A 69,698-nucleotide genomic window follows, 5' to 3' on the forward strand; every position below is an offset into this window, starting at 1 on the left:
GTGATGTACTTGCAATCTGGTTAGGGTGTACCCAGCCTTTTAGTGCATGGCAACTGGGGTAGGCATCAAACAGGGTACGGAATCGTAAGAACTTAGCAATTACTTTACTCATAGGCAGTAGTGAATGTAGAAGATGTTGGTGCAAAATGATACTCTCAAGCAGGAAGACTTTGTTCTTTGTTTAAAATAGGGAAAGTCATTAACAATAAATCCTCTCACTCTCACTTCAATACATTCAGGGGTTTTACCACTGCAGTCTTAGGCTGTTTTCCGATCACTCATTTACTGTACAGTCCTTTTAATGTGCACCATTTATTTGAATGTCTGACATCTGAGTGGATGGAATGAAAAAAATCAAAATGTTGCTATCAATCCGACAATACAACACACTGCCTTTTACACATGCAAAAATTAGGACTATTCTACATTTGTCCATGACAACACAAAGATTATGACCACAGCAGTGAGTAGTTACAGCTTCTATCAACAACAATGACAAAAAAACAAAAAAAAGGACAAACCCCATAAGCTAAATAAATGATTTATTGTACAAAAGAAAAATGACAGTAAATAAACAACAAAAGGCAAAAATAATCATACAGTTATTTATATGCACAACAATTAAACTACAAAGTTGGGGTGATTTTTTTCTTTTTTTTCTACACAAAGAGCAGAGGAATGAAAAGGGAAAGAGAGATAAACGTTAGAAGCGGTGAACCTGTCCAAAACATCATAAGGTTAATATTTGGGTATGTATTGACAAAGATATTTTTACTCTCATATATTTATATGAAAAAACTCTCACACACACCAGTATACAAACATTTTTCACGAACAAATTCAAAATACAACTTCTCAACAGCTTAAACCATAGTAAAGACACAGATGTGGGCACAGCTAATAATTTCTTTTGACCACACATGACCAGAGCCGCTACCATCAGTCATACTGTCAATAACTCAATCCGAACCTGAGAGCAAGGGGACCCTGTGGTTTTCATGTACATTTTTGGAGGGGGTGGCTCTTACGAGTAAAATGTTTGCACTGATCAACTGCTAACATCTTTTTAAAAGCAAATATTTTAGAAGGCTTAAGTGAGGTAGACAGACTTTCAAATGCATTGTAATTGAAATTAATAAATAACAACAGACCTGTGGAATTATTTTTTTTTCCAACCACTTCCCCCATAATCAGCTTTTCCTCCCTTTGAAATGTTCCAGCATATTCCTGCAATCAGAAAGGTTACAGCACGCAACTTGTCATCCTCTACTTTGGCTAACAATCCCTGGATATTCCTCCCATTCTTACATGGGTGCTCTCACTTAAAATACACATAAAGGCAAAAACACATCTACACAAGACAGTCGACACATTATTTAAGTCATGGATGCCATCTCTTGAATATGGTAACAGATTAAAGTTGATGGGTGGGCCATTTCCAGTTAAAGCATTCTATGTTTATTGATCCAGACATGTATTACACCATGAGTTATTATCCAAAGTGGGCATGGAGGCCTTTCAGGCCGCTGTTATAGTATGTCCAGGTTCCAGATTGGATTGTAGTGTGTGGGTGTATGGACAGGCCCCCGCTTCAGACAAAGTCAGAAAGGTGTGATGGTATCGAAAAAAAGTGATAAATGTCCTAGTTTATGGTTTTTCACCACAAGCTTGAATTTTTTTTCATTTTTTTTTTTCTTTTGCTTTTTTTAATCCTATACTGTACAAGCTCTCTTGTGCTTGGTAAAACACAAACGACACTTTACCTCCTCACGCCGTGAACATCCCATAGTGCAAAATTTATTGTTGGTAAGGTAGAGTGCCCCAAAAAAGGTTTTTGTACTCCTTTTTAATATATACATATATCATTTATATATAATGTCAGAAGGCTCTCACTTTATCCAACAGCATAGTGCTTTCGTTTATAACAAAAGGATATCTTTGCATCCAGGAGACAAAGACAAGCTTCGAGCGTACTAATCTACTCTGTGTTCAAGCACTAACAATATTTTCTCCATTATGACAAAGATGATACAGTTGAGGTTGAGGTGGATGGGGGCATTTCAAAATGCAATCAATAATGCTCTCTAAACTAATGTCAGTTACATCATCTTGATTTTTTTTTGTTTGTTTTTATTTTTTGCACATGGTGGTGTGTTGTGAGATATAAAAGTTATTATGTAGCACAGTACTGCCATTAAAGGATTTTGTTCTCTTGTTTGTTTTCTTTTGTCTAATTTCTGAAACTACCATTGAGAAAAAGTGACTGAACTGGTTTGACAGGAGTAACGCAGCTAATGCTCTATGTTAATTTATGCTTTTTTTTGTTTTGTTTTGTTTTGTTTTGTTTTGTTTTTTTACACAGATGCAAACAATAGAAATATGTAAACTTCTAAAAAATAACCATGATTTGTACTACTTTCATCTCGTCAGTGTGTGAGCATAATGACACCCTCGTGTGTTTATTTCAGGGTAGAGATATTGTTTTTGTCTTTGTTCTTACTAGTTCAGTCTTGAGCCCCTTTGAGTTCTGAAACAGTGCATTTACATCTCATTTTAAATATTTAAAATTGAAAAACCGTCAAGCTCTTGTTATCCCGTTGGACTTGCCCCAGTCTTCCTCTCCCGAACAGTACCGTGAGTTGAATCTGCATCTTTATTTCGGTTTGACTTTAGACTTTTGTGTGTGCTGAACTAAAATTGTATCATCTATTTAGCAGAGGGCCAAAACAGTTACACTTACTTTATTAATCCCCTTTGAAAGATAAAGTTAAACCAGTATTAGCTCTTCTCTTTCCTTATTTAAGTTTTACAAGACTACAGATAAAAGATCAAAGAGGTTTTAAAGATACTCAAGAATGTCACACTGGGGTGTTATACATTAAAAGACGGTATTGGTTTGGTTTTGGATCTCCTCAACACTTTACATCTCTAAACATCTGTAAACAAGATTTTGGATTTATCCTACCAATATCTCACAGTATCTCAACAAGTAAAACCTCTGTGCGCTCGTGTGTCTCATGGTTTTGGAGTTTTTGTTAAAGTGATGGATTGCAAAATATTTCTGATCATGCCCCCTTGCAAACATTTAAGTGAATCAAATCTCACCTGTAAGTAAATGCATCTGTGAATGTAAGTATTCCCAAACTCATTTTTAAAAACTGACATTGCTTAACGAAATATGGTCATGTCTCCTGTCATCTCATTCCACCAAACTTGACATTTCACAAAGATTCCAATAAAAAATTTAAAACAAAAACAACTCACAAAACCAATACTCATTTACCATTTTCTGAAGCTGCTCCACAAGAACACCCTCTTCAAATCATTCATAATGTACTGTATTTCCATCATTCAGTTCTTTTTTGATTCATATTTAATTCATAACTTTTTTGTACAGTTTGAATCAATTTAATTACTGGCAAAATGGAAACCCAGTGAGATGCTTTTGTTGCTGAGCAAAAGTGAAATCTGGTGCCAGGGAGTGAGTTCTGGTGCCTGGGGAGAGCTCTGTAAGGATTTTGGGTGGTTTGACGAGGGCTTATCTATGTCTTCTCCAACTGCTTAAGAGCAGCCACATCGATCCACCACCATCCCAGGGATCTTACCATGAATGATCTGCTGCTTGTCATTGAAATAAAGCATGTTAATGGGGGACATCTTGGTTGGGGTACAGCAGGGCCCTGCAGAGCCCCGGGGGTTGGCGTGCTGCACCAGGTGGGTGTGTGGATATTTCTGCATGAACATGTACTCGCACTGTCCAGAGCAGTAGTTGGCTTTGTAGCGTTTGGGAGCAATGATCCAGTCCCAACCAAAAGCCTCAAAGTCCACAGTCAGAGGGTAGCGGCAGCAGCGAGACTCAGTGGAGTGCTCATCACAGTCTAAGCCGAGGTTTCTCCGAGAACGTTTGGTTGTCTCAAGAACCTTCACTTCCAGGAACGGCTGCTGGAATCAAGGGGAAGAGAGGCATGACAGAAAGGAAGAGGTGGTTATAAGAGAACTACAGCACAGACGTAATAGCAAAAACATTTATGTGACAGATAGTTGATGTCATTATGCCAAACCTAGAAAATGACAATGATTAAATGTAACACATAGGATTTAGTGACATCTGACTGTGAAATCTCAGTAAAAACTAAATATCCCCACCCTCCGCTTCCCTTCCCAGCATCCCAGCATGTAAGGGAAATAAGAGTAGCCGAGTAAATGCAAGAATGCTGAAAGGCTCTCTGTAGAACCAGGTTTTTTTCCCCCTTGTTCCTTCTGAGCCACTGTAGAAACATGGTACGCCAATATGACAAGCTATGAAGTGGATCTGCCCTTTCCATAGATAAGAGCCTGTTCAAAGGCAATAATATAATTTCAGTGGCACAATCACACAATCCTGCACTCATAAAAACAGGTATTTATGATAATGAGTTATTAATTATTTATGGACACCCCCCCCCTCCAAAAAAAAGTTCCCCTAGGGCCAGGTTCAAACTACATGATTTTAAGCTTTTTTTTGCAGACAAACAGCTCAGATTAAATTTTGATTAATGTAAATGTCAATTAAATTAAATTCAATTGTCGTTTATAAATCCCTTAATAGGGAAAATTATATTGCTCCTATGTAAATTACTGTTATTCATAATTATTGTTGAAGTGTAGCGGTGAGATGTATGGTTCAAATCTTCAGAAATCACTACAAATGGATTGTTTTTGTAGTTTTTTAACAACGTAGCTGACACAATGTTTTCTTTACTGTTATCCCTCCGTCTGCCCGTGAAATCTGAAAGCCATTTTGAGAGGTGTTAGAGTTGTTCCTGCAGCCATGTCTCAGTGAAAAAAAAAAAATACTGCCTTCCCAATACTCTCCCTGCTTCCTCGTCAAGGCTTCAAGGTAATTCATTTCATCTTCCAGGGATCTCATATTTCCCATTACGATCAAGGAACAATATAGCTTTATTTCTCCTTTCTCTCCGTTTTCTTCCCACTCTGCATCCTAGACATCTTCCTCTCAACTTATCTGGATTTGGGGTGCTAGTTCAGGCATTATGTGGACTTTGGAAAGCTCAATCAGTTGCTCCCAAATGCAAACAACTTCCTGTTGGCATGGTTATGCCTTATAACAGATGTAAAAAAAAGAAAATACCAGCAGAAATCACTCCAGCAGCACAGCATCCAAACAAGGTGAACGCTTCAAAGAAGAGCAGAATGGGACTTTAACATAAAATCCAGCAATACAGCACCTTCTTGCACGGCTTTGTGGAGATGTGGATGGGATGTATGTATTTGCAAAATTTCCGAAACAGGTTTTGTTGTTCATATTTTCTGTTTTATTTTTTGTGACTGGCTACAGCTGAACAACTCGAGTTTATAAAAATCTGGTCACATTTGCATTTGAACAAAACTACCATTCTTGCTTAGCTGTCAAAGTTGAAATGCTTTCTCTCTAAACACTGATTATAAATAGCTGGTTAAGCCCCTTTCACACATGCATTGATTTCCATTAATCTGATGGGAACTGAATGCGCCCTTACAATTTTAAGATGGTAGTCTCTGTCAGATCTGTAATATACATGAATCGCTTTCAGCATGGCAAGTGTGAAGTGCTGCAGTCACATTAACAAAAAGGCCCGCAGGGGTCTACTTTCACCTATTACCAGCTGTTCAGAGAAATTCAACAGCACTGTTTAAACAGTCCTCTGTGGTTTTACCAATGGTAATTAGCTGAAGCTCAGTCATTATTTTCTTGCCAGATGAATAGGAAAACTCTGAGCTGTAGTTAAATTTTCTGCTCTGTTCGACCATATTTAAGGATTTTTAACACCTCCCATCTGTTGCTATTTTGATTAACGCAACACTCTGCGTTCATTAATTTGATATGAATCTTTATGGCCAAATGACTTGTTATGAGAAAACTGTAACTCTAGAAGGACTTACAAGGTTTTCTGTGGTGGCTCATTTTTCTAAAATGTATAATAGTTATTCTGTTTTAGTTCTTCGTGCAAATATCTTCTCTTTTTTGTTTTGTAAAGCACTTTGTGGTTTACTTCAAATGCTTTAAAAGCGCTATATTGGCAAAGCTGAGCTGAGTTACTGTAGTGCAATTAAACCCCTAATGAGTAAAGCAATGAGTGTCGAAGTGATATTTTAAGCAGCTGGCATCCACTGCTGCTATTTTACACAACCAATGTACACTTGGCATCATGATAAAATTGTTATGGCAATATGTGCTGTGAAAAATCTGCCACTCTATAAGGACTATTACGCCTTCATGCTTTGTCAAATCTTGAGCAACTCACAAATATCGTGTACATTGGCTCTTTCACAGGCAAGTCTGAATGAGCAACTTGAATATGACTTATAATTCAGCGCTATAAAATACCGCCTCCTGCGAGCAGCATGAGGGACATACAACAATCCTCGTCATGGATGGCCCTACACTGGTTTCCATGGTTACAGGGAAACACAAAATGCCACAGCTACACTTGGTCAGTTCCTTGTTGCCTTTAGGCTGTAACATCACTTGGTTAGTTTTTAGAAATCCAAACTACTTGGTTAAGGTTAGAAAAGGACAAATGTCTGAATAACATCAGTTGAACAGGTTTATGAAGCCATTAAAGTTATGCATCTCATGTGTTGATAGGGCTGAGAGTGGCTGCTGAAAAGTTAAGCGTATTCAATCAGCCAACCAGCGAATTAAGAAAGATAAAGAATATTTACATCCTTTCTGGCAACATGCAAAGAAACTAGTAGTTGAAATGTAACTGAGTTTCTGTTAGATGATACACAGACACAAACAGTCAGCGTGGCTTTGTTCAATCAAACATATGATAGGAAACAAAAAGTGTAATTACTGCAATATAATGTCTGATGATGACAGCTTATTGGTTACGCTATCTATAGTGACATTGTCATGGCTTAACAGGAAACTTGAATTAAACAGAGCCACCTTTCATGTTATTTCTAACAACTGTTCTTGTCTTGCTGTTACGAATCATTGATATTTGATATCAACAAGCCCATTAAAAAGCAACTAATTATAGAAGCTGCATCATTTTTGCCACAGTATGACAGCATCAGACCTTGTTAGCTTTTCACCTGTGTGGTGTTTCATTCATCTGATACATTTAACTGGTAATAATTCGTCATTACATAAAACCACTGTGGAATTCTTGACGGCTGAGTGAAGGAAATTTCCTAATGTCATTGTGCTCCTGTTTTCTCGTGACATGAAGCTCAGTTTAAATACTCACTCATCCATAGTCAGGCGGTCAGTTGCGGGTTATTTGATCTCATCTTATCTTATCTGATGATGACAGAATCATTTTGATGCCTAAATGATATCTTAACCTCAACAAAATATTTTAAAATAAACCATTCAATTAAAGTAATAGCAAATGTTATCGATATACTTATCTTTCGGGGGGGGATTTAGGTCTTTAGTCTTATAGCAATTTAGTCTTATAGCAATTTATACAACTAAAATGAATTAATTTTACAGCATTATCAGGGCAGAATTTAATGACACATGGTCAGTGTGATATCTTTCAAACTCATTTTTTTAATACTGTCCTCCACTATCTACATTTAAAGAGCTAAACTCTAGATTAGCATTAAAAGCTGCTCACAGCTTTCAGTTTTCCCATCAAACTAAAAAGTTGGCAATTTAGTGACCTGAAACAGTGTCCCTCTTATGTGATAAAGAACAAGCTTTAATCTGCTTAAAATCCAGCACCCACTCATTTCACAATTTACCAAAATGCAACTTAATCAATTTGCCATTTTTAGGAACACAATGTGCCATTCGAGCAGTGATTCAATGGGCATTGACAGAAACTAGCCTTTTCTTGCACTAATGGCTGACTGTGTATGCTTGGTTTGATCCCTGACCCGGGAGGTCATCTGCAGGCTACCATAACCTTGACCTTTGGGCGCAGCAACCAGATCAAATATTTTACTTCAACGTGTTTGTTTTACAAAGCCTTGTTCTCCCCACGGTGTTTCCAGCTGGGCTGCAGCACAGTTTTCTGTGACGCTTTCAAAAGAGGAAATAAGCTGAAGGGCTGTTGGGGTGGGACCATGTTAGGTTGGCCTTTAGGGTCTTTGTTGCAGAGAAAAGATCCAGAGGATCAAGCTGAGTTAGTCTCTTTCTTGCTTGTTGTGTTTTTGTTTTATTTTTGTACACTTGAATGTGTTTGGGATCTTTTACTTCTTTTTTCGCTCAAGAACAATATTGCTCACTGCTGTGTGGTCAGAGGGCAACAATTTATTGGCCAAGACACCAGAGCTGACCTCTGGTGTGTTGTGAAGATCTGACCCAAATAACCACTTGGTAAATATTTGGTGTTGCTTAACTCGGGTAAGTGGCCTACATAATTCAACATAGATGTTGTATTTAGCTGTCAGTCACAGTAACTCTAACTAGATTAATGGCTCACCAAGGCTTTTGCTTTGAAACTGAAGTTTGAACTCATCCTGGCAGCCTCCTACTTGACATTAAAGCCAGAAGTTTACCACTAATAGAATAATCTAAGCAAATATAAAGACCAGTACAAGTCTCATGACTGTATGTTATGTAAACTTGGGGGTTTTCACCCTTTCATCTATCTTTAATGAAAGTGTGAGATCATTTTTTTTGCAGTATAGGAAAAAGTAAAAAAGCACCCAGCATGCAAGTCACAAAAAAAAGCTAAACACATCTGAGTCCAAAGCATCAGTGGTTTTCAGTATATTTCACGAAATATAAAGGGAGATAAAACAGCATCTGAGCTCTTTTTTAAGGCATTAGACACTTTCAAATTTCCAATTTCAGTCTACAATGAGAAACAACTTGCAGACATTTAAGACTAAAGTAAAATCTGCCAAGGACTGTCACTGTCACATTCTATTGGACAGAAAGGAGCCAGATTTCAATATTTTGTTGAATTGTGAATGATTATGTGAGTTTATGCTGGACACAGAGAAAGGATATGCTGGATGACATCAATACCAGCCTTTTTTCTCATGACCATTTAGTTATTATTAAAAAAAACAGTTGTCTTCATTTCTTTTAGTAACATGACTTTGGCACTCTGTCTTTGAAATATAGATTTTATGAAAGTGAGCTGTGATGGAAGTGGTTCCCCTCCCCAGCCCCAGGGACAGGTCTGAGGATCCTTACCAGCCCCTCCTCCCCGGGTCGCAGCGAGGTAACTGCCAGGTCATTGCCGCTCTCATCAAAGGCGTTGATGTCAATTCCCCAGTTGGTGTGGGGCTGTTTGAACCAGTTCTGCAACACATGCTTAAAGTCAATACTTTGCCAGTGGCCGACCCTGGAGTTGAGCTCTATCTTCAGGGAGCGGATGCGAATGTGGCGACTGCCTTGCTCTGTGACGGGCTTCAGCCGCAGGATCTGCAGGTAGACGGTGGAGGTCTGCTGCAGCGGTCGCAGATACACCCACAGCTGGGCCTTCAACACCTTGGTGAACATCAGTTTGGGGCTGAACTTGAAGAAGCAGCAGCTGGGCTTCCCGTTCACCTGCACCAGGGGCTCCGCTGTGAAACAAAGAACAGTTCTATTCATATTTGTCATCAGAATTAGAGAATGCCTAAGTCTTTCGTCATATTCAAATGTATTCAGAGTGTTGAACCACCCAATTATCGCTCTTATTTTCAGTGCCAACCAGGGATATTTTCCATTTCTGTTGAGTCATGATTTGTTCCAGCAGCATCGTCATCGTTATTCACTTCAAACCAAAAGGACATTATTTTTTATTTCCTGTAAAGTGGAAGGAGGCTTATCAGAAAGTCATGACTGAGTATTTAGTTAATGCAAAGGCAAAATCATTTTTATCGAACTCTCTCTTTTTTGCTAGATCAACTAACTGGAACACTCTTGTTTCTATTTTTTGACAACTGAAAGAGATCATGCAGATAAACGAAGACTTGAAGGGGCAACATCCTTCAGCAGTTTTTCTTTACTGAGATGAATGAAATCAAACTTTTTGGTACAGCATTTATTCAATTCAATTCAATTAATTTTTATTTATATAGCGCCAAATACAACAAATGTCATCTCAAGGCACTTAGATAGTAAGTCCAATTCAAGCCAATTGGAATTCAATTAATTAATAAATTTATAAATTCACAACACACAGGACAGTTTAAAAATGGGATTCCCTCTATTATACACTATAGATCACAGGAGCAATTGACATAGTTGTTAGTTTTCAAGAGGCATGAATCAGAGTTGCATTTCTTTGGACTTAACACAAAAGATATGCAAGTGATTTGCACACTGATGATAAAGCCAGTGACAATCACAGGCCTGCGTGATATAGACAAGTAAGAACTTGTTGGCACGTTATGTGCAACACCATGAATGAGATAAGGAGGGTTTTACTCAGCTTGTAGCTCAGTAATTCACTGCTATTACCAACATACATGATTTGTTGTTTAAACACAGTCTCGTTTGTTTGTTCTGTTTGTACTATTACTTGGATAAAGGCAGCTTACATTCTGAATGAAAGAATCTGTAATTTACAGAGATACTGTGATTTAAATGACAAAAGAGCGTTTGAGTTTACTTTTACAGCATGATATTGTAAAACCGTAACAACTATCTGTCTCTAAGCACTACATTTTCTGGTAGACTGACAGCCATCTGCAGGAAAGCTGCATATTATATGTGCACATGGTCCTGTTGTTTGGTCTATTCAGTGAGGGTACATTTGCGATTACTTTAAGGTTGGAAACAGATCCATTTGCATATTAAAACAAGAATCAGTAATGGTGACCAGTGGCCAGATGGTAACCTTACATTCCCCAGGGTCAGGCATAATGAAATGGACTAACCCTACATTACAACTACCAAAATTAAAACATCTCAAGTTTTTTCAGTACCCCCCTTAGAGATATATTTGGGGTTTGGATTAAAAGTTACGTCAGAGACCACAAGCCGCCTCCTGAAATGGGCAGATTTATTCCTGTCATGATCCATTACACTGGTGTTTCTGTGATTTGCACCCCATGTCAGATCTGCACATGGTTCATTTACATAGACCTCCATCTGATATAATGACATCCATCCGTTGAATTCATACATTCATTTCCATGTAAAGTGTTCATTTATTCAGGGAAATTTATTCTGTATCTATTTCTTATGATAATGTGCCAACAGAGTACAATAGAATATCTAATCCGCCCATTTTCTCTGAGTAAATTTGACATATCAGATTTTGCGGAGAAAAAAAGAAAAGAAAAAGGAAAAAAAAATGCTTGTGTTTGATCGTGTGTCGTGTAAAGAAGTTGTTTTCAATCCCTTTGAAAAAAGAAAAGGAAAAAAAAATGCTTGAACCTGTCAATCACCGCTAAGTCCGGGGTTGCTCAGGCAACCTGCAAATGCTTCCTGGGTCAAAAGGTTACTTGGCACCTCAGCCTAGTGAAGAAATGGGATCAGGGGTCAAAACTGTCAGCCTCTTTACATCTCAGGGTGCTGGGGAGGGGCGGCCCTAACAGCCAGATTGAGTTTGAAGGTCAAGGTCGACCCTATGGCAATGGTAATATGTCTTTCCTCACATCATGCCTTTTCACCAGAGATTCACTCCAAATCTCAGAGACACAACAGTGCTGAACTGGCCACAGTTTGTTTTTGTTTTGATTAGGGTGGAGAATCTCCAGCCAATAGTGAATTGTTTATTAGTCTCCACTGACCAGGCGAGAACACTGCACCAAGTTTTTTATTTTTTTATTTTTTTCACACTAAACAAGTATTGTAATTGAATTATGGGCATGCATTGAGGGATATGAATTCACTGAGGTACAGATGGACTATCCATTAGAAAAGTCCAGGGCGAACATTGAATAAGGGCCAAGCTAGGGACAGACGTGGTCCTTCAGCCTGTATTTCCAAGCACAGTCATTAGTGAGTGTAAATTATAAAAATGTCTCACGCTGAACAAACAATATGTCAATGTTCCTTTTAGTAGGTTGCTGAGGTCACAGCAATTAACGTGGGCGGTGTTGTGTTTGCTCATCAGCACAAAACTGGGAATTAATTATTCTGCAGTTTGCTTGGGGTTGTGATTACTACTTTTGGGAACAGACAAGCAGCAGCTCTTCTTTTGCCAGCAGTTTTCATCACTTTGGTTGAGTTACCAAAAAAAAGACAGCAATCTAGCTAACACCATGGAACTGAAATCTTTCAGTTTCATAATCCAAGGCCTTTCTCCACAAGGAGTAACCTGAGAAGCGGGGCATGTATGCCGGGATCCAATTCAGGACCCCAGTTATTAAACACACCTGCACAACATATGAGCCACGTCATGTTAAACAATGACCGCATTGATAGGTGAAATCAATTTGTGCTTTTATAGATCCTGTAAATGCACAAGCTCGAGGCAAAGTAGAATGCCTGCAGCTTAATTACACCCCATGTCTTGGCAGAGCGTTCCACTTGTACAAAACGAGCGAGGCTAGCTTGTAAAGACCAGAGAACCAGGGGGACATTTAATCCTTCCACCTGTGCTTACTTTTTTCTAAGCACCAGAACATTTTTGGGGGAAAAGCCAATAATTTTATGGCAAGACTTTTATGGCTTAATTTCCTGGACAATTTGCTTTGTTGTAGCTGTGCTTTAATGCTCTCACTTCAGTCCTGCATTAAAGACATAAACTGATTTTGTGTTCAGCACCAACAGCTGGACCGACAGACACCTTGTCTCCTGTGCTACACCCAAGATGAAAGTATAAAACCTCAACAGCATGAACACTCATCTTATTTCACTTTAGCTAAAACTAGAACGAAGAATTGACAGTGGTCGCATTTTCCAAAGGAAACAGGTTTGTTTGCTTTTCTTCATCATGTCTGCAGCCTACATCATTATTTTAGCAGCTTATTTCCCTGTGGTATAATTGCAGCATATGCAGCGCATGAATTTTACTGCCAACACACAGCCGGGCCTGCAGGTGGGCCTATCAAACATCTGGTGGACTCCCTGGGTACCTGTGTTCCATAGTTCGCCTCCTATATGTGCATACAAGGGGAGGCATATAGAATATAAGGGTTTATTCACCATGCCATCTGTCTTTTTTCATATGATCGTAGCGCATTTAAATGCATTTAGCAGTAATGTCGATGAGGTGTTGAAGAGAACTGAGCCAGTTAAACTGTTGAAAAGAGATGGATGGGGGAAGTTGAGATGTAGTTGTACAATGAATCAGTCAAATCTTGCCTAAATAAAATGCCTAAAATGGACAGATGCTTTATTAGTCATGTTGTATTTTGGCTACCAACAGGAATAAAGAGTAAAGAAAAAATAATGTATTATGCTGATGTTTTTAGCTGTAACACACACACACATATATATATATATATATATATATATATATATATATATATATATATATATATATATATATATATATATATATATATACATGTATATGAATGGGAAATGTAAATGTGCCATTTTGGGAGAGTGTGTGTTTGGGAGCCTTTATGTTGAATAAATGTGACTCTAGGGTATCCCCACGCACCTCGGCATATTAATCATCGTGACACGTTCACGACCCTTCTAATAAGACAGAGGCCACAGCACACCCCCTCAAACATCCCATTCCACGCAAACCCCACTCCCTCTTTGTCTCTCAGCCACCCCCATTGTCCCAAGGGAGTGGAGAGGGTGGTGGGGGAGGCAGAGCTCGAGCTGAGGATGGAGGTGTGTGTTTGTGTGTGTGTGCATGTGTGTGAGAAGTTGGACCCCCTCATTCAGAAGGCTCCCCTGGGACAATGGCAGGCACAAGACTCCTATTAGGACTGAGCACGGTAGCCCCCCAGGAGCAACAAAAGACACCTCCTAATGCTCCCTGTTCTAGCACAGTGAACACACATAAGCACACACACACACGGAAACAGACAGTCACACATAAACACACAACATACACAAGCCCCATACTGACTGCTTTCAGCTAACACACTCAAAACTCATTGTTTTTAGTGTTACATATGTTTGTATTATGAGAACGCTTGCTGAACAGCAGGACGAGAGGAGCAGTGAACTGCGATAAGGTGGACAGCTGGGCAGCATGAGGCATGCTGGGGTGTGACCGCTAGTGTTTGTGTGCATCCACACATACATGCAAGGCATTAACGTCACAGGGCAACATTGTTCTCTATCACATGCAGAACTTTTCACATGCTTTACATAAGCAAACATCTGAACATGACAGACAGATGGTTTTGATTAATGTGGAGATTTGCTTTTAAAGCTGCTGTTGTATCGATGACGGGGCTTCAATCAGAGTATGAATGAATACTGACATCTGATTTCAGTGTTGATGCCAGATTATTCATTTATTTATTTGCTTGTTTGTTTGTTCGAATAGAATTAATAATTTATTATGACCACCATGTTACAATAGGAGTTTGCCAGTTTTACCAAGTGATAAAGTCTATAATAAGATGACGGAAGATGTAGCAAGAACTTCTACATAATTATGATCCCCAAAAGCTGGGTTGTCCTGGCTAAAACTTAACCTTTGTTGTATTCACGGACTCTTTGTTTAGGTTTAAACAGCTAAAATGCTTAGGTTTAGTCATTGAGAAGCACTTGGGTAAATTTTGAAAACATTGAATGATTTAAGGCAGACATTCTCACAACATCTTAGAAATCTCTTTTATCCAGCTTAAACTAGCTCGATCTAAAAGAGCACAAGTATCTTGCAGGCACAAAAATGGCCAGATTTCATCAAAAAAACACAATGCCAAGGAGGAAAGAAATCAGCAATGATAATTGAGAAACAATCCCTGCTGCCCATCAATCTGGAAAGGGTTATGAGGCCATTTCCAATGAATGGGGAGTTCATCACTGAACAGTGAGAAAGCTTCACAAATTTTTGACAATTGCTAATCTCCCCAGAAGTGGACGTCCCAGCAAGTTCAACCGAAGGTTAGACCAAACAGTGATCGGAACAATTGCAAAAAAAAAAAAACAAGACTCCACAGGCCTCAGTTAGCATACTAAAGTCTCGCTCTGGCATTTATAAATCCTCAAAAAAAGACAAACAAACAAAAGAAAAAAAACAAACATTTGTTTATTTTCACGTTGTAGTTTTAGCCAGGACAAAAAAACTAAGACCCTTAAAATGACTTGGGTTATAACTCTCTTACCTCCTCATTTAGTGAATGTGGATTTATTAATATGCTAATATGGCCCTGCCCACATCTCCACCCACCAGCAGCTGACACAAACCTCCCTGTCTCTACTAAGCAAAGACCAGTTCTAATATTGAATTGATGCAATTCAGACGTACTTTTTTAAATGCACTGGGTCATGGCTGCATCTTCAATAAAGCCCAATATATATAAAAACAATACTTAAAGAAATAAAATGCTGCAGCGTGCTGCTTCTCGCTTGGCCTTGCTTCTCTGCGCCAAGAGTTTGCTTTGCTAGCTATTGGGTTAGCCAGGTTTCTGACCCTTTCTAACACGGCACTCGCAGAGTTAGTGGCTTCTGCAATTCGCTCCTGTTCCACAGGAAGCAAGCTGGCAAGCCTCTCACTGCCTCCCATGGCTCACATAGTGCTACAGCTCCATGGTCTCCATCTAGCCTGTACTAAGTTCTCCTCAGCTTGCTAGCTATTCTTTTCACAGCACATACAAATTATCAATAAACATAAAGGCTTTCAGTGGTATAATGCAGATTCAAAGCAGAGATCCTGCGCCACTGGGCTGATGGCTGACTTTGTTCATAATATGTTTTGTAACACACACAAAAAAATATCTTTTGGAATGTTAAAAAGGTTAAAAACTTGATTTTTAGCAGCATAGATATTCAAATTTATGACAGTACAATTAGAAAAACAATGTACAAATAGGAAAGGTTGCCAAGAAAAAGTCTCCTCTCTCCAAAAAAAGCATAGCTTTTGTTTGCAAAGTTGGATCTGAACAAGCTAAGAATCTTTTGGAACATATATCCTGTGAACAGATGAAACCAAAGTGGAGATGTTTGGCTATACTGTACACCACCACATTTGGAGAAAATCAAACACACAGCATATCTGCACAAAAACTTACAACATACCAACTGTTAAGCACGATGGTGGAGGGCTGATGATTTGGGCTCAAAGATCCGAACACCTTGCAGTCATTGAGTCAACTATGAACTCCTCTGCATACCAAAGTATTCTAGAGTCAAACGTGAGGCCATCTGTCAGCTGAGTGCACACAGAAGCGAGTCCAAGCGAGAAGCAGCGGCGAAATGACTGGAAGCTCACTCGCCCCAGCCAAGACTTCCAGCTTGGCTGAAATTAGGTCACGCAACAAAACAATGATCCCAAGCACAGCAGCAAATCCACAATAAGAAAATAATCAAGGTGTTGCAATGACTCAGTCAAAGTCCAGACCTCAACCAAGACCTAACCCTAAGCGAGCTGTGTATGAACAAATGAATGCCAACTTCATTGAACTGCAACAAGGTTGTCAAAAAGTGTAGGCCGGAAATTCTCCCCAAGGATGACTGATGACATCCTATAGAAAACAATTACTTTTAGTATGTATGTGAGTATCTGCAGGATGGCTTTGAGGATAAAGGACAAGAACAACACGTAAGAGAGGAGTGATGCTGGTGCTAACTTTCAGTTCAGCTAAAACTTATAGACTCAAAAAGACATTACTGGGATTTACAAGAATTGCTAAAGGAGTGTTTTTCACAGCAGGTAACGGTATCAAAAGTTATTTTTTAAAGGCAATAATCTTGAAATGTAACAATTTTCCTATAAGAAATAGTATTACCCAACAGTGCTCACAGCAGTGATGCAGCAATAGTGGCTTTATGTAAAACTTTACAGAGAAACACATTATGTGTTGTTGATCTAAACAACTAATATAGTAATGAGAATTATAAACACAGAATGACACTGATACAGACCAATGAAATCCGACCAGGAACCAGTTCCAAGTGTCTGTGCAACTCTTAAGAACTTTGAATTTTGTGTTAAAAATCTTTAAATATCACAGCTGATGTGATCTGATCGAAAATCGCTTATTTATCAAAAACAAACTCCCTAACAATAAACTGCTAAGATGATTTCGTACATTCACATTACAAGTAAACAGAACAGGGCTTGTTCCCTCATTACAACCTCCCCTGTAAAAAAACAATGCTTTTGATCAAATGAAAGCAGCTCATAGGTACCACCATGGATAATCATGCTGACAGTTCCCCTCTTTCACATCACTCATTTTGTACATGAAATGTACATTGATACTTTATCTCACAAAAAAGATCATATACAATGCAATGAGGTCTCATAATTTTGCACATGACATGGTAATTAAACTCTTAACTTAATCAAACTTTTAAACTAAATGCGCCAATTAGATATTACACTCAGTGAGACAAGGTTTGATCTTTTAGATCCATATGGTACATGTCTCCTTGAGTTTCTCATTTTAAAGCCTCATTCTGTGCAACTGCCTGTAAAATGTATTTTGATTGTTTGGTACAGCCTGTAGCTCTGCAGAAAGGTTAGTAATATGTATAGGTCACAGTGAAATCTTTAAAGAAGATTAAGCTAATCTCACACTTTGAATATGAAACAGTTCTGTTACATTTTTGATTTCATACTCAAAACTTTCCTATAACACAATGTTTTTTTCACATATTCATGTCATGTCCGTGGAAGATTTCCTGTTCGAACTCCTCAGGCCTGCTGAAAAAAAAAGAAAAAGCCTGAATGCACCCAAATCTGTCAGAGCCTAAGCCAAGTGTTTTCTCTAAAGACAAAGTCAGTGTGACCAGATTGTGCCAAACCTCCCTCTAGGATGCTTTCTGCTCTACCCTGCTTCTTTAAGAATTTCCAAGCGACATCATATATTGATAGTTCCCTTGATGAGCTCGTCTTCATCCATCCGCTCTGTGCACCATATAAATAAAAAATGTCCCAAAAGAGAATCCCTTGAATCATAAAGAATGTCCTGAGATGATGTGGGAAATACAATCACAGGTGATAAAGACAACTAGAAGCTGTTCTCCTCTGCCGCAGAGAAGAGGCTAATTAAATTTTCATGTAGATAATCATGAGGTAATCCACCATTTATTGTGCTTCTTTCCGACACAGTGGCTCCCTCGTGGGATCCAACATTATGCCCATGCAGCATTTTGTTTGCTTAAACGCCTCTTAGATTTAATGGACTCCTCCATAAACTCATCCACAGCACCTCCTCACACACGACCACACAGAACTCAAACACATCCATCAACAATAATCCCTTCAATGATCTCCATTTTATCTTTTCACTCACCTCCTCCTCCTCCTCCTCACTCATGTCCCTACATAGGACTTAATTACTGGTGTGAAGTAATTATTTCCTTTATTAGTGAAACGTAACATCTGTTTCAGGTCTTTTTAATTGTACCTATAAAACCCTTCCATTATTTCTGTCCCTTTAGGATAGGACTGGGCTGCTTGTTGCTCCCTACGGACTCACTCCCGTTTTCCCTCCACCCCTCTTTCATATCCAGAGCATGAGCTTTGGTAAACCTAACTTGATCAGGCTCTTTTAAATCCTTTACAGATACAGAAGAAGCTCAGCAGTGATACACAAACTAGCAGAAAAAGGAGGAGGCAAGAAAAGAACAGCCTTGCACAGCCATGTCTCCAAACTTTGATTATTTGCAGTCTAAACTTTTCCCTCGACATCTCAGTGTTGTATTTTGTGACGAAGCATGTATTGAATCATAAAGTAACATATTCCCAAAAGTCGAGGGAGAACATGGGCTGCAGGGAATGGTGCGATGGGAGCGTGGGAATAGAGGAAGAAGGGTTGAAGGAATGAGATTCCTGAGGCCCTGGGGAAATTTTGTCCCTGTATTAATAGACTTTGGTCCCTTTGAAATTTTATTAGCCATAAAGTTGACAGTATGTCGTGCAATGTCTAAAGTTCTACAGACCCTCTTCTTTTTAAACCGACTGCTATGTCCCAGCATCCAACCAGTTTGTCTTTCCCTAAACTGATGCCACCAACTACACAAGAGGAACAGGTGTCATCGTCAAACTGAGACCTCCATGGAATAAATGAATCTATAAAAACCTCACATAGTCATCAACTTCCAGCAAACACTGACCAGTGACTTGAAGACTGTCCGGCTTCTGCTACTATGTCCTTTTAGCGCTCTCCCTCTTTATTTTTATGGTTCCTGCACCTTCAGGAAATGACCCTTTTATAGGGTCAACACTATAAAAGACTTGTTTTTTTTGGGGGAGTGGTTAGTGGATGAGTGTGTGTGTGTGTGTGTCTGTGTGGTGGGGGGATAAGTGTTCAAGTTACTACCGGTTCGTCTTTGCTGCCAAAGAAAGAGACCTGATGAGGCTAATAGTCTTCTCGTCCAATATATCACATTGCTGTGAACTCTGTGACCCTTTTTGTCAATAGGAGAACTTTTCTCTTGAGTGTGTGCGTGAGAGAGTGTGAGAGTGGGCGTGTGTGGGTATCCTTATGTGTCAACACAAGCGTGCATATGTGGAAATGTGCATGTTCATACCTTGACATGTGTGTAGATGTACTTGGAGAGCTGTGCAAGCCTGTGTTCCTTCTCAGTGTGCTGCATCTTAACAGGATTACATAATAATGCCAGGGTAGTCCCTCCTATAGCTCACATGTAAACATGGTGTATGAATGATATGTGAAAATAACACAACTTAAAAATAAATCATAAATTTGACAGGAGAAAGTGTTTGAAATTTCATCTAGACTATGTTTAAACTTCAATATAAGATCTCATTGAAGAATAAGTGATTCTCTGTAAAAAGTTACCAATTTCCCATACTTTGGACACACTGAAATCTCCATTTGAAAATAGAAAGTTTAAAGATGGAATATATAGGCTTGGAGGGAGGGTAAGCAAGTGCTGCTCTCTGCTGGATCTTCCGTTACTGGCCAATTTCAAATTTACAGTCAGCAGAGAAAATCAATTTTATTCATTATTTAATTATTAAGGTTTTACCAGAAAAAGACAGTATGTCTTTTCTTGTGCGTGACTTTTAACTTTCCTGCAACAAATGATGCAACAAGAGCAAAAAATGCAGTCAGGAATAAGCAGTATTTTCAGGGGGTTTCTAAAAGTCATACAGTGTGTGGCTACTTAATATCGAAGTATGCAGAGATCAACGGTCAAAAAGAGGGATGAGTTGAAGGAAGGTCTGGACAAAATTGTTTGGGCAGGAGACAAATGAGAGGCCATACAGCTAAACTCTTAGCCCACCTCAGGCAAAACCAACTGAGCTCCAAAACAGACACTTTAAATGTGCATGCACACACAATTATACTCATAAATCTATATAAATACAACTAGTTTAGCTTCTGTATGTATTACTGTTAATAAAAACTCTCGCTTTCTGTGCAACATGCAGAGTATTCACCTTCACGACCCACCATACTGAGGGAAATGTTTTAGTGCATGAAGTGCTGCACCATGATATAAATAGAGGTATTTTTCCAGGATATTTCATAGTAATTAGAGACCAGGGACCCTTTCAACCCCCACTCCAGCACCCATGTACCTTGAGTGAATACTAAGAAGCAACTCTGGCACAGGTCCAATTCAGTATGTATTGTATGAACCCCCATGGCCCATCAAAGGCAGCGTGCATAAGCATGAAAGGTTGATTGGGTTTGAGGTGCGCAGGGAATAGTGTTTGAAGTCCTCCTTCTATCTGAGAGACAGAAAAGGCACTTTAAATCCTGTGGGATCACTAAGACGCCACAGGCAAAAAACAGAGATGCACTCATTCTCTCTCAACTCTTCCATGAGCACCGGAGTAAAAAAATACAGAGGACGAAAAAAAGAGAGGGGAGGGGGGGGCTAACTGGGAAGAAGGTAGGGGTGAGTGGGGGTGAAGACGATCAAAACTGCTGCTGACGTAAAGAGATGAGGCAAACAGATGAGAGGAAGTGCTTCACATGACAGATTCAGCAGTGTTATCTCAGTTATTAGCTTTTCTGGCTGGTATGGGGCTGTCAGAAACATACAATTAGCAGGCCTCGTATACAGTGACAAGATATTAATTCATTCATTGAAGAATGTTTTGTGTGTTTGTGTGTGTGTTTGTGTGTGTGTGTGTGTGTGTGTGTGTGTGTGTGTGTGTGTGTGTGTGTGTGTGTGTGCAAAAATTGGAAAGCAAAAAGTGGAAATACAATTTTGAGGCTACTGTTTTGTTTATTATGTAGCGGGATTATGTTATGTATGCAGAGTTACATCTCATCTGCGCTTTTGGGTGTATGAAAGAGATTTTACATGTGGGATTTATCAGCCACAAGATAATAACAAGTTATAAAAGAGAACCTATCACATGCACTCCAAATATGGTATATAAACCGTATACGTATACACGTATACATGTGTTTCAAGGATCAATAGTGGATCAAGTAAGAAAAGACAGAAATTGACAGCCATATAACTTGAAGCATTAACAATCTGACTAAACTCAAACAAACCAAATCCTTCACACACGCTCCCTAATTCCCCTGTAATATACAAGACCAGAGTCATGCACTGAGAATATGGTGAGCTAAATCATGCTCACATTCACCAAGTGCAACAGCAACCCTCAAAGGAAAACCATTTCTAAGACCAAGGGGTCACAAAAGTAATGGATGCTTTCTGTTGAACGTAACAAAAAAATGATGGTGGTTAAAATTGTGATGGAGAAGGAAAGATGATAGGATTAAAACGATTTAAGCGGTGAATGTGTCAGTGAATAATTCTATTTTTCCTGTTACATAATGACAGAGAGAAGTGGGTCTGCCCTGACAGGTGAGGAAGGAAAAGTAAAAGGGCTCCTCGACAACCACAGAAGCCATCCAAACACACCTGCCTATAGATAGATAGATATCCCGCCTTGTGCTGAATATATCACGTGTGTAAATGTTGTTGAACCCCACGATTCGCCAGCGAAAGGTCACACACTCCCCTCGACCTTAAGTGATTCTCTGTCTTTGTGTAGGCTACTCGTGGTTTTAAAAAAAAACGAGCTGTGCCTATAAACTTCGCATTTAAAAGGCAAGTGAGACCGAGGGGGGCCGCTGCATGAGGGGAACAATAGCAGCTTTTTGGACACACTTTTTCTCACTGCGATGAACAGCAGGGAAACCGGTAGAGCCTCCTATAAAAGACCGATAGAGCACAGCTGCCAGGGTTCAACAGTAATTTTAAAAAACGTCTCCAAGGGGCCTGCCAGTGGATTTATGGGAAACTATAAGAGGGTGAGCAAATTGTTAGGAGGCAATAATCAGAGGGCCTCGCGATGTGATCGTATATCCAGAAATTCAAGGCCCACATGCAAAAAAAAAAGATATAGAGGATAAAGTGGGGCAACTGCCTGCCAAAAGCATTATCATTAGTAATGCACTTGACATTCAAACGGGGCTGACATGTACCTCCATTCAGACAAACAGAAGCATGTTAAAACGTAAAAAGTTTGAACATGGCAGCTACACAGTAGAGCAGTAAATACTGCACACTCTGCTCCATCATCATCATCACCATAACGAAAACAAACAGACCATCATGTTGGAGCTGTTGGATTCAGAGTGACACGGCTCCTTCTGCCTCCGATTATTGATTTACCAGGTCCACTTATAATCCCTACTTGACAGTCGTGGGCAGAGTCATTTGTCTAATTTTACCAGCCAACAGAGACAAAGCATGAACCCAAAATCTCGTTCTCAAAAAGTAGGTTAGGTCACCGATGACTTCTCAGCGGCTCCACTGTCCACACAGCAGGCCTGTGTCACTTGAACCTATCCGCTCCGCAATTACGCGCAGGACGCATTTGGAGACAATATCGCTGACCGGTCGTAAACGTTTACTCACGCTCAGAGGCCATAGTGATCACGGACTCCGTGGTGGCGTGGTACTCGTCCTCCTCCATAAACTCATCCTGGGATGATGCGTCTCCCTGGAAGTCGTGATGGTCCAGGAGCTGCTGGAGCGGAGGCGCCTTGGGCAGCAGCTGATTGACCACCTCCCGGCTGATGTTGGGCGCCTGCTTGAGACGCAGCTTGCTCAGGATCTGGGACTTGATGGTCTCCAGTCTCAGAACTTTGCTTTGCTCCCTCCAAACACAAGCGGAGCACTCGTGGGAACCAGCGTCCTCGTCCAGCAAAGACAGTCCGGCATCCGTGGGCGTCTCGCTGGCAGGAGGCAGCAGCAGATTGGGCTCGTCGCTCCCTGACTGTCCCAGGGAGATGAGCACAACTAAGCACAGTAAGAAGTTGTACCTCGGCATGACGATGCGCGGACACCAGGATAGAAAACTTTTTTTCCCCTTCCTTTATTGTTTTTCACTCGCTTTATCCCGTTATATCTCCTCTCTTGGATGCGAGCCGCTCCTTGTCTTAGTTTACAAAAGGCACAAAATCAGTGACCCGCATCTAATCCAAGAAATCAACCGGGAGCTTTTTAGCTTTTTAGCAGAAGTTTTAACAATAATTTCTTTTTTTCTTTACAAAGAAAAAGTGCGTTCCAGTGTCTCACGGCACAAGCTGTTTTGATTGAAAGTTAAATTATCTGCCTGATGATGAATACATAGCCCGCTCACGTGTATAATGGTTGTTTAGGGGTCCTCTGTGCAATTTAGTCCATGGAGGTGTGCGTATGTTCAGAGGTGTCACTGAAAAATGTGCAAGTGCGGTCAAAAAGGGGCTCTTTATATATCTCAGCTGCCCGGTGTCGTAATCTGTCTCCATTGGCTAAGATTGCAACAAAAGGCTTTTAGGTCTGTCACCAAGTCAAGAGGGACAGAGCGAAGGGAGGGTGCACGCGCTGTTATGAGAGTATAAATGTTTTACAGTCCACAAACAATGCCTCACATTAGAAATATAAACCAATTAAGTTGTTGTGACGACGGCAGAATGTGGTTCTGTGCGCAGTGGTTATTTTTCATGGCGTGCATTTAAGAAAAAGCTTCACGGATTCCCCCCGAATTCACCAAACCATCTCACAAATCACATAGATATTAACATTTATATTTCATTTTGAGAAGAAACACACTCGTGTGGATGCTTCATATGCGTACCTGAACACGTTACTGAGAAGTTGCACGAGACTGACAGAGTCAAGTTATTTGTTTAAAGAACTAAGAATGTAAATATAGGCATTTTCATTTAAAAAGAAAAAAGAAAAAAAAAATAAATAAATAAATCTTTCAAAAGTGGAAAAAATACATCTGGATTTCGAAAAAATCCCCAAAACATCACGAGATAATATTATGATTAAAGCTTCATGCAGACATTATGCCCAACAGCCCGTTAAGAGATCCCTCAGCGATTTAGTGGCATGAGATTTAATGATGATATAAATAGACTAAATAATGTGTAAAGATTTACTTTACCTTTCCCGGCTTAATGAATATGTGTTAACATTTTCAAACGTCTCTAATGATTTATGAATGTAGGATTGAAGCCTCTGCCAAGTATCATCCCAAAATGTAGCCTACAAACATGTTGGAATCTAACCTGATTGTGATTAGTGTTTTTCACCTGTGGATGTTTTGACAAAAGTTTTAATTTTAATATAATTTCAGTCTTTGGAGCACTAAGTTTCCAGTGAGGCATCACTGACCTACCATTGCCACCTGCTGGAGATGAATATAATTGCAGCTGCAGAGCCGCAACCTTCACTTGTGCAACATGCACATGTTCTCATGTGTTCACATGTTTTACTGCTCAGACTAATTCCTTCTGGCTAATTCACACTATTGTTTGAATTGAGTCATTTACAATGACACGTTGTTGCATGCGGTCATCAGTTTCATAAGACAGAGTCACGAGACACATGTCACCCTCTGCAAGTTGGAAAATAAGCTTAATCGAAACAAAATTAGCATCTAAATCAATGTTTTTTTTGGCTTGATTCACACAGGGACAAACCCAAAGAAACAAAATCCCCTTGACTGAACCTTTATTGCTTTTTCCATGGTTTGCTCAAATTTCCTTCCTTTCCTTCTCGTTTGCAAAATCAGTTGGCAGCCTTTTACCGGTTTAACTGGTTCAAAATCTTATGCCTGCCCAAGTACTGAGTCCTGAGCATAGGCTGTGAAAAAGTCTATGATCTTGAGCAACAAAGTTAAATTCTTTACCAAAATAAAATCTGCATTCGTTGATTAATGCATAGCCAAGAAGCAGGGTACACCCAGGACAGGTCACCACCAGCCCATCACAGGACCAACACCGAGATAAAAGAGACAAACAACCATTCACACAAAACCACAAACCAGATAAGGCAAAAGAAAAATTAGCGAGGTACTATTCCAGCAAGCAATTGCGTACCTTTCCACTTAAAAAAAAAAGGAGAGATTGGTGACAAACTTGGGAAAGGAAAATCAAAATACAGCAAGAGTAGTTTGTTTTTGTTATCTTCTTTTTGTCAGTGTTGCCAAGATGTGGAGAAAATATCAGATGTACAAGAGCTCAAATTTTGGATTAGATGATTGCCAGTTTGGAACATTGTCATGGCATCATTATATTGAACCTCATTTTCCTGCTTTGGCACCAAATAAACGCACCCAACTGTTTGCTTTATTTGACAGGGTCTGAACAGTGTCTGAATTATTTCTTGAATATTTGTGTAGGCCTACATGTGATCAAATACTCGTCAACATATAAAAAGTATCTGAATAACCAAAAAAAAAAAAAAATCATCTAACATAAGAAGTTCCATTCTTTTTGCCTAACATGAAGACTTCAGGGCCCGTAGAAAATATATATAGAGAGATTTAAGAGATCTAAAATATCTGCTTTTGGACATGATAACTCCATTAAGTACCCCTGTGGTTTGGGGTATAAAAATGATGCCATGGAACAAAGTGAGCAAAGCAGATCTAAAGTGAAGTTTAGCGAAAGCCAAAGTGACAGACTTGTTTTGAAAAAAAATGTATCAACATACATTAGGGTTGTGGCGATAAGAAGTGGACTTATTGAATATATGCTGCTTTATCTCACGTAGGTTTAGTTGTATTTGATGAAAAATGAACGTGTTTTTTTAATTTATTAGAGTCCCTTGTAAATTCAGATTAGCACCATTATAGGCCAATTCTCAAGTAGGCTACAACCAAATATAATGCACGGCCACAGTGCCCACAAATGTCTCTCAATTACTTAATTTGTTGTGTATATTTGGTTTCTGCTTGTTCGATTCCATCAAATCGAATAAGAGAATATAGAAACCGATCCATTTTTCCTCTATTTATATCAGAGTCTTTGGCATGGAGTTTGTACATATCAGATTTTTCTCAGGAATCATAAACTCCCCTCAGTACCTGGCAGTTCTGGTCAATTATTCACGATATCTTGCAGAACTTTACAACAGCTATAAGCATGACTCGTGTTTTCTGCAGAAGTCCGACACATATTCTTTTTCTCCTCAGCAGACGGAAGGAGGGCGGTGCTGTGGCGGTTTGGTCTCTGCTGCTCTCCGTAGATTATGGCCTGGTCGTCTGCTGCGTAGGAACCAAATACCAAACAACAGTTCAGTTGGAGAAGTCGTAGGCGTCTCTTACATAAACGAAAAACTCAATATAAAACATAAAAATGCACTCGGTCACACTGGACAGCAGCGGCTCGCCAAAAAAACGGACGTTTTCTCGCGGATTGAGCGAGGACGAGTCTCTGCGCAGCATTATTAAAGAGGTGAGCGGAGGAAAATCACGGCGTCATAAATGTTTAACGTCAGAGCTAAAGCTGACACTTAGGTACACTTAAAACAAACAAAAAAAGAACTGTTTAAGGCTAGAAGACCTTGTGAATTGACGTTTTTAGAAAGGAACTGACTTGTTTTTTTGCCTAAATAATGGCTAAATGACAATAAATAAGCACAAGTTGTGTTTATCGTGCCCACAGCTTCACTTCCCTTCACCATTATTAGCTCAGTTAGCCTCTTGGGTTTTTGTTGTGACTGAAAGTGATGCTAAGTAGATCTCCACCGTTTCGCCTTCAGACTGAGAGCTCATCCAGGCGTTTGGCACGAAGCGACAGCCGAGCAGGCACCCTGAAGAAGAGGACTGACAGCCAGGTAGGAGCCACACAACACCCACACACCTGTGTACGAGCTGCCGTGAACTCTGTCCGGATAATCCTCACCTGTGTCGGTAATGAGTCATTATCTTTGAAACGTAAAGATAAAACACCCACACAGCATGCCCCAGTTTCTAGCTTCTCCGATAACGTTTGTACATATAGTGTGCAGATTAAAAAAACCACAACATTTGTTATTGTTAATCCTGTGCTTCCCAAAAAACTTTCAGCTGGTGACCAAAAGTACTCACTCTTCTCACATCTCAGAAACATGTATGTTCAGAAACTGAGTAAAAGCATATGTTTTTGTTATATAAAGGATCCTTCTTAGAAATGATTCAGACGTAATCTGTGTTCCTCCCTCACTGACAAACTCATTATCTGAGCGTATGTTGAAACACATCATCTCACAGGTTTTTAATGTGTTGGCTGGAATAAGGCAGATAAGGCACGCTGACATTTAGTTTGATATATAATACTAACTGCAAACGAACCTGCTCCAACAGTAAAATGCTTCGTATACACTGATGTAACACTATGAATAATCAAAAGCTGTCATCACGTCCACACATGTTGTTATATTTACTTTTGATGTCCAGACATTCAGACTTTGGTTACTTCTATTTGACGCTTTCTTCTGTCTCCAGAAGAATGAGCAATGGTGCGTGCGTAATGTCAGCATTAGCACGAGATGGAATATCAAATAAAGTGGGGAATAATTCCAAAGTCCATATAAAGCTTCTTGTAATCATCTAGGCTACATTTTGCCGTAACAATTTATTTTTCAGCATGTTTGGTGGACTGTGATTATGTCTACGTTGGGACGGTTGGAGGGCACCAGTTGAAAATCTAATTTCTACGTGTTTAAAGGGATAGTTCGCCTCTTTTGACATGAAGCTGTATGACATCCCATATTAGCCATATCATTTATGAACATTGACTTACCCCCTGCTGCGTGTTGTGTAGACCGTGCAGACCGAAGTGCAGACTGAGCAGTCCCCTGCTTCCGAGCAGTAAACATCGTAACAGGTGCGGCTGTCGGCAGGTGGCTGTACACATTGATATGAAGGAAGGCAAAAATAGCGCCAAGCGATTGTGAGGTCTGACTTTTTCTGGATGAACGATTTTGTGATGCTCTTTTGAACACATATTGTTTTGAGAAGCAAGACGCTTTAGTTTTGCAACCCCAGCCAACTAGCCGGTCTACCTTCGTCAACGCCAAAACGAGGCTGGAACTCGGCTCACAGGACACAGCAGGGGGTAAGAAAATGTTCATAAATGATGTTGCTAATATGGGATGTCATACAGCTTCATGTCAAAAGAGTCAAAACTATGTCAAACTATCCCTTTAAGCTTATTGAACAGTTGGTGTCACGAAGAACTCTGATTGGCATCTATCTTGTGGTGGTTGTCTTACACGTATTGTAACGTGTGTAGTTGAAATGATATCCAAAAAACATCAGCTCTAATCTCAGCTCGGGGCCTTGTCTTCGCTGTCATGTCTCTGCTGTTCAGTGCACGTGTGAGAGCAGAAGGCACGGTCTAAAAGGCTGTCGCCAACATCGAGCAGTTTTTCCCCTCTGGGCAATGCAAGGGGCACAAATGCATCGGTGCTGTACAAAATACTAGTAAAATAGTTTGATTAATATAGCATCCTATTTATTTATTTATTTTACAACCCAATCTGTCTCGTTCTTCTGTAAAGCAGGTCATATGTCAAATTAGCCCAGGTTAACCCGAACTTGTCAGAAATGATGGGAAATGTAGCAGGGTGCTCGCTCACAGACGATGCCTTTACACATTTCAGTCGATGTCGCATTAATGGAAATCCCAGTAAAAGGCTATGGTTTAAGGAGCTTAAGATCTGACCGAGCTGGTGATGACCACACCCTATTTAGAGGGATGTCTGTGCCTGCCCTGCTGTTGCCACGGATACACCGCTGAAATGGTTCCAGGAAAGCCAACATGACGTTTACAGACGAGAGGACAAAGACAGTCGGCTGCTTTTAGCTTTCTTTCTATACGTTTTACAGTTTAACATGTAAGCGTCGCCAACGTTACATATATGAGAATTTTCTTGTGAAGTTCATGATGAGTACACGATTAGGCTTTACATCCTGCAGTGAAACATTCGATGGACTTCGTTTGTAGCGAAGACTTTTTAAGAGTTCTTTTGAACAAGTTCACATGATGTAAAAGCTGCGGTTTCTCTGTACCAGATGATGATCAGCCATTATTTCATTGAAAAGTGACGACACCCACAGCTATAGTTTTTTTTTTTCTTTCTTTCTGTACAGCCTTTAGGGCACTGCATTGTTTTTTTTTACTCAAACTATCATTACAGTAAAAAATAAAGACATATGCAACAATGTCTTTGGTGATATAATTCTGTGCTTAAAGGTCAGTAAATGGGATGTGATAGAAGTGTTGATAAAGATGTTTATGGTTGCAACAGAGACGAATTTCTCACTGGATCATAGATCTTTATGCAACAGTGTGGAAGCCATTTAAAGAAGCCATTTAAGATCCATTTAGTCTCAGTCTTAGTCAAAATATGTGCTCAAATGAGAGTATTGATGTCACAAGTAATGTCTGTTAAAGTGTTCAGTTTATTCTCTTTTAACCAAAGTTAAAAAATAAACACTCAGCCAACCTCTTTATAAGTTAACTGATCTATTTTCATGTTTGTTTCCTTTCAGCAGTCTGACCAGGACCTCTTCATGGGACTACCAGAAATGGTGATTGTTTCTTATTGTTCTTGTTTGCCGATTGCTCTTTCTCTATCAATCCAGGAATGAATAACTACGGCGAAAACTATTCTTTTACATATTCAGGGTCGGCCATGCCTCCACACAAGGCCGCCCACACATAGTTCTCACTGAGCACTTGTTCTCCTACTGATTATCAAGCATTCCTCTGAGGTTGCCCACACCCATTTGTAACCATGTTTTGGTGTAGCTGGAGCTGCAGGCCAGCTATGACGAGGCGGTGCAGGAGCTGCGTGGGCTGGAGGTTGAGCGAGAGGCTCTGTTGTTCCAGGTGGACGTCCTGCAGGACACGCTGGAGGGTGTAGAGGAGCTGCTGGCCGAAGCCCAGAGAGAAGCTGGACAGGCTAGTTCGGTAAGTCGAGGCCTCACCACAACTAAAACACCCAAAACAATGAAACTATTGAGTCCCCAAACTTTTGTTTTTTAAGTTGATGGTTAATAATGGCACAATAATGGAACCCGTCATGATGCTGGTGTCTCTCTACATTGGCAGGAGCTGGAACAAGAGAAGGGGGCCAAGAGGAAACTGGAGAGCCTCGTTTCCTCTCTAATGCAGGAGGTGGAGAGATTAAAAGAGGTAAAAATGTGACTGAAGAGGCTGTCTTGTGGTCTCTAGAATCAGTTCTTATTGTGATGTGCTCATTCTTTTAGAAATAAAATGTCTTTCAAATCGATCTGGGAAGCAGGCTGACAGGGTATGGAAGCAAATGAGAAACTGAAATGCACAAAATAATGGACCCTTTGTGTTCTGTCTGCAGGAAAGGGACACCAATCCAACTCCTCCAGTGAACATGACGAACGAAGAAGCAAAACAGGAGCAGATGAGCGACCACGTTGCTGAGGAAAAAGAAAAGGACACCTTGCTGTGTGAAACGTGCCACAGAGAAAACAGCAGCGGAGGACTAGCTGCTGCAAAGAATGGAGAACCGGGCGCAGAAGATGCAGGAAGCACGCCGACGAAGCTGCAGAGGATGGTCAGCCAGCCGCTGGACCAGCTACCTTCTCTCTCGGTGGGTGACCCGGCCCCCAAGGACGGAGTCTTCCAGAGGCCCTACGAAAACTGCACGGTGGACGGTAAAGATCAGTCTCCAGACACAAACGACTCAGACAGCATAAGTGCCTACGAGGACGCATCTGCTGATACTCCGGAACATGACCGGATCTTTCCAGGAGATGACGACCTGCCCGATGATTCAGAGAACAAAGAGGAAAATCCAACGAGCAGCTGTCAGGGCAACGAGGGCGAGACCAAAAACCCCGAATCCTGCATCATGTCTTAATTTCACCAGAGCAAAGAGTCAGGAACAAGGCAACTTGGTGAATTCAAGAGGTCTTGGCTTGGTATTATTATTATTATTATTATTACTGTAGAAAACTGTAATTACAGCTACAATCATTCGTCAATCTAAGGAAAATTAGTTTGCAGGGAACGGTGAGCTGTTTTTGTGTCGTTGACAAACGTTTGCAGCTTTCAGCTTCTTAAAGGTTAGAATTGGCTGCTTCTTTTTGTCATCGCTGAAATCTCTCCAGGAGAGCGTTTTAATGTGTATCTTTTGATGAATTAATAAGTCAAATTAGCATAACAAAACCAATGATAGATTGATGGATCGATTGGCAGCTAAATCAATAAGAAGCTGTATTCGTAACTCACTGTTGTTGTAATGGACAACAAAGAAACTCAGGATCCAAAAGGTGTTTTATCCAAAAAATAAAAAAAAGAGAATAATAATAATAATAATAATACCTTTACGTTAGTTGCCAAGCGTTGCTTTTAAATCTGTCTTAACTGTTTTTTAAGAATTACATTTATTTTTTTATTTTTTAAACGTGGACAAATAGGGAAAACACTCAGATTTTTTAAATCTAATTTTTTTTTATACTCAACAACCTGCCAGAACACCAATCTGAATATATCTGTATCTAAAATACAGTGAGCTGTTCACATATGGAGTGTTGGCAAGCTGTCCTCTCAAAACTACACAGCCTCATTAACTGAAGCAGGTTTATCGTCAGATACTTTCAATCAAAGGCAGGCTTCAGTACGTTTGGGGTTCTTTACGTATAATCTGTTTACTCCCCAAATACTAAATATCTTTCTGTTTTTTTTACAGTCCATTTGACCTATTTTGCTTTCAAGTTGATTTGGCTGCATTTGCACTTTTTAAAGGTCTTGCATTGAGGAGAAAAAATTGAGCTGAAACAACATTCCCTCTACGGCCAAAAAACGTCGGTGAGAAAGAATCAGCAGGTGTGCTGCAGGCTGCTTCCTGTCTGCCAGCTGATACAGTATGTTCGCACACGTTCGGGTGGAAATTAGTCTGCTGTGTCTAATTTCTGGAAAACACTTTATACGTTATCACTTTTTTTAATTTTTTTTCATTTGTGATGGTTCGCACGAGCATGTATAAGACTCGGCATATTCGCTCTGTCATGTTAGTGCTTTAGCATGCAGCTCCTTCGCAGATGCTCCTTTTATGTTAATAACAGCAAAAATAGATGCTGTTAAAAGGAGTTTTTCTTTTCTATCAAATCGTTAGATTTTGATAAACTCTTTATGTTAGAACAATACAAATCCACTTGAAGGTGTGTAGGATATTTGCAGCTGTGTTAAGCGTAATACTGTGTTGTTGTTGATGTTTTAAAGCAGCGGATAATGTTTGTACTCTCTCTAATTTGCCTTTATAACCTTTCTCACATTCCTGTTTCAGCCTGACGCTGGTTCACATGCTCTTACTTGACTATTTGTCGTGCACAGGAAGGCTCTGATGACGCGTTGCTTGTTCTCCTTCCACATGGTGACCGCAGGGTCACTTCTTGAACTGTCAGGTTATATCATATGAATCATAAAGCATCCTCTGTTGTTGGATGTTGGGAATCAGATCAAAGGGATTTTGTTTGTTGTCTTATTGAAATATATCCTTTAAATGTCACAGGCACTGGTTGGCATGTCAAGCATGCAGAAGACAGTTTATCAAGTAATCGGAGTTTTCGCACATCAATGCAAAGAAAACAACAACGTTCTTTCTGTAAGTTGATGCCTTTTCTATGTCTGAATATTTTCAACGTCTTTGAGACGTTCTGCTGTTGAAGCAAAGGATGATTTATCAAAATAAAAAGTGAATAATGCTGCTGTTGCTTTGTCGTTTGTGCTTACATCTATCATTTGGAGAAACTGCTTGAAATGAGAGGGAATGACTTCGCACACAGCTTTATTTGATGCTCAACATTCAGAACTGAAAATAAGCAGGTTTACTGGAGCACAATGTGGTCAGAATCTGAAAGAAAGCATGTCGTAGCATTTCCTGTCCAACAGATGGCAGAGTAGACCTCTTTAAAGGGAGCCTCCTTACTCTTGGCCTGGAGTTTGGGAGTAATTTAGAATAACGTCTTTGTTTCTGCACCACATACACCTATTGTACTTTGTGTTTGAATCATTTCACATGAGCTCTACACGGTTTATTAGCTGTTAATCACAAAGCAATTTGTATCTAATCACACGATTTGATATAGGTGGAAAATCAGATTAGATGACACAAAAGAGAGTCCAACTAACGACTTTCATTTTAAATGCTGTTCAGATCATCATCAAAACATCCCCTTCTCTTTCTTCATCTTAAGCTGCTTCCACTGCGGCAGCTTCACGTAGTCGTCTTTGGTGATCCCGAATACGTCGATGAAGTCGGTGTCAGAGAGGTGTTTCTGAAAAGCAGAATCCCAATTTAGTGAGAGCATGCCTCACAGCTAGATGGACACCATTTTAAGGCTCATGAATGAATGGTACAAAAGTGAGATAAAGTTCTAAAAAGATAATCTGCTAAAATAAAACTTAATCAAACTAATAACATCCATTGTTTGGTTTGAGGCAACACCTTGGAGGTAAATGCTTGTTTGAGGTTTTTTTTCCCCAGATGTTACTGGGTATGTTTAGCTCTATAACGGAACTTATTTTCTAACACCTAGTCTTCCATCAGTCACGACTTGACTCGCTATTTGTTTTTTTTTCCCCTTTCTCACACAGAAGATAGAAGCACGTGAGAAATTGAAATAAAAAGCCTGAACCTTTTTACTGCTACTGGGAGGATATCTGGTGGTTCTGTCAAACTGTGGGAGGCATTTTTCTGGCATTGCTCGGATCTGCTGTTTGGCTGAGTCACTGCAAATCAAAACCAAACTGTTCCTAATGATCACCTTCATGGTATCACATTGTGCAATCTCTTCCCAAACCTTGTGCAAGTGGCATGAGAGGTCACTGTAAGGTTTTACTACAAATATGATGTGATTCATCAGAACTTTGAGATCTGGTGATGTTTCATAACTGCAGTGGTGTTCCACAGCCATGTAAAAAGCAGTGTTAGGGAACACAAAAGCTTTTCTAGCAGCATGTGGGGGCCCAACTTATACAATTATACTCCATAAAACCAAATGCTGACCCTTGGAATCCCTGCAATCATGTGGAGCCAACCGTTTGTTTCCCCAAAAACGTACACATGCACAACACACATGATTACGCACCTCTTTCTGGGTGGGGTCTACACCTTCAGGCAATTCGCCGGGAAGCTTGTTGACCAAGACGTCAGGTGGAAAAGACTGAAAATTTTTTTCGCTCTCAACGCAGCTCTGCTCCTGGAGAATTACGTTAAAGGAAAAAGGACGCTCATTCTTATGGAGGATGGAGAAATAAAACTGCCAGAATTGAAATAGATATTATATTTGCAGAAATACATAATTAGATATCAAAATAAATATTTATACATTTATCTATCTATTTATTTCTGTTTTTCTGAGTCTGTGTGCTAAAAATAACGAACCCTAAAGCCAAAACCTGAACTACACTTAAATAAAAAGCTATTTTTTTCAAATAAAAAATTGAACGTACTACCTCAATGATAACAGGTGATGCTGCATCTCCCAGCTCCTTTTTCAGCTCTTCGTAGCTCTTTCCTCCCTGAAAGAAGGAGAAGTTTTCTACTTTAGTTTTTATTTTGTTGACATAAATGATCATTCTAAATTCACAATTCAGAAATCTAAAACTCACACTCCATTTGGAGATATCCCAAGCTACAAACCAGCCAGTGAAGGTGGGCGGCTCGAACCCCTGCTTTATCAAGACGATGGGGGTCTCTGGATCTCTGTCACCCGGGTGGGTGCGCAGGTATTCCTGGCTTGTGACCACTGCTTCTTTGCGCTCCACCTCATTGGCCTCTTTACCAATCCACAGAATCACCTAACACCCACGCATGAGAAAAAAACACAAGGTGACCAAAGTTGACAGAAAAATAAAGCGGTGGGTTTTCTTTGGTACATCCTACCTGGTCCCATGTGTCCAGCAGCATGACGTCATCCACGCTGAGGTCGTCCTGTGTGAACTGAGTCACCTCAGTCACAATGAAACGGCCCGTCTTATTGGAGCATTCAAACAGGCGTGGCTCATGGTCCAAAACTACCTGCTGTAGTCTGCGGACAACAACAACAACACTTAACTTGCACGATAGTGGAGACGAATGTGCTTCCTCTACTAATAAAACTATAACTGTAATCCACCTGAAACTTGCTAATCCTTTACCTTTTGTCGCTGGCATAGGGAGCTTTCCCTCCAAGCGACTCCCAGAATTCAACGGGCTCTTGACCCTCGGCCACAATCTCTTCGCAGCCTCTCTGTGAGCCATTTATAATCACAGAGCTCACCTCCTTCGCCATGGCTCTCTCATCTCCACTTGACCCCTAGTAACAAAAAGTTCAGTTATCCACATACAGTTTGACGCTTTGATCCACTTCAATCACATCTGTGGTGAATCAAGACAATGAATTCTGAAGGCCCAGATTTGCTTGCTGGATTAGTAGATTATCTGGCCAAAGGAAGTAGACACCTCAGCATTAAATCCATATGAGATTACGGAGCATCATCCTGATGCTGTAATAGGCTCCACACTTCTTGATTTTCCTCCAGTAAAACTAACCGTAGGATTTGCTTCTCTCCTGCCACAAGAGCATCTGTGAGAACAGTCCTCTACTGTTTCTTTCTCTAAGAATCCCAAAACTTGGGTATAAATCTGGATGCCCTGTTTGATTATTCTGTCACATTTGAGATTGTTGTTTCTGCTTTCCTTAACTTCAGACTAAAACATGTGTACAAAATTCAGGAGCCCGATTGAAGGAGATGGTTGCTTTTATATTCCAGCTGATTTTCACAGAGGTTGCAAACAGCAACAATTGCAATTAAAGTTGATTATTTTGTCATCTCAGGATAAAAGAAAGGTTGTTTTCCTGAGGTCAAACTATTTTGTTATCTTAATAAAGCTGACCTTATTTTCTTGAGACAAAGTAAACTGACCCATCATCACAGAGTGTCAGTTTCATTTAAGGTCAGGTGAGATGTTAATCTTTCAAGGTCACTGTCATGACTGTTGGGGAGGATAACTGAGGCATGATTACATTATTCTGTTTGCTTCTGATGTTTTTAGAGCAGATGATATCGTCTAATGTTAGGCAAAGATCAGGAGTTGACCAATTTACAAATGTCTGGCTGTTTTTTTTCTTAACAAAGAAAGACATGCTCACAAGCTTTGTTGAATCCAGATAACTGAATGATTAATGGATGTTATGTTGGGATTCTATTTTTGGCCACCAAATTTGCATAGAATACATTTTCAAAATGTATTTATATCCTTTAAAAAGGACTTTTTTTGTGCCTGTAAAAAATCACATAAACTACTTGATATGAACTCAGCTGTAGTGCAGGCTTTTCGTTAGTTACTCATTTGTATATCTGTGTTACATATTGACAGAATTTCTGCCTGGTGGCTAGTTTGGCACACAGCTAACAAAGAATGAGCATCTCACTCTCACTCAGAGTCGGGGACTGGGACTTTAAGATGGGCGTCTTTGAGGAGACACAGGCTAAAATAGACACACCATTACAAAAGATGCAGCAGAAATGTACACTATGTGGAAAAAAAAAAAAAAGGTTTCTTGACCACTGATGAATTTGGTAAACCCACTTTGGTAAACACCCTACATAAAACGACAAACCTTAAATGAGAACGATGTCTTTACTTTAAAGCACTTAAAGGCCCGGCGGCACACTGTAAGTCCTGAATTAGTCATTTTAGTCTGGTTAATGTGCCATGCTTGTAAGAGACTTAGAATTTAGTTCTACTCAAAAGAAATGCACAAAAACGTCTGGGTGTTACTTTTGTGACATAAAAGGCTGTATCTATATTCTCCACCATTAATCCCAGGTAGATGTGAACACCAAACGCAGAATATACTGTCAAATATGCTAACAACAGGACGATGGATTCTCAGTTTCCCTGTTACATTGTGATATTGTCTCTTTTACCTTTCCACACCACAGATAAATTCCCGATTGGCTCTTGAGTAAAAACACGTCATTGGAGTTCAGAGAGTTGGCCAAGGCTGGAACCTCGATGGTTTTTGTGTTGGATGGGTCAGAACCACGAACCTGGAACAATCTTACTGGAGGTTCAGGGTCAGTGGACCCTTTTCTAGAAGTGCCCCCCTAACAGACAAAAGAGAAATATGTTGGCTCATGAGCAGTTCTCATGTAGTTCATTTATGTTTTATGGGTAGATTATTGTAAATGCTTTGAAGGGTCTTACATCAAAGATGACCATTTTGCCCTTGAAAACTGCCATGAAGTGTCTCGGTTCCTTGCCCATTGTTACTCTCACTTGAACCGGTTCATCATTGTACTTCTGATCCAAGTGTACAGCCTGAAACGCTGAGGCTGCCAGCTCATCCTGAGTGGCATGACGCCCCTGAAACAATAAGAGCATAAGTAGCTGAATTTCTTACAGCACCATGAAGAGGCAGCTTTGTAGAAATGTAATGTTTTCAGTCTGTGACTGTTGTGTCCTCACCTGCCAAATGTAGAGCAGATAGCACTTCTTGCTGTTGACCAGGTAAGTGTAGAGGATCAGGTAACAGTCTCCTCCATAGAAGTATCCATGCCATTTAGGCTCCACAGGGACAAGCTCCAGATTCTCAATTCTCCACATCTGGATACATCAAAAGTGAATTAACTTTGAGCTGCCAGTGGCAAGAAATTTCTGCTGAATGGTTGCAAGCAAGGCTGCAACCCAGTGATGTCCACACAGCCTGTTTCGTGAAAATTCAGTTTCAGGAAAGTAACCTTTGAAACAAATTAGTTCACAATCTGTCTACATCTGTGAGCTATGAGCTGAGAAACATGGTCAGACTACAGCTTGAATTCTTAACTCCTCCTAATCTGATACAAACAATGAATATCATGCACAGATTTTCTTTTTGAAGGTGTGTCCAGGCTTGCTGTTTGTGCTTCAGCTCAACATTTGCTTAGCAATGCTTTGAGTCAGTTTTAATGTAAAATTTTGAGGTTTCACTTCTTAACTATCTTACATATTTACAGTATATCAGCAAACTGATAAAGCAAAATTTTAAACGGATTGCATCCAAATGATAGATTGATCCTCATGACCAAAATTCTGCATTGACCATGTGACTGCCATACTGTGAGTATCAACAACAGCGGTTTTCAGAGTGAGCGTGCATTGTTGCAAATACTGTACCTCCACTTGACCTGTGCCGTTGTCCACCATCCTCTCCTGAGCGGCAACCTCTGGCATTGCGTGCATCAGAGAGGCATCGAATTTCTCTTGTGTGATGTGAGCTAAAACAAATAAGGTCGCCAACGCAAAATCACAAATCTTGAATCAGTGGATTATTGCTGTTTTGTTTTTCTTTTAAATTGAAAATCTCTTTTGTTGTGTGAGTTTGCACGTGCCAATTTTCCCCCTTGTGTTCACTTTTCCCAGGCCTTGAGTCTGGTCTCTCACAGTCCACCTTTGGAAGAGCTGCTTGAAGAGAGCCGACTCTGCCCCATCATTCACCGTCTCCACATTTGTAGTGAATGGGTAATTTTTCGCTTTGATGAAGTCCTGTAATAGCCAGACAAATGCCATACTGAAAAGAGAATGCCAAATCAATGAAGCATAAGCAAACGATGTGGTGCCACTCACCAAAGCTCTGGCCATGGCAGCCTGTCTTTCAGCTTTGTTGGCTTTTTTCCCTTTCCATACGTAGACCTTCATCCCTCCTTGGTCCAGGAAGTAGCAGTCCTAACGTGACAATTATGTGATGTGATCAGTGCACAACATTCATTTATTTCTTGCTTTGTGAAATATTTTGAATTCCTTGCGGAAGTTTTTGTCCTAAAAGAGCTTTACAGAATTAATGGTATCCTGTGGCTACACGTAGAATATCCAGTATTCCCTATTAGTTCACTATTGCACTGACTGACCTCATGGTTGAGCAGATCCTGAACCAGTGGTCGTGTTGCAACCTCTGTTACCTTCATTTGACCATCAGCATTTGACACGCTGAAATCAAAGGCACAAAAGTATAAGCAATCATTGAATATGCACAAATTCTTACCTACATTTTACATCGCAGCCGGGGAGCAGCTCACCAGTAAAGTGTGAGTTTTGACTTCTGTTCCTGGTCAGCAGTTTCATCAGGATGCCCATCTGGCAATTCACTTGTTCTTTTTCCAAGAACACGGTTCAAGATCTCCATGTTCTGTGGAGAGTTGCTCTCTGCATTGCCCTCAATCACTCTGACGTCTGCCCGGCCTCCTCTTTCTCTGTCTCGGATGTCTTTGGCCAGCAACATGCCCTGAGAGGTTGAGGTGAAGATTTACTGCTTATTTCAAGTAAAATCTTAACAGTGTTGTGCCTGTGCCATGGCTATTCCATGATAGGTAGTCCTTGCTTAGCTAGCTTTACCTTTCTCAGTAAGTTTTTACAAGCAGGAAGATAACCAAGTACATTTACTCAAGTACTGTGCTTCAGTACAACTTTGCAGCACTTATAATATGGTTCACATTACTGTCATTTCATCACATACAACTACATGCTCCGACACCAAGATACTTTTTGAGAACCACTGAAGTCATTTAAATGCAAATATAATAAAAATCTCTTGGTGCGATAAGGAGATATAGCAGATATTCAAAACAGCTATAGATACCTTGGCATCCCATAGTCAAATTTGGACCAGAAGGCCACAAGGAAGTCAGTAAAAATCAAGTACCTACAAAGAGTAAGGTAGGCCCAAATGAGTCAGCTTAAAGGGAAGGATAAAGTGCAAGCCATCAACATGTCCTACCAGTTATCAGATACCCTGCTGGTATAATCACATGGGCAAAAGAGAAGATAGAAGTCACTGATATCGTGACAAGAAAGCATGCATGAACCACTGACAGAAGTAGCTGATGATGAGACGCTCTATCAGTGGCTGGAAAAGGTTGTTCTGAAAGACAGCTCTGTGGTGCAGCTCATCATGGCAGCACAAGAGCAATATAGTAGTCAAAGTCTACCACAACAGACAGGACCCCATGTGTAGGCTGTGCAATAAAGGCCTCAGAGACAGTCCAGCACACAGTTGCAGGGTGTAAGATGCAGGTAGGTATGGCTTACATGGAGCACCATAACACAGTGGCTGGAATGTGGAAGATACCTACGATGGTGGTAGAGAATGATGGACCTTAAATCCTGTGGGTCTTCCAGATCCAGACTAATAAACTGGTGATGGCTAACCAAACAGACATCATGGAGGTTAACAAACAACAGAAGAGGGCAGGATTGATAAATGTAGAAATCCCAAATAACAGCAACATCAAGGAGAGGGAACACGAGAAGATGAGAAAAAGACCAAGGGCTGAAAGAGGAAGTTGAAAAGATGGTGCCAGTGGGGATCGGGGCACTCAGGGCTGTGACCTACTGGGAGAGTGGCTCCAACAGATACTCCATATACTCCATAACACTCTGTTTAGCTTCTATCACAGCTTGTATAAACTTATTGTAGCAGCAAAAAGTCTTTCAGTTCTTCTTCATGGAAAAGGCTTGTAAATGTGTTATTGTTGGGCTGTTCTGCGTGCCTTGCTCCTGTGGGTCTATGCACAGAATTTCCATGATGTTTGGGTCTGGGAAGCATGAGAGTCATTCCAAAAACTTTGGTTTGCACCTCTTGAGGAGCAGTGTTGCTGGATTTCGATGTACAAAGTCTGAACAAACCTCGTAGTTTAAAATCAAATGACAGATGAATACTTTTGTCTGCGTTGAGAGTTGACTGTTAATTATTTGAGCATTTCTTCCAACAAAACATAGACTTACTGAGTCTTTACCCAGAGTCTGGATACTTTATCCACCACTGTACACGCACACACCTTTTCAGAGTTGTTTGATGCTATCTAAAGTTCAGAGTTACTTTGTTAGAAATCCCATTGGCTTTATGAAACATGCTTGATAAAATAAACGTTTTTAACAACTAAACATGCCTGAGTAACCTGCAGCATGGCTTAGACCCATCATATAAATATCTAGACTGTGACTATTAAATATCTAAGTTTCAGTTCTTAATGCAACAGTCACTGTATATCACAGAAATGAGCTTCAATTTTGTACGACTTCCCATACAGGGCTGATGCTGAAAGTACTTGTGGAGAATGGAGGATCTACATCCACAAAATAATGCTGCTTTACATTTGAGTTATTAGCAATAAATGGACCAGTAAGCAGGCACTGGTTACTGCTGTAAAGGGCATAAGGCACAATGGTAAAGCAAGCTTACTGAAATCACACTAACTAAACAAGCAACTTTGTGTCATCTGTTGTTTTTTTCTAGTTTACTATACAGCATTTCTCTATATTAATTCTGCGTCCAGCAGTTGGCGTAGACCTCCACACAGTTCCAAAATCTTACTTTCAGTCTTTCCTGCCTGTTGCTCTTGGGCCCATTCCACTGAACGATGGTTTTGCCAATGTCCAACAGAAACACATCTCCAAGATTGAAGCTCTGCCAGCTCATCCCCACCTGAAACACAGGGAAATTTAAACTCTTTCTCCATGACGTCCTCCATCCCGTAATGGTATAAACCACCGGGAAACACGGCTTACCTCCTTGGCAATCACTCTCTTGTTTCCTTTCACATGAAGCAGTCTCTGAATATCATATGTGTTGGTTTCAGTGTGCCTCATGCCTGTTGCAACTCCACCTTTCTTATAGCTGAACAAAACAGGAATATTATCTTTATGATTTGCATTTTTTTAAAGGCCTATTCTACCAGAATCTTTCACTCACATAATCCCCTGTTTGAAGTAGCCCCTGAAAGTATCAGACTCATGGTGCTGAACCTCCCGGTGCTGTACTGGAGTGGAGCCTAAAAACTCATCCAGCTGTACGGTATAAACAGCCGCTGCGCCCTGTTCATCCTGAGAGGACTCTGAGCCAATCCAGTAATGGATATCATAAGACAGAGAGCTCTTCACCTTATGTGTCTGGAGAAATTCAAAAGTGGAAATTCTGTGTCAAGGGAAATGTATGGAGATCAATCAAATCTTAACTTAAAAGACCAAATGCAAGAGCTTTTAGTGATTTTTTAAAAATTGCACAATGCGAAATCTTAAAAGACAGCAGCATGCTTAACTAAACATTAGCTAAGCATTCCTGGCAGCCAAAACTGCAATGATTCATGCTCCCAGACTTACAGACAGGAGTAAATAGCAGTCACCCTCATAAAAGTTTCCATAAGATTTCTCAGGAACTTGAACCAGCTCCATTTTCTGTTGCACAGACAGCAGAAACAAAAATTTGCATCATTACAAAGAAAATGAAATCATACAGTCTGAAACACAGTCATTAATTCATATTACCTCAATTCTCCAGATTAGAATCCCAGCGTTTTGAGTTACTGCTCTAAATGTGTACTCCATGATGCTTGGATGCTATCAGTCTCACTGGCACTGTTCGGATGACTCTTTTCTGGAAGAGGAAATTCTAGATATTTGAAGCCAACCTTTCTTTTTTAGTGCATTATAAATAATTCAGTGAAAATCTATAACATAAAAGGTTCTCATCTCCAGCGTATCCATTAACTACGCTCAAGTCTCATCATTTCTATATTAGAAAACTCTACATACCAGGTATTCTTCTACGAGGAGGCTCCTGTAAGCTCACCCAACAGCTGATTTTCCGTCTGATAACAAGAGACCCTCAGTTCTCATGCTGACAGTGCTCCTGAAAAATTTGCCTGCATTTGCATTTTCAGGACCTCTCACGGTGCTCTGCCCAATCACGGAGGAAGAGTCGAGATGCTGATGCTGTAGGCAAATGTGCTGGAAAAAAAGCATTGACTCATAGTCAAATAGGCACACGGTAACGCAGATCATCTCCATCACATCTACTCGCCAACCTTTTCCTTTACAACCTAATTTATACATTCCATATCCGGATAATCACAGCTATGAATTGATATACTGTTTTTAAGCAAAATACATGGTAATAAGCTTGGTATTTGTATTGGCTGCTCATAATCATAACATCTACTATTAGTAGCCATGGAGGAAGTATTTCTTGTAGAATTAAAGACTCTAAACTTTTACTTTGGGTTTGACAAATGCCATGACTGTTATCTATTACTACATGCATATACACTAAGAGAAATGTCAGGGTCTGGTTGTATCTTTGTAGACATCCAAGCAGCTACAGACCCATTCAGAGTGTTTGCCTAAATATAGCCCCAGAAACAAATTCAGAGAAAAATAAAATGAGTAATGCCGGCGCCAAGTCCTGAAAGGGAAGCGGAAAATGATGAGTAAAACAGACTCATGTAAGAGTAGCAATAGCACGGGGGAAAACACTCAGCTACAAGGAAAAGTCCTGCATTCAAAACCTCACTTAAGTAAAAACACAAAAAGGTGAGAATCAAATGAGCGTTCATGCGCCTATTCAGGCTTCGCTGTCATTTCACAGCTTTTATCTTTGAGATACACTCTGTTATCAGGGGATGAAAATTCCTGCAGGAGATCAAGTTATAAATGTCAGGAAGACGTTTTGTATTATAATGTTGAAGTCCCTATCCATTTAAAATGAAGTATTAAAACTTGCAACGCATAGCATGAGCAAAGTCAGCCATGTGTGCTATAATTGGGGAATTCTGCTTTTAATCTGAGGGGAAATCACCTAATGTTGGAGAAAAGCAAAGACAACAGCCCATGTGTTCTGTGTAGGAGATCGGAGGAAACAATCGTGACTATTTGCAGGCTGGGACTGCTCATCTATTTTGCATGTGTTGTGAGGAACCATAAACATAAGAAGCTAGCTCAAGCTGTGAAGTGACGTTAACCGGAGGCTAGTGGCCGCTCCAACCAGCAGAGGGACCAGAGGCACTGGACAGTAGTCGCCGAGATGAGGGCGGAATCAGATTAGCAAATCTATTGAGAATGTGGAGGCATGACTCAGTGTGTTAGGATGGGAGTAAAATCTTGTAAGTATTTCTCTATCTGTACAGCTGCCTACTGCCATTTTACCCTGCGTGGTTAGTTTTTGTTTTGTTTGACTAGAGATAAGGTTTTAATTTGGTGCAGAAGGGAAGAGTTTGAAAAAGGAAAAGGAGAGAGAAGATGGACAATACTGGGTGTAGTTTAATCGTTCAACTGAATGCGAGATCTGCTCATTAACAAGCCAATACTGTGCCCAAAACGAAACCGACTGTGGTGCACAGTGGAGCAACGGCAAGGGAAAATGACCTCATCCCATGAGTTGGAATAACCATATTTTGTATAATGAATACACAAAAGTCCTTTATTTGTTGAAACGCTTTTTGATTTTGATAAAATACAACAGTAAAGTCCCGCAGCTCATGGTGTATGAAAATCCACAAGACACAACTGTGTCGAGGCACAGATCTGGGGAAGGACACAAAGAAAGTTCCTGCAGCATTTAAAGTGACCAAAAGCACAGCTGCCTCCATCTTTTTCAGAAGGATGGAGGCTTTTGGAACCACCAACAGACTTCACTGAGCTGGCTACTCCTGGCTTATGGTTACTATAAGGGAGATCCAGAGCCCCTCAGTGGAGATGCCGACACCTTAAAGAAGGACAACCATCAGTGCAAAACTCCACAAATCAGGCCTTTCATGGTATGATGGTCAGACAGAAACTATTCCTTGAACCAGAAGCCAAATCAGATAATCTGATCAAGACTGAACTACTTGGCCACATTTACCAACACCTAAAAAGCTGAGCGTCATCTCATTAGTTCCCCTACTGTCCAACATGGAGGTGGCAGCATCATTCTGTGGAGATATTTTTCTGTAACAAGGGCCGGGTTATGAGTCAGGACAGAGAAACAGATGCAGAAACATACTGAGCAATAAAAAAACTCACAGTCTGAAAACTTTCATAAATGAATGCAAATATAGTTTTTAGACTAACATTAAAACATATCATCTAACATTTATAGCTGGCTCTTATATTGCTTAATTCATATTTTTTGAAGATCTGGCATTTTCATGGTGTACTCCAAGTAAGGGAGGACTGATGTCACCTGTTCTCGTATTGTTGATACAAGAAGAAAAGCCACCATGCAATTAAAAAATGGAAATAGCACCATTACACCATTCGTGTTTGCACATAGACGCACTGATGGGGTTCTGCTAATATGAACATGCAAAGCAGCTCTATTGTCGCTCATAAAGAATGAAAAGCACGCTGTTTTGGTTTGCAAAATTCGTTTACCACTACAGGCATACGGGGTGTGGTGGGTGTTTGGTTTCATGAGGGAAACTTCCCTACTCCAACATCAAACCTTTGGGATTTTACCTTCACATCCTCAAGAAAAAAACGACATCTTTTTCCACATGTCTTACTGGAAATAATGTAATGAAGTTAAAATAGCCAAGTAAAAGACAACCATGTAATAATGCTGTAATAATGCTGTACTTTTTCTATCATGAGAGCGACCTCGAAAACCACAGTATGCATATCCCATACTGTTAGTTTTGAAGCCATCTGAAAAAAAAAAAAATTTCTGGGAAATTTGTTCAGTGCGGTGATCCAGTTTTTGTTTAGCAAGGTGGACATATGATTACAGGGGAAACCAGAGACCGTTCTAACTCTGTTTCCTCCCTTTTCCCTTTAATTCTGTCCTCCAACTACTGTTTCTGTTATGCAGTCACCACCACAAGAGACACAGCAGGAAAACACAACAGGGACACCTGTAATATAACTCGATTCATCTCAGGTTACTTGTATTTGAGCAGCTTTGAATCATAATGCAGGTAATGTTAAGGTACTTCACATGATAAGATTAACATCTTAGTTTGGAAACTTAACTGGGAGGGGATAAATAACCACAGTCCTTCAGATCTTTCACCTTTTCAGTGACTTTAGTGCAGAACCTCTTTATGTTTCTTTAGGAATATGATTACTTGCTGATCTGTGGTACAGGGGTGGTCCACAAAGGGCAAATTCTTCTTTGTGAAATCGAGAGACCCTTTTGATTTGTTCAGCAGGGAGCTGAAGTCTCATCTTATATTTGATTATTTTTCAAGATACAATTTCATAGTCTGAACAAGCCAAAATGGGAAGGGATGGCATACATGAATTTATGAGTATTGTTTGAAATCTCTTTCTCGCTTGGAGCTCCATGAACTCATTCTGGCTGTTTTTGTTATGAAAACCCCAGCTGATGCGGATCTAATCGGGAATAAATGAAGTGGATGGATCATTTCTTGTTTTTCGTTCCTTTCACAGCAAACATTTCAGTTGCAGATTAAAATTCCCCAAGTTTCAGTTGAATCGCTGACTGTGACCTGTGTCATAAGTCTGTAATTTGCTCTCTGATTTAAGGGATACGTTTAAAATGTTTGCTTTTACTTGAATTTTTTTATATTTTAGATCTCTGTGGTCTGGTGATGATAGAGGGATTTGCTGTATTTAGAAAATGTTCCCACTTACCTCCCACCTATGGCCATATTTGTTAAGGTTGAACTTATAGATGCAGAACTCTTACTGACTGAAATGAAAGCTATTTTCAGGTTGAAGTTTTAGAGAATAGGATTGAGCTTAACGTGTTAAAATAATAGTTCAATTCTACCCTTTAATAAAAAGAGTTGTTGCAGAGGTTAAAAAATGATTTCCTTTTCATTCTGATTTTTAATCACCACCCACTGATTCCTTCCCGTCTACAGGATTACAGAAACTCACCGTCTCCAACTTCTTGCTTCGTCCTCACACATAATTTCTGTTCCTGTGCCACATTGACGTCCTCTGTTTTAAAGAGAGTTTTAAAGATTCAACAAACCTAAAGCCAAACATGTATTCAAAGATGCACCCCTACACTGTTTTTGCTTTTAAACTTTAATGCTTTAAGTAGGAGTACAGTAAGAGGTACAGTATCTTGTGCTTCCATCTCTACCAGATGGTTGTGGCTCCTCCCAGAGAGCTTGGTAAAACATTCCAGCCCACCTCTGGGAATCTGCTTGCTGCTGCGCACTCTCTCGCTCGACTTCGATCAGGATTTTCAAAGGACCTAAAAGTGACTGAGCTGACACAAAATGAGAGAATTAGTTGTTTTGGTCACATTGGCCTGCTTTGCCTCTGCTCAGCACCAAGCGCTTATTGACTATTTGGAAAGGAGGCTGCTTGCTATTGAGGTAAGTCTCTCTTTGTATTCCTGCCCTGAGCCCTGAGCTTCAGAGTCCCCCTGAGAGGAAACTTTGAGGGACATGGCAAAGGCAATGGAATGCAGATGTGGTCAAAAACCTGTGGAAAATGCAGGGATCTTTTACATGTATGTGGCCGTGATCTTTTTGTCGTGGTTATAAGTAAAAAAACGAAGCTCTGCACATTGATTGCAGATTTGTTTGCCACTTCTTGTCAGTGTAAGAACACATTTTTGAGATAGGCAGATTATATTTCACTTACAGCTACATCTCACACAGACAGAACGAATTCAAGTAATGGATTGTTATGAAGGAACCTTTTCATTCATATTGTGGCTCTTCCTGCACCAGACGCTTGAATACTAAACATCTGCTACTCTCTTTTGTATCATATCTCCAGCCCCCTTCAGCAGGGAATTTTATACCTAAACCCCAAAAAACAAAACTCAGCCCCATCCTTCAGTCTCTGCTTTGCTCTGTAAGATGAAGCCGCACAGATTCTGATCACCTGCAGAGAGGATATCTCCTCATTTCCGTCCTCCACAGTGAGATGGGGACCTGCTGCAAAGCAGCGCCAACAGAAAGAGCTCGGGGCATTTTCCTGAAACACACTTGAGCAGCGTGGATTCTTGCCACGTGTGGACTGAGCCCACTTGTTTGAAGGATGATCCTCCTCTTTATTGTGGCCTTCTGCTACAGTGTGTTTACCAGGCCTGCATCTAACAGATAATTATGGTCTTGATTGCTTTCTAGAAATCAGTTTTCAGTGACCGCACGAAAAGACACATCTGTATGTGTTTTACACAGATTCATTTAAGGGTTTTGTTCGGACTCAGACTAAACAACTTTATTAAAAACAGGACAGGATCTCTCTGTGGCAGGAACAGTCAACCCGCTATGCCTCAGAGCTGCGGGAGCTGAAGCAGCAGATGGTTTCACAGCTGGAGAATCTGGATAAAGAAAAAGAGGCACTGAGAGTGAATCTGGACGGCGTGGGGACGAGGGTGGACCGGGTCGAGCGAGAACTGGACTACCTGGAGACCCACAACGGGGCTCAGCCATGTGTGGACGTGGACGACAAGCTGATAGAGCAGCAGGTGACTCAGGTGAAGGAGAAGCAGAAGGCCAAATATTTCAAACTCACAGGTGAGACATGAGGTGCTCAGGAGAGAGAAATGTTGTCTATAACATGGAAAGTTGGTGGTTTAATCCTCGGCTCACATGTTCACGCACCCGATTTTAAATCATCATTCGATATAAAAATCATGTTGAAGAACCAGAAGCTTCATGTTGTGAGACAACAGTACAAATCACTTCACCTCCACATGGCCCTTATTGTTAATGTAATGCCCTAAATTTACTCTAGGCATTGTTGTAAAAGGGATATTATATTCTTAAAGAACTTAAATGCAGCCCATGCACAGCTTTATACATTTGTTTGGGTTTTCTATCAGAAACGGAAAATGCTTGAACAGTAAATTGTTTTTTTTAATCTTCTCTAATCAGCATCTATTTCAGATACGGCCTTTATGGGACTTAAAAAGCCTATAATATCCTCATTTATGGGCTTACTATTTACGGGCTTATTATGACTGAGTACTTCATACATACAAGCAAGATAAAATAGTTGCAGATTTGTCAGCAGTCATGCGAATCATTGCCCCTCTCTCATTTCCAGACTGCAGCGACATGATCTCAAGTATAAAAGCTATGAAGATCCTGAAGAGAGTTGGAGGGCCAAAGGGCATGTGGACCAAAGACACCAGCAGGGCTTCTGGGAAGGTCTACGTTTTCAACGGGACAGCTGAGGACACCATCAACGAGTTTGCTACCCAGCAAGACTTCACCCGCTCGCAGGGCATGTCTCTGTCTACAAGCCTAAAGCTGCCGACAGCCTGGAGGGGAACAGGACATGCGGTCTTCAACAATCATGTGTATTACATCAATCAGGCTGAGGAGATTACGGTGGTCAAATATGACATGAGAAATAACTCCGTGATGGACAGCGTTGTCTTTCCGGTGCAAGACCACGTTCCTGTGTACGGCCTGACCCCCGAGACACCGATGGACCTGGCTGTGGACGAGGAAGGCCTGTGGGCTATTTACGCCACACGGCAAAACGAGAAGTACATCTCTCTGGCTAAAATGGACGCCAGCTCGCTGGACATCGAGCAGATGTGGGACACAAACTGTCCAATAGAGAACGCAGAGGCGGCCTTCGTCATCTGTGGCACTCTGTACGTGGTGTACAACACCAAGCAGCCCGGGCGCTCACGAGTACAGTGCTTGTTTGATGTGAATGACATGGTGGCCAATGAGGACGCACCTCTGATTTACTTTCCGAAACGCTACGGATCTCACTCCAGTCTTAAGTACAATCCACAGGAGCAGCTGCTGTATGCCTGGGACGATGGCTACCAGATCCTTTACAAGCTTATGATGAAAAAGAAGCTGGAAATTTGAGCTGAATAAATCTTAACCAATCGAATGGTTTAAAAGGTTTAAGCGTCTCATCTACAAATTATTTCTAATGGCTGAATAGTTCCAATTTCAGATGTTTGATGTGTCTTCTCTTATCTTTTACTTGAATTATGTGATTCAGTGACCATCAAGTCTGCAACCAAACCAAAGTTCATTCCTGGAACCCATTGTAATAGTTTTAGACTAAGAAAAATCAAGAGATATTGTAATGCAGAGCACAACTAATACACTACAACACGGCTCACAAAATCTTTGTTTGTCACAATGAGAAACATCTCTCACATCATACTTTACCACTTAAAAATATCGATTACATCTCATTGAAGAATTTGTGATTTGTAGTAAACGAGTTAATTGTGACTAAATGAAGGGAAGAAGTGCTGTACTGTAAATACGATGGGAAATAAACTGAAAACTAAAACTGTTGAGAGGCACTTTGTGAAAAACGTGTCTGATGACTGGCTACATCTTGTTTCATGAGCAGACTACACTGCATTTCCAGCTTTGCCTTCATTTCTGTCAGCTGATGAGCGGACTGGAATATATTAATTGTGTTTGTACCTGTGAAGTCACGTGCAACTAGCTTTGCTCTTCTGAGTCAGTTTTTTTTTCTTTTTAAATTCTGTCCATTTCACTTCACGTTGCATTTTGCAGTCTAAATATGATGTAAAACCACTTCTACGGCTCTGTTCGGTGCGTCAATCACAGCTACCGATGCTCATGACCCTTTTTGCTTTCACCGATTAGGTTTTAAGAGCTCATAATAGTTTCACTGAAATGGAAAAAGATGTAGAATTCACTGCACCACATGAGATAAAAATGCTTGATCTTGCAGCATTTTTCCTTTTTTTTTTTAGGGTGAATTTATAAGATACAAAGACCAATGTCATCATCATCCTCCGCAGTCTCACTGGGACGTCAGTATTTGTGCGAGAACGCGCTAGCACTGTTGTATTTCTCTTATTTGTGGCATTTTACTAAAAAACACCTTCAGTTTAGCACTTAGCGCCGCTATTTGAATTACACCTCTGGCATAATGCAATTATTTATTCGCTTTTCTTGTTTACTTTTCCCACTGTGATTTATTCCCTCTGATTAATCATTATAAAAATAAACAGCAAAACTACACCTGTTCCTACACCTGTCTGCCTTTGTCTGTGTACAGTGTGATACAGGTACGAACATGTCCGAGCTGCTGTTAGATTGTAACGTTTCTTATTTTTGGCTCACTCAGTGGACAGTAACTCACACTTCCCTTTATTCAACGCCTCTTTCATGAAGCAGATCCATTTGTTTTGTTAACGACATCAACAGCGTGTTCAATAAAGGCCGATTTAGTTTGAAGTCTGCTGCTGTGAAAGGTTACATATGAACATATAATCAGTTCAGCCTTTTCATTTGTGCGTCGACTTCCTTTAAGCCACCGCCGAGTCCTGCTGAAATGACACATTTTACACTTCCGATGCCTAAATTTAAGACTTGGGATTCGATTTGAATCGAATTATGCCCATCACCTCATCTTTGGACATCACTACCAATTCAATCCATGAGATTTTAAAGCAGCCCTTTGCATACAGTCGTGGCATAAAGATTGGCATCTTTTCTGACTCTATAAAGTTTAAATTACAGCATCAGAAAACAACCTTTGTGATCATGACATGTGATCATGTGCCAGCTCGTGTTTTTACTCGTGAAATACTCACACTGCATTAACCATCCCATCCGTCTCCAGTGTAAAACTCGGCTGAACCTTCAGAATGACACACTTCCTATGACGTACGGATACAACCGGCAACAGTTATTTAAACAAGTTTATTTTTTCCAGCTTTATATAAACAATATCTATAAAAGCTGTTAAGTTTGGATAAAATCTAGTAGAACGATGCGCAACCAATTCTATTCTGTAAAACGACACAGAACCTCAGTTTTAAACAAAAAGGTGCAGTTTTAAAACACCCTCGAAATAATTGGGACGCAAATGTTGAATAAAACTGAAAGAAAAAAAATCAGCCGGGAAAAACATCGTTGTGATCTTTTCGCACCGGCCGACAACGTTCGTCGCCCAGAGAGCCCTCAAAAGCTGCTCAGGCTTACGAAGCACGCAGCGTGTTATTTGCACTACCCCACGAATTTGTCTAGTCGTACGTAATTCTAACCTGACTACCCGGGTACCCTAAAGCCAACCTTTCATTTAAAGCGGGAAATTTAAGAACATGCGCCAATGTGTCAAACTGACGTTAACTCTGTGAGAAAGACATCCCGAATGACAAACAACACTTAGTTCAAATGTGGCAGGTGCACGTAAATATGCAAAATAATTATTTTAAAAATGACAGTTAAACACTTTGAACTATTATAACTTTGCAGCTGAAATAACCGCAAAACTTTCAGGAAATCAAACTTCTCGAGGGCAGAAGAATCCAACGTATCCTGTAGTGTCCAGTTTCTCCGTCCATTCCAGGCACAGATGTGAAGCCAGGCAAGGAGGATCTTATTGCTTCAGACGTTGGCGTTTAAACAGCCCGACATTTTGCACGGGTCAGAGTCTCAGATGAGGAACCGGCATCGTGACGTCCCGGAAGAACCGGTGTACAAGTGCGTTTTTGGCAGAAAGCCTTTTGTTTGGATCATAATTCAGCATTTCCTACGAAAAAAAATGACAAACAGTCAGTAAAGAAAATACACATTGTAAACTGACAAAATCTGACTCAGTTTCAATGTCTGTGTTGGACTGAGTGGACTCTTTGATGCCTTTTTAAGTGATAAAAAGAAGATTCACAGCAGTAAAATCAACGAAAGACTTTTCAAACAGAAAATTCAAGGTCTCCTCTGTGTGGTTTTTTTTTTTCCAGCCAAATTCTCAGTAAAAATCTCTCCAACTAAACGGAGAAAGCCTGCCAACACAGCGGTTTGACAAAGGTCATGACACAATCAAATTCATGAAAACATTAAAAATGCTCTCACTCCGATTAGCTCTCGTCCATCCTCGTCAAGAAGAGGCACCACTTTGGATAAATCCTGCCGAGCCCACTTGGGGAAAGATGGTTTGTAGTCTGGCATCGATGTGACTCCAGGCCAGACGGTCTCATCGGGTGTGCCCAAGGTGCGAAAGATTCTGAATAACTGATCGATCTCCGAGTCCCCGGGAAATAAAGCCCTCCTGGTGATCTGCGGACAGGCAGGTACAGTACATGCTGGTTAAGTGTCGAGAGGTTGTCTTTAACTTTTTTCCCCCCTCCCCGAATGAGAGACGAGGCCAAGAGCGTTACCATTTCAGCAAAGATGCACCCCAGACTCCAGATGTCAACAGCTGTGGAGTAGTATTTGCAGCCCAGGAGAATCTCTGGTGCTCGGTACCAAAGTGTCACCACCTGATGAATATCGCAGAAGCAAATTTGTGACGAATATAAAAAAACAATAAATGAACAGGTTTAAACGCGGGCTGTGTTGCACACCTTACCTCATGTGTGTATGTGCGGACAGGTACCCCAAAGGCCCGTGCCAAGCCAAAGTCAGCCAGCTTGATTTCCCCCTGGGCGTTGATGAGGAGGTTCTGGGGCTTCAGGTCTCGATGAAGAACTCTGTGGGAGTGGCAGAAGGCCAGGCCTTGCAGCAACTGGAAAAGATAACTCTACAAAACACAAAAACATGCATCCAGAAGGAGTCAACTCAAACCTCCAACAAAAGCATTAATTTAAAAAAAGAAAACTCGGAGAGAGGATTACCTTCACCAAAGGCAGCGGGATCCCAGTGATTGAGGAAGAGTCCATGAACTTTTTCAGATCCTGATGAAGGAACTCAAAAACAAGGTACAGTTTGTTCTCCGTGTGGATGACGTCCCGCAACCTGAGACATAACAAACAGGCTGGCTCAACACCCGGCGCCGCATGCAGCGAGACAATCTGAAAGTGTAATGTTAGGAACTTACTTGACAATATTTGGATGACTGAGTTCTTTGAGAAGTGAAATTTCTCTGATGGCTGTGCTTGGTACGCCCTCAGTTTCCCTGGATGCAACAGACACAGCAAAAAACGAGCCTTTACTTATTTCATGTTCTTGTACATCACTTTGAATAGAGGTTGACTGATCAGTGGCTGCACATCCAATAAAGTGATAAGCAAAGCACAAATTATTCAGCTTTCGGTGTGGTGAAAAGTCAAGAAACGTGATGATATAACCCCTCACTGACGCCACCTGTTGAGGGCTAAATGGCCTACATAAGTAAGCTTTGTGAAGCATGAACAACCAACCCAGACACTGAGTTTACACTCCTGTCTCCGCTTTTTCATTTCATCAACATGGATGGTCATATATAAAACTTCACTAATGTTGTGGGTTCTTCAAAAGCTACTCAATCTTGAGTCAGTTGTTTAGATCTTTTATTTTTTGTATGCGTCTGTGTGTTCAAACGCTATAGTTGAAGCTGAAAAAGTAAAAGCTAAATCAATCTGGGTTACTTTATCTCTGAGTGGTTGTAGGAAGTTAGCCGATGGCGAAACCTGTCACGTCTTGGTGGGGCCACGCAGTGGCTGAAACATCAAAACGTTTCTGAAACATCTGCAGCACGGTGAGACGTTAGCTCGTGGTACTAAAATGATAACAACAACGTCTCATCTTCACTTACGTGTCGAGCCTGATTTTCTTCAGAGCAACAGTTTCTCCGGTCACTTTGTTCTTGGCTTTATAAACCACACCATACGTCCCCTCTCCTATCTTCTCCACCTTCTGAAACGTATCCATTGTTTCCCCACAAAAACAGGACTGTTTGTGTGTTAGCTTGTAAGCGAGACTCCCGTCTTTGTGTCGGTGCTAATGACTGCTCGGCGGCTACAGGGGCAGACATACAGTGAACCGCTGCTTTGGGAAACTTCATGCGGTCTGGACACCACACGGCCGGAGGACGGAGTTCCCGTCGAGGATAAACTCTCAAGTCCGAGTGCTGCAAAGAAAAACGTGTAAAATGGTCATTGGAAGACCCTGGTGGTCGTGTTATGTATAAATACGACGGTTAGCGCGACGGTTGCTCTTCAGCGGCAAACACTGAACCAACACAACAGCGTTTCCCGCGTTGTACCGGCAGCGTTCGTTTTTGAGCTCAAGACATACCGATTTATTTTAGGTGGGGTTTCTGGAAACGTTTTTTAAACTCGCGTTTTCAGTAACATCCACACTGAAAACCATTATCCATAGTATCTGACTTGCTGAATTAATTAAATATTTTATGAATCATGCCTTAGTTCTGTTTAAACTCTAACCCATTCTGGGTTTTTTTTACAAGTGGGTACAGAATGCGAAAAGAGGCGGTGTTATGTCGGGATGAGAAGAAGGAGCCAACAAATGTCCCTTATTGGTCACATGATGTTATACGTCGTGCTCCTGACGTCACCTCGTCAAAAGAGAATACGCTTTTAAGTTAAATTGAGATCTTATTATCATTTCGTCAATATTATTCATGTTAATTTAATTTTTACTGTTATAATTTGCTAATGAAATCATAGGAGTATGAAGTATCTAAACTTAGTTGTTTGTTTTGTTTAACTGCACAAGAGATCTTTATTTAAAAAGAAAGATTTTTTCAAATTTAAATTAATTCAGTGCCTAATTATGTTGCTTGAAAATAATTGACATATTCTTATAAATCTGCAGAAATATTCTTAAAGAAGCCTCCTGAAGTTAGATTAAATGCATTTATATGTAATCACATGTGTCGGTAATTCAGTTATTTGAGTTTAAAAAAAAAAAAAGATTTAATTTCTGCCTTATTTGTAACATCTATGTATAGAAGGAGTATCGTTCCAATGAACGAAATGTAAGCAAAATAAAAGTCTAAAGGTTATTGTGGATTTTTTTATTTTAAGACTTAAAAAGAAAATGTCATGCATGAAAAGATGTGCTCACTTACAATATACCGCATAATTACAATTAAAATAGAAGCACCTTTGTTCCTCTTTACCGCTGTTGACAAAAGGTCAGAGAGTATCCATCAATGGTGGCTATCTACTGACACAAAGATTCATCTGTAATAATTTCACAAAAGGACAATGCAAAGACTGTCTGAACAGAGCTTTCTAAAACATGTTTCCCCATCACGTGATACACAGACACCAGACAGAGCAAAAAGAACCTTTTTAAAACTTGAGTGGAGACAACATGAAACATCAGACCAGAGCATCTGTGTACGAAACATCACAAATTAAACCTTGTGAATTTTAACAGTCAGCCAATACTTAAACATCTCCAGTCAAACAATGTTTTGTCAAGTTGTGCAAGAGCCTCAAACTGCTTCAAAACAGGTGTTTTTGCTTTTTTCTTTCTCTCACAATTATTGCATTTACATCATGTACTCTTTTGGTCAAAGTCAAATTCATGCAATCAGTGGGCCTTCTCAATATGCCAGCTTGTCCCGCAGAGAATAACGGAGAGTGATTAGCTCACTCTAGTGGCAGTACGTATAACTAGCCCGTTCAGTTACTGATCATGAGACCACTGGTTTCCAACCCTCATCCGTCATTCCCTCTTTGCTCAAGTACCAGCTCCGGTTATCTGCTCTGCTGTTTCACAGAAGAACCATTTTCAGCGAGTTTTAACTTTACAGATTTGTGACAGCTCTGATCAAACTTATGAAGTCTTCGGCAGACTCAAAGATAGTACTCTCGAGTTTAGTCTGTGTGAGCTTTCTCCGCTATGCCCACTATAAATGCCTGCGTTTGGAAAACATTGATCTGAAATATGAACCAGAATTATTCACATCAGTCAGATGTTTGTTCCTGCGTGAAGGAACATTCTCTATGTCTGCTCAGACATGGGCGAGCTTTCATACCAATGCTGCACATGATCGAAGCCCAGAGGCTTGAAATGCAAAATTACGTTACTGAGTACTACAGAGAAGCTCGTTTTCATTTGATTGTATTACAACTCACTCAACTGTTTAAATCCTCCTACACAGTGCAAGAGTGCAATTGTTAGTTTCTCAAAAAAAATCATTTAGGATCATTATTTTAAATATTTATAAAAGAGATATACCAAACAGGGGAATGTCATCATTTTTCTGTATGTGGAGGGGGTTGGAGCTTTTCTTTATTCGTCTTGGTTTCAAGGAAACAGAGTTGATGTCATGAAATTTGAAATAATCCACACTGTCAGTGGATCTACCACATCCTAATGCCTATGTGATAAATCACATCACATTTGTTTGGTAAAACCTGAGTTAAAAACAAAAGAAAACTCAGTTAGATACCTTGACACACGTGTTAGAAAGAGGAGATCAAGCTGTTCCTGCTGTGTCATCATACAATATTTCATTATGTAAAAGTATGGATACTTCAAGCTATTTGTCCTGGTTTCGGGGTTCAATTTAAGGTGATTTCTGGCCCCCCCCCCCCTTTTTTTTAATCGATACGGAAGAAATCGAGGCATAGGCAAAACAGAACAAATCAAGATCAGTTTGTTTGACGCGTGAATGAACTGAGTGACCGTTGCTGTTGCCATGAACTGATTTTCCTGTATGGCCTGATCCAGACAGCCACATTGATCTGCTTTTAGGCTGCCTTTCATTTATTTTCACGGTCATTTCAGGCTGTGCCACAAGCTTGTTCAATATTTGAGCTCCAGCAATAACTGCAGCACATAAAACAACCGGCAACTTCTTGTGTAGATTCTCTTCAAGTCTTGCTTAAGTTGCAATACCTTTAAAGTGTCTTTATGTGTTTCCCCAAAGTCCCTGAATTTCAGGACCATCATTACTAAGATAGTATAAAGTGGAGACTAATGAGAACAGAAGCTAAAGGTTAGCAATTTGTGGTATGTTAAGTCAGGTGCTCTTTGGGGGATTTATTTCTTCCTGAACACTGTTGTGAGCACATGAGGGGTCACATGTAGTGCAGCCTGAACAGTCTCACAGGCATGAGACAACATCACTGTGATATAAAGCCTGGGTTGACTATGTCTTCTGAGTTAAATGACCTGTTTTATGTCCAAAAAAAAGGGGAAAATAGATAAATGAACGGATAGGAATTCTAATAAAAAACAGATAATTGTAACATTTGCATCACATGACACTGTCGAGAAAATGTCCGTATGCATAAGGTTTAAAAAGGGGTTATGTGGCTTTTCCTTTGTAAACTGAAACAAATGTGATACTGCACAACTATTATACGGCCGTGGCTCAGCAACCGGAAGGTTGGCAGGTTCGATTCCCACTCTCGCCACTCAAAAAGATTGTGTCAGTCCACCTCCTTGTCACGGCCGAGGTGCCCTTGAGCAAGGCACCGTACCCCCATGCTCCCCGGGCGCTGTGAATGGCCCACCGCTCCAGGTTGGCATCTGTCTCTATGAGTGTGTGACCCTGTGCATGTGTGTGTCAGCAGGTGCCAACCTGGATGGGTTAAAAGCAGAGGACAAATTTCGTGTGTATGAATGTATGCATGACAATAAATCTGATCTTAATCTTAATGTTTAAAAACACTTATATGGAGGTAGAAAGGGGTCGTCACACCAGAGAACCGAGCTCGAGTCACATCTGATCCAATAATGTTCCGCAACCTTTCATTTTTTGTCTTAACTGCCAAGTTGAGGTTGGTAAAAGGTTTGGATATCATTAAAGATATGGTTTAGATTAGGCAGCAGTAACACATGGTTTAGTTTAAGTATTGATGAATACACGGTTATGTGTATAACATCGCTTTAATGCTTGCTGATCCAAAAAAATGTTCCATTCTCATTGAATCTTGGCCTTTTGCTGAGACACTACTGTATTTTGTTTTCTTGTGAGACTGTGTTTCGTAAGCCTGAACACCGCGTCAGATCGAACAAGTAACAAAGAGACGTTCTTTTTTTTTGGGGGGGACAAAAACAGTAATTTTCTCATTGATCATTCACAGAACAATTATTTGGTTTACAGTACTGTGATATACCGAGTACAAAAGACTGTTTTATGTTTTTTGTAATCACATTCAATTAAATGTGGTCTTCTCTTCCTCTGAAGTAGAGTTTGGATCCTCCTTTGTGAGGATCTGAGCATGGGTGCGTCTGCGTTGCTGCGAGCTCGGAGTCACGGAGCTGCGCCAGCCTAAGGTGAACAGCAGGATACCGAGGAATGACTGAGGAAATAAAAGGATGCTATTGAATGGGTGTCCACACTTTAATCTTGTGATGTCCATGCACACATAGCTGTGAGGTCATATCTAAATCTCTGGCGTGACTCTGGCTTTGCCCACAGTTCTCAGTCTGGAAGTACAACATCTTCTCAATATTTTGAGTATTCATTGGTCGTCCAGTAATGCACTTCAGAATTCTCATTTCAAGGTTTTCATTTGAATTGCTGACATTCAGTTTATTGCATTTTTTCTTTTCTTCTGTGAGTTAGCATTCAAGGACCTGAGATATCTCTGATGGTGAAAATCAGAAAGAAAACATTTTGTTTAAAGGTTGCTCACCAGTTAAAACACACAGTGTTGCTCACTGTTAGCTCAGGAAAAAAAAGAAAAGAAAAATTGAAATGAAACAAAATGTAGATTTTATGAATGAAAAGAAGTAGCTCTGACAAAACACAACACAAGACAGCAAAAGTGCCCTCGTGTTTTTGTTGAGGGGGGAGGCGGCGCCAGTTTACAGGCTAATGATGTCAGAGGTGAGAAGAAATTTTATGGTAATTCAGGTCCTGGGCCGTCTTAAAGAGAGCAAGAGAGTGTGTGTGAAGTCTCTCTGGGAGTTGTGTTGGGATTCGGGTCTGCAGGGTGAGGATCAGGGCACAGAGAGAGGAGACAGAAGACAGAAGACCAAACACAGGATGAGGACAGTGGTGCTGCTCGTTCTGGCTTTTACTTCGGCCTTGGCAATAAGTGAGTACATCTGAATTTACAGAGCGCAAAATGTTTTAGACAGCTTCGTGTCAGATGTACGGCAGGTCAAATTTTTTACCAGGCAAAGCAAGAAAGTGTCATCCTTATTATCTTATATTCACTGATTAGTCACAGGAGTACTAGTTAGAGTTCTGTAAACATAAAGAGAAGCAGCTATTAAAAGCATCTTTGATTTTCCAGGTCTTTGTGCCTCTCTCACATCTGCCACATTCACAAAATACAAACAGGGAAAAAGTGTTTGTCTTTTATTTGAGGAAATTAAATGAGTAAGATGATGAGTATGCTATTAATTTGGATTACTGCGATTAATGTGAATCAACACATCATCTTTTACAATCTTACAACTTATTCTTTGTGGTCGCTTTTCATGGTTTGGACAACAAGCTGAACAGTAAATAGAGGTTTCTGTGATTTCACACTTAATTTCATGCGAACGAACTCAGAGGGGGAAGATGTATAAACTTTCACACACCAATTCTATGCCATTAAAAGTCTTTTTTTTTAGGGTAATCTGCATTTGTTCTCCTTAAATCTTTTCCCACTTTGTGCTACATGTCAGTAAACTTGAAGACTCAGACCTGAATATATATACTGATAATCGAAAATTTGAGTTTTTAGTCCCGTTTAAGTGAGTTTGTTTTGCCTACGAGGATCTCGTGAGGCCTTTTTCACCTGCTTTCACGCACACAAGCTCAGAACAACAGCCAGTGAGCCAGTGTCTGGGAGCCCTCATTCCTCACACTGGGATTACTGATGCTCAGCTGATAGTCACATGAAAGGGATTGAGGGGGATTGTTGGCCGTGTGACTCCTACCGCCAAGAGCCCTGACACCCCTCACCCCTACCAACACCAAAAAAATGGGCGCCTTTGCTTAAGCAAATCAGACATTATCTTAATTTCACAGTTCAAGTCCACAACTTTAACTCTGCTGAAAGATGCAGTTACATATAAGTACAACTAAATTCACTGTCAGAGACCATTTTTTTTCTCAAAAATTCTTGCAGTTGTTGCTTCCTTGGGTACTCTTCATGCATTGTTCAACGACTTTGTGAAAATTTTTCAGGACAAAGAAGTCATTTTACACGTTACCGATCATGGAACTCTCGGATGTATCCGGTGTGGCAAGATGGAGATCCAAGATTCAGAAACTGTTGGTTTGGTAAGGCCCATTTGTTTGTTTTAAATTATTTTATTTGTTTTTCTTTATATTCTTTTATGTATTTTTAATGCTTCTTCCACTCCCTGCTGCAATGCTTTTATTTTATGTGAAGCACTTTGAATTGTTTGTACATGAAATGTGCTATACAAATAAATTTGATTTGATTTGTTTTTCCTACCAACATAGTGCTATTTAAAAAAAAATTTTTTTTACTCTAAACATGTCAAACTGTGTGTAAAAAATTTTTGTAGGCGGTGAAGTGACCTTTGAGCTTAAGAATGACGCGCCCACCCTGACAGGAGCAAAGGCAACCTTCACAGTCAATCTCAATTTCCCACCGAACCAGACGGTGCTGCCTGACGGACAGGTGGTGTGGGCACGTAACTGCACCATCAACGGTAAGAGAACTTCAACAGTATTCTTGATGATACAGTGAAGGGGAGCTACTACAGGTTTATTATGGAAGCTCCATCCAGACTGAACATCTTTGTGATCATTTTTTTTTAATGCCCATAACAACAAAACCGCAGAAGTTTTTCAAAATATCTTACCTCCTGGATTTTAGTCTCGTCTTACTTGTTTCATAATTTACACGATAAGATGGTAAAGCAGAAGATTTTATTTTATAAGCGATGACAAAGAGTGTTGAAATGAATTACCAGCTAAACAACAAATCTGTGTGATTCTAAAAAGGTTAAAATACTGTTAAGTGTATTTCACATCTGGTTTTGTTGTTGATTTGTCGGTGTCACACTTAAATTCATCACATGTGCACGCGTGTGTGTTTGTGTGTTCGATCAACGGTTGCTGTCTTTGCTCAGGACGCGAGTATGAGGAGGGTCAGGCTGTGTATCCAGACCAAGACCCTGAGAGGACTGGAGTTTTCCCCGATGGCACACCTTTCACAGGGAGACAGGACAGAAAACCTCAATATGTATTTGTGTGGAAGACATGGGGTAAATAACAGGTTGCATTTTGATATGGTTATAACATTGTGGTTCACTTGAGATAGATATAATTTCTTGTCATAGAAAAAATGTACTTTGTGTTGGGACAAAAAAAAAAACCTGACCTTAAAAGGGTTTAAACAGGTAACACATCCTTTCGGTACTCTAAAGTTTAACACTGGCCTAAAGCTAAGTTAATAGCAACACACAACAAAATCTTTTTTGTGAGCCAGTTATCTGAAGATTTGTGATAATCTCCCACATTTTCCAGTCAGCCTGTCAAATGATCAGATCATTTTATGTAAATCTGTAACAGGATCCAGTGAACACCAACCTGGATTTTAGCATCTTCTTCTCATTAAAAATGGATGAAATTCCATTTTCTTTCCTTCCTATTCGTTAAAATGTGATAACAGGGTCAATTTTTTCTTTCATTGTTTTGATCGTTTAATCTGATGTATTTTGACAAAGAGTTGATACTGATGAGTGTAAGCATGAGAAATGATATCCTAGTCATCATTATGTTATTGTTTTAAGGACGTTACTGGCAGGTGGCAGGTGGACCATCCTCCTCACTCACCATTGGAACAGACAACGTCCCCCTGGGCTCCTACAACATGGAGCTCGTCATCTATCACTGCCGCGGAAAAGACAAGTTCATTCCTCTGGGCTATGCCTCCACGGTCTTCACCATCACAGGTGATCTGTTAAAACGATTTCCAAACTCTAACTGTGAGGAAATACTCATACAACTTTACGCTTCTATAGCCGGTCTCATAATATCTGCTCTACATCTTTTGCTCTGTCTTTAGACCAAGTTCCATTCAGCGTATCACTTGCTCAGGTCAACGATGTAAATCAAGATGACCAGAACTTCATCCAGAATCAGGCCATTGCTTTCACCATCGCACTCCACGATCCCAGCCAGTACCTGAGCAGCGCAGATGTCAGCTTCAGCTGGGACTTTGGTGATAACAGCGGAACACTCATCTCCAGAGAGCACACTGTCACACACGCGTACCTCGCAGTAGGAACCTATAAACCTCAGGTGGTCCTGATGGCAAGCATCCCGAATGAATGTGGAAACCCCACTGCTGGTAAGACTTTAAATTAATTCCAGTTCTATTTGTGTCTATCTGCTTCCTTTGCTCAGCAGTTGCACTTTTCTTTCAGTTGTTCCAATTGATGCCTCTGCTGCTCCAGCTGTTGTGGTCATGGCCTCCACTCCTGCAGCTGTCCCGGCTGCCACAGCTGAGGGAGGGGACGCTATTGCTCTGGATGTACCTGCCTCCGATGCGACTCAGCTCGCTGCTTCTGTACAACCTGCCGCAGATGATGATGAGCCAGTAGTTGATACTGACACTGGGGTTGTAGAGGTTGCCTCAGTGGCCCCTGCAGCCGTAGACGCAGCCATTGTTCCAGCAGAACAAGATCCCGCCAGCACTGCTGCTCCTGCTGTTCCTGCTGCAGAAGTAGATGCTGCTGCTGAGGACACAGATGCTGCAGCAGCAGAGGTGGTCACTGTTGCTCCTGTCGCACCAGCAGCTGAAGAGCCGGCAGATGCAGCTGTGGGGGTAGATGCAGCTGCAGAAAATGTGCCTGTTACTGATGCCGCTGCTTCAGTTGCCCCTGTTGCAGAGGGAGAAGAAGTTGCAGTTGAAGTCACAGACACAGTCACTGTTGCCCCTGTGGCAGACGCAGCTGCAGAGCAAGAAGCTGCCGTGACTGCTGCTGCTGCTGCTGCTGCTGCTGCTGCTGCTGCTGTGGAGGTTGCTGAAGATACAGCTGCTGCCACAGAGGTGGTCCCAGCTGACACCGAAGCCCCTGTTGAAAACGTTGTCGCTCTTGCTGCCACCGAGGCCACAGCTGTAGGTGAGGCAGCAGCAGATACCGAGGCTGAAGTGCTGGATGCTGAAAATGTAGTTGCAGCCACTGCAGCCGCTGCAGGTGAAGATTTACTTCAGGTTAAAAATACTGAACACAGAATAAAGAAATTTGCTTCTAAAACCAATTGATTTATTTTTTTCTTACACTGATGTAACCAGCTGGTGAAGAAGAGGCTGTTCCAGTCGAAGGTGAGGCTGAAGTGGAAGCTGATCCAGCACAGGTTGCCCTTGTTGTGGCCAAAAGACAGGCGCCAGAGCTGACCGCCGACTGCACAGTCTACCGTTATGGCTCCCTCGCTACATCTGTAGATGTTGTTCGTAAGTTGCTGTTATACCAGTTTGAGTGCTACACATTGAAATACAGATGATAAAGTTGAAGAAGTTGAAGAAGATGATGATTTAATGATATTAAAATGTCTCTGTCCAATCACAACCATGCAGAGGGGATTGAAAGTGTAGAGATTGTTCAGGTGTCCAACGTGGTGGCAGTGGCGACTGAGATGGATCAGAATGCTGTGGATGTCACAATTAGCTGTCAAGGAAGGTGGGTTATTGCATTAATCAAGAAGCCAGATAATTGTTTGAACAATTATTCCATTTGGCTGATTTAATTCAGTCAGAAATTCAAGACATTTCCTATTTTCACTCCTAAATTTCCTTTGTCTAAGAGATTCCTCAGGTACAGGTCGTAAAAAGTGCTCATACATTTAAACCATGTGCCTCAAACTAAAATGAATCAAATTTTAGATATTACAATTTCCCTATTAGAATATATGAACACTTTCATGTGTAATGCCTTACTATGGGTTGTCGAATAACATAAGTGAACTAAGTGCTTGACATCAGGTCACAATTATTCTCCTCCTTCATCACTCTCTTTCCTGTAGTCTGCCAAGCGAGGTCTGCACTGTCATTTCTGATGCTGACTGTATCACACCGGTCCAAACCATCTGTAATGCAGCTTCACCCTCACCAGACTGTCAGATGATCCTTCGTCAGTTCTTCAACGAGACTGGTGTTTTCTGCCTCAACGTGTCGCTGACAAATGATGTCAGTCTTGCCGTGGCGAGTGCGAGAGTCAACGTAGCAGTGGGTGAGTGAGAGAAAAAAAATGTATCAATGGCCACTGAAATGATTTCCACAGGTTATTTGTTCTCATTTGTAAATCATTATTCAATTTATTTCAGCCTCTGGTGGTTCCCCAGCTGGAACGGCTGCCACAGTGCTGGGCGTCATGGTTCTCGCCTGTGTTGTTTGTTGTATGGGTTTGATGTACAGGTCAGTGTCTGATTTTCAGAGAAAATTATACATTTGTGGCCAAAATGACTAACAGCGAAAAACACCAACATCATGAATCATTGGAAAACTTATGTAAAATATTAGTTCTAACTGCAGTTTATTTAACTTCTTTAACATCTTTTTATCAATTAGTAACCATCAGTAACAATTCTCTCCTTTAATACAAAAATGAGGGGCCAACAGACTTCGCCTCAAAGATCACATTATATTGATGATGGCATTGTCATGTTTAGGTTTTCTGCGAGCTGTATGAGTGAGTCAGCATCGAAATATCAGAACGGATGTTGAGCTGACCGGCAAATAACAAATACTTGCCTGAGTGTGACATGACACCAGGCAGCAGTGGGGAACACTTGGCCCACATATAAGCCCTTCTAATGCTTTTGATGTGTTGAATTTATTTAACACAGATCATGTCAGTTTGATCTGTTCACAAGTCGAAGTAACATCTCTGCTGCAGAGACCATGTTGCACACACCCACATGTGGTTCTCTCTGACCAGTCAGCAGTTTGCACTGTTTCCAAGAAACCATATACTATCTACTGGCCTCGCTTGGAACCTCGCCTGAGATAATAGCAAAAGAAAATATCAGCTGGTATCAGTTACATGATCCTACAAAGAAACAAAAAATATATAGCAAGCGCTGTCTGAACCGTACCTTGTTATAGAAAGACACAGTCAACTTATTGAGCCAGCTGAGGCGTGCTCTATGAAGCAAGTTCAACACAACTCAGGCTTTCCTTGAGTTTTCTGGCTTGGGAAAACCTAAAACCCAGACAACGAATCTGTTCTGTGAGCAGATTCGTCAACTGGTTCCTATGATGACCCAAACCACAACCTGTTTGTTGTTTTACTGCAACTGCAAAGGTTCTTTAAGCTGCTTAGATATTAAGCTTCTCCTTCAGCTAAGAATCTTACATCCAAGTTGTTATTTTAAGATCCGATTTATTGGTCATGCATACATGCATACACACAAAATTTGTCCTCCGCTTTTAACCCATCCAGGTTGGCACCTGTTGACACACACATGCACATGCACAGGGTCACACACTCAGAGACAGATGCCAACCTGGAGCGGTGGGCAGCCATTTTAACACCGTGTTCTGTTTTTTTTGTGAAGACTGAAATCCGTGGTGGGTCAAATATTTTTTAGATTGCATACTGAAAAGATGTCACTGAAACAACGTTCTACATTCAGGTTTGGGGACTGAAATGCCAAGATTTGATCAAAATTTAGATTTAGATGATGGCTGTAAAATTGAGACCCCTTTTCAGACAATTTAATCCCGAACGGCGCGTAACAGTATCAGAGCAGGTTATGAGTTCAGCTTTAGTTACCATGGCGATCTAGCCAGATTAAAGAGAGCCACCTTCGTGGCACTGAAAACACTGATCTTTCAGTTCAACAGAGCTAAGTCACCAATCTCACTTCGTGGTACACCCCTCGGGCCCCCTGTGGGTTTTGCTTTTGGCAGTCACAGTTTGTCTTTTACTAAACCACAAACAAATTTCTAAAGCAGCAATTATTCTTCATAGCTACTTCAACTTTGTCTAATGTAATTTCTCCTTCAGGCGCTTCAAGCAGTACCAGCCGCTAAGAGAGGACAATGCTGAGAACGGAGGCAGCTTTGCAGTAACATCAGTGCCTTTGCTGTTGTGGAACCTGCTGAGTCGACAGTCACCAGGAGAAAGTCGTCCACTGCTTCAGGGAAGGATTGTGTGACGATCACTATAAATTTATGCACTCAACATGCACAAGATCCACAAAACATATTGGTTTAATATACGTAACACTGACTGTGGTGATACTGTTACTCCCTACAATGAAACCAGACCCAGTTACGTTGAGTGAACCAGCCCTGTGTAACACAAATTATGTAAGAATACAGGAGTTATTTCTGTAACCAGTGATATTTATTTTGTCCTATAACATCCTTAAAATTGGTAATGATAATCCATAGGAGCCATAACACGTCATCTTATTTGTGGCCTACTTATACTAAACCTGCTGGCTAATCACTGTGAACTCATCTCAGTTCAGTTTCTTTACAGTGTAATTAAAATCAAGTTTATCACTCAACATTATTGTGTTTTCTACACTGAAATGAATAAAATGGAACTTTAACACCATCATCTTTTTCTTTAATGTGTTTTATTACTTTATCCAGAAGTGTAACTACAAAATTTTACATCGTCAACATGGATAACTTACTGCAGGACATTACAGTGGCAAGAATTTAAAAGGTGATTAGAGTTTGTGCTTTTCAATTTTACTGTCTCTTGGGGAATATTTTAGTCTGATGCCGGGCTTGCAGAGTTATCAAAGGCCGTGTTTTACATCGAATTGTTCTATTTTTCCTTTTACAACAAAATGGTTTTGGTGCCTAATTTAAGCCATGAGAGACATTAAGGAATTAAGGAACCTGTCACAAATATTGCTCATGGCTAGTCCATGTGCTTATGGACACAAAAGCAACTCCACGGAGGAGTACTGTCTCTGGGTCTTTTGTGAAATTGTAACGAAAGGAATACTGATCACATTTAACAGGTGAATAAGTCCACATTTTGAGATCTGAGTGGGTCTGTGACACAAGAAATCCAGGTTTGTGTCCCATTTAACACATCGCTTTCAACACTGACTGTATCTTCAAATTTCTTATTTTCTTTAATTTGAATCACTTTTTGCTTTTTTTTTCAGTTGTTTGCATACATTTAGAAGTTATTAAGTATGTGGGTAGGTTTGGACATAAAATAGTAACTGAGTAGGTTTTGGAATCAAAAACAACTTAGGTATGCCTTGTAATTAAAAAAGACACCTTTGTAAAGTGCAGCCATAAAAGCTTTGTTTGGCTTGGAGGGCAACGAGACTTGTTTTCTTTGCAAAAGTGACATGAAGAAAACCTCCAACTAAACTACATTAAAAAACAACACAGTTGATGCAAAGATTGAGCACAAAGAGCCCAAAGATTTAGGTATCAATATGTTTTTGTTTCACCCAAAAAAAACTCTGAAACTCTTAGCTGCCTTGGAGCGATAGCTTGGAAAAGTTAAAAAGAATTTTGGATTTTGGACCACAGCGCACTCCAAGACATAAAGCACATTATTAGAGCATAAACAGAAACGCTCAATATTTACAACCATATCGAGGATATTTGAATGCTGCCAGGAAGTGCTATGGTTATATTAAAACTGCATCTGAGTGTACAAAGCAGTAGATATATGAAACCATCAAGTACTCTTCTCTACTCTATCAAAATGATTTAATATCATATTGTGGCCCCCCTTCATGCATTGCGCTGCTGCACAATGTTTCATGGCAGACTGCAGTGCAGGAATAGAGGCTGACGTCATTGCAGTAAATTCTTTAATGGAAGAAGCTGGTCTGGCCATCATGGCATGAACAAAGGAGCGGGGCAACAGGAACATAAAGGGAGAGGTATTTCTCAGTCACATGGCCCACATGTATGGATTCCGCAAGAATTTTGTTCTGCTGTTTCTTTTTCTCTTCATTTACTGTATTACTGATAAGAAAACTGCTCTATATACAGTTGTGTGGTTGTGAAAGAGTCACAAAAAATTTGAATATTATTAAACCTTTCTTACCAAAACATGTTGGAACATCAAGGGGCAGTTTACATTAGTGTGTGCCAATAATGCACCCAATGCTTATTCAGTGACAGTGTTCTTTTTGCTTACAGTACATATTAATCTCCATCCAACAGACTTGTGTAACACTGCAGTATTCCATTACCGTAATTGTAAAGCAGAGCTATCAATCATTTTCAACCCATAACATGGCTCTTTGCCACATGTACCTACAGTTCAGCCATCTCCACTCTCCCCTGAGTCTACAGCCAGGAGACAACACAACAGCCCTACTGGGAGGCCATCAATTTTCACATATGATCTCTATCTTAGCCTTTACAGCCCTGTAGCTTTTAATAGTCTGCTGCATCATCAGCACAAAGCAAGCCACCTAAAACACTAAAGAAAGATTCAAATGGTATTGCTTTTTTCTTTGGCAAATGACCGGCCTTTTTTAAACTTTTGACGTTAGAGTGGGCAGAGAAACTCGAGATGAGTCAGTGAGGTCACACCACCCCGGCAGCAGCACCGCTCTGATTAATCTGAATGGCTTTTTATTGCTTACCACTCCCTGGCAACGGATCTTAAAAGGATGCCGTTACCTTCATCTGTCCTCAGCGAGGCAGAAACCTTTACAAGACTGTAACAATAAGTATCACAGCAGCCTACAATCAGCATTTCTGTCATCTTTGCAAAATGAGCTTCAAATTGTTTTTTTTCAATGCTAAATATATACATTTCTTTCTCTGTATTATGAATTACAGCCACTGTGTGCTGAATGTAAATAAGTCATTTAAAACAAACTAGTAGTTGCAATATTAAATAATAAGAGATAAAGAAAACTGGTAAAAAGTTTTCTTTATCTGCTACCACTTCTAACCTTTTCTTCAGTTGACAAATCCATCCCTTCCTCCATGAAATACTCAAACTATATCACTCATGAACAACTTTTCTACACCAGTGTATCCTTCAGACTCACTCAATAACATCTTTGTGAAAGCACATGCAGTGTTAAAATTGCGTAGCAGCACTGACAATCAATCAAATGCTGCTGTTTAAAAATGACCCATTCCAAGTTATAATTTCCATAACTTCAGATATTTGCCTAATCCATCGTATTCTATCTAAAGCAATCTCATTTTTCACGCTTACCTTCTTTGTGACCTTCCATT

The 69,698-nt window shown here is 40.5% G+C and overlaps 6 protein-coding genes across 8 annotated transcripts; 3 read left to right on the forward strand and 3 right to left on the reverse strand.

The window, feature by feature from the left end:
• Window positions 1–216: 216 nt before the first annotated feature.
• LOC142377063 (growth/differentiation factor 11-like) lies at window positions 217–23,628 on the reverse strand. Of its 2 annotated transcripts, none has more exons than XM_075460796.1 (3): window positions 22,838–23,628; window positions 9,146–9,519; window positions 217–3,939 (listed from the first exon to the last, which is right to left on the reverse strand). In XM_075460796.1, the coding sequence occupies exons 1-3, from the start codon at window positions 23,250–23,252 to the stop codon at window positions 3,562–3,564; spliced, it is 1,167 nt and encodes a 388-aa protein (XP_075316911.1). In that variant the 5' UTR covers window positions 23,253–23,628; the 3' UTR covers window positions 217–3,561. The 2 variants fall into 2 exon arrangements, with proteins under 2 accessions (XP_075316911.1, XP_075316910.1); XM_075460795.1 differs by having other exon boundaries at window positions 217–3,942.
• Window positions 23,629–26,408: 2,780 nt separating this feature from the next.
• Window positions 26,409–32,930, forward strand: LOC142377065 (uncharacterized). Of its 2 annotated transcripts, none has more exons than XM_075460800.1 (6): window positions 26,409–26,652; window positions 26,960–27,034; window positions 29,739–29,774; window positions 29,995–30,156; window positions 30,298–30,381; window positions 30,563–32,930. In XM_075460800.1, exons 1-6 carry the CDS (start codon window positions 26,554–26,556, stop codon window positions 31,082–31,084), a joined length of 978 nt encoding a protein of 325 aa, XP_075316915.1. In that variant the 5' UTR covers window positions 26,409–26,553; the 3' UTR covers window positions 31,085–32,930. The 2 variants fall into 2 exon arrangements, with proteins under 2 accessions (XP_075316915.1, XP_075316914.1); XM_075460799.1 differs by having other exon boundaries at window positions 26,410–26,652; window positions 29,736–29,774.
• Window positions 32,931–32,996: 66 nt separating this feature from the next.
• On the reverse strand, window positions 32,997–42,863 carry avil (advillin). The gene is made up of 20 exons (XM_075460797.1): window positions 42,782–42,863; window positions 42,515–42,623; window positions 42,350–42,424; window positions 41,943–42,139; window positions 41,759–41,867; window positions 41,565–41,675; window positions 39,271–39,476; window positions 39,103–39,181; window positions 38,822–38,920; window positions 38,587–38,740; window positions 38,372–38,472; window positions 37,685–37,822; window positions 37,424–37,582; window positions 37,144–37,323; window positions 35,368–35,525; window positions 35,114–35,258; window positions 34,840–35,028; window positions 34,684–34,749; window positions 34,317–34,427; window positions 32,997–33,503 (listed from the first exon to the last, which is right to left on the reverse strand). Exons 2-20 carry the CDS (start codon window positions 42,572–42,574, stop codon window positions 33,390–33,392), a joined length of 2,451 nt encoding a protein of 816 aa, XP_075316912.1. The 5' UTR covers window positions 42,575–42,623; window positions 42,782–42,863; the 3' UTR covers window positions 32,997–33,389.
• Window positions 42,864–47,119: 4,256 nt separating this feature from the next.
• olfml3b (olfactomedin-like 3b) lies at window positions 47,120–50,916 on the forward strand. Its single transcript, XM_075460801.1, has 3 exons — window positions 47,120–47,298; window positions 48,168–48,453; window positions 48,986–50,916. Exons 1-3 carry the CDS (start codon window positions 47,200–47,202, stop codon window positions 49,768–49,770), a joined length of 1,170 nt encoding a protein of 389 aa, XP_075316916.1. The 5' UTR covers window positions 47,120–47,199; the 3' UTR covers window positions 49,771–50,916.
• A 670-nt stretch (window positions 50,917–51,586) lies between these two features.
• cdk2 (cyclin dependent kinase 2) lies at window positions 51,587–55,061 on the reverse strand. Its single transcript, XM_075460802.1, has 7 exons — window positions 54,413–55,061; window positions 53,717–53,794; window positions 53,514–53,634; window positions 53,249–53,419; window positions 53,058–53,159; window positions 52,753–52,956; window positions 51,587–52,432 (listed from the first exon to the last, which is right to left on the reverse strand). The coding sequence occupies exons 1-7, from the start codon at window positions 54,526–54,528 to the stop codon at window positions 52,328–52,330; spliced, it is 897 nt and encodes a 298-aa protein (XP_075316917.1). The 5' UTR covers window positions 54,529–55,061; the 3' UTR covers window positions 51,587–52,327.
• A 4,514-nt stretch (window positions 55,062–59,575) lies between these two features.
• pmela (premelanosome protein a) lies at window positions 59,576–66,664 on the forward strand. Its single transcript, XM_075462087.1, has 12 exons — window positions 59,576–59,627; window positions 60,713–60,808; window positions 61,060–61,206; window positions 61,630–61,764; window positions 62,293–62,454; window positions 62,568–62,852; window positions 62,929–63,702; window positions 63,801–63,959; window positions 64,083–64,185; window positions 64,529–64,734; window positions 64,829–64,919; window positions 66,514–66,664. The coding sequence occupies exons 1-12, from the start codon at window positions 59,576–59,578 to the stop codon at window positions 66,662–66,664; spliced, it is 2,361 nt and encodes a 786-aa protein (XP_075318202.1).
• The last annotated feature ends 3,034 nt before the right edge of the window (window positions 66,665–69,698 follow it).

Source organism: Odontesthes bonariensis, chromosome 3 (assembly GCF_027942865.1).
Source record: "Odontesthes bonariensis isolate fOdoBon6 chromosome 3, fOdoBon6.hap1, whole genome shotgun sequence".
Taxonomy (NCBI): Eukaryota; Metazoa; Chordata; class Actinopteri; order Atheriniformes; family Atherinopsidae; genus Odontesthes; species Odontesthes bonariensis.

What these genes read in the sequence shown, in the direction of transcription:
- LOC142377065 (XM_075460799.1), top strand. Translation starts at nt 26,554, where the DNA reads ATGCACTCGGTCACACTGGACAGCAGCGGCTCGCCAAAAAAACGGACG. An exon ending in TGCGCAGCATTATTAAAGAG is followed by an intron (nt 26,653 to 26,959) that starts GTGAGCGGAGGA and finishes TTTCGCCTTCAG; the next exon opens with ACTGAGAGCTCATCCAGGCG. An exon ending in AGAAGAGGACTGACAGCCAG is followed by an intron (nt 27,035 to 29,735) that starts GTAGGAGCCACA and finishes GTTTCCTTTCAG; the next exon opens with CAGTCTGACCAGGACCTCTT.
- pmela (XM_075462087.1), top strand. Translation starts at nt 59,576, where the DNA reads ATGAGGACAGTGGTGCTGCTCGTTCTGGCTTTTACTTCGGCCTTGGCA. An exon ending in CACGGTCTTCACCATCACAG is followed by an intron (nt 62,455 to 62,567) that starts GTGATCTGTTAA and finishes CTCTGTCTTTAG; the next exon opens with ACCAAGTTCCATTCAGCGTA. An exon ending in ATGTGGAAACCCCACTGCTG is followed by an intron (nt 62,853 to 62,928) that starts GTAAGACTTTAA and finishes CTTTTCTTTCAG; the next exon opens with TTGTTCCAATTGATGCCTCT.
- avil (XM_075460797.1), bottom strand. Translation starts at nt 42,574, where the DNA reads ATGGAGTACACATTTAGAGCAGTAACTCAAAACGCTGGGATTCTAATC. An exon ending in GCAAAATGGTCATCTTTGAT is followed by an intron (nt 37,324 to 37,423) that starts GTAAGACCCTTC and finishes TTTGTCTGTTAG; the next exon opens with GGGGGCACTTCTAGAAAAGG. An exon ending in CCCTATGCCAGCGACAAAAG is followed by an intron (nt 35,259 to 35,367) that starts GTAAAGGATTAG and finishes TGTTGTCCGCAG; the next exon opens with ACTACAGCAGGTAGTTTTGG.
- LOC142377063 (XM_075460795.1), bottom strand. Translation starts at nt 23,252, where the DNA reads ATGCCGAGGTACAACTTCTTACTGTGCTTAGTTGTGCTCATCTCCCTG. An exon ending in GATCACTATGGCCTCTGAGC is followed by an intron (nt 9,520 to 22,837) that starts GTGAGTAAACGT and finishes TTTGTTTCACAG; the next exon opens with CGGAGCCCCTGGTGCAGGTG. An exon ending in GACCCGGGGAGGAGGGGCTG is followed by an intron (nt 3,943 to 9,145) that starts GTAAGGATCCTC and finishes CCTTGATTCCAG; the next exon opens with CAGCCGTTCCTGGAAGTGAA.
- cdk2 (XM_075460802.1), bottom strand. Translation starts at nt 54,528, where the DNA reads ATGGATACGTTTCAGAAGGTGGAGAAGATAGGAGAGGGGACGTATGGT. An exon ending in AAGAAAATCAGGCTCGACAC is followed by an intron (nt 53,795 to 54,412) that starts GTAAGTGAAGAT and finishes TGTTGCATCCAG; the next exon opens with GGAAACTGAGGGCGTACCAA. An exon ending in GGTGCATCTTTGCTGAAATG is followed by an intron (nt 52,957 to 53,057) that starts GTAACGCTCTTG and finishes GCCTGTCCGCAG; the next exon opens with ATCACCAGGAGGGCTTTATT.
- olfml3b (XM_075460801.1), top strand. Translation starts at nt 47,200, where the DNA reads ATGAGAGAATTAGTTGTTTTGGTCACATTGGCCTGCTTTGCCTCTGCT. An exon ending in GGAGGCTGCTTGCTATTGAG is followed by an intron (nt 47,299 to 48,167) that starts GTAAGTCTCTCT and finishes TATTAAAAACAG; the next exon opens with GACAGGATCTCTCTGTGGCA. An exon ending in CAAATATTTCAAACTCACAG is followed by an intron (nt 48,454 to 48,985) that starts GTGAGACATGAG and finishes TCTCATTTCCAG; the next exon opens with ACTGCAGCGACATGATCTCA.